Source organism: Podarcis vaucheri (genome assembly GCF_965113315.1).
Source record: "Podarcis vaucheri genome assembly, chromosome: 8".
In the NCBI taxonomy this organism is placed as follows: domain Eukaryota; kingdom Metazoa; phylum Chordata; class Lepidosauria; order Squamata; family Lacertidae; genus Podarcis; species Podarcis vaucheri.
In genome coordinates this window covers 87,337,473-87,408,644 of record NC_138766.1, presented here as the reverse complement: position 1 = coordinate 87,408,644, position 71,172 = coordinate 87,337,473, and the positions used below count along the sequence as shown (strand labels likewise).

The following is a 71,172-nucleotide window of genomic DNA, read 5'->3' as shown; positions in this document are numbered from 1 at the left end:
TACCATGTTCAATATCTGCTTCAATTGTTTTCCCGACTTCTGAGACAAGTACTGGTTCTAAGGTAAAAGAAGAGAGAGAATTATTAATTTCCTGGCATGGTGCTTAATAAGCAATGATGTGGCTAATATGTCCAGGCTGGTATAAGTGACCTCATGCACTGAGACCATCTGAAAAAATGCATTATTAATGCATTTTACTTAAGATGAAATGTTTGATTGTGTGTGTTTTTAACCCTATATGCTCACTGCATTTCCTTCCCCCTCCAACCATGCTGCAGAGAGCAGGAGTTGTTCAATGTTGCAAGCTAGAAAAGCATTTCCCTATACCCAGCAGTGCTGTGCTGCTTGAAAGAGGGCTTTCAAAAGGCCCTATACTGCACTTTGGCTGTGTGTGCCTGTTCGCAGCATTTCCCTATACCCAGCAGTGCTGTGCTGCTTGAAAGAGGGCTTTCAAAAGGCCCTATACTGCACTTTGGCTGTGTGTGCCTGTTCGCAGCAAGAGAACACATGTGCATAGTCAAACTGAGGAACACTGAACATTCTGTTCACCACTTGCAATCTCAGTATTTTTTGTTTGTTCCTTAGAATCGCTGAGCAGCACTGGGTGCCTTTGGGGGTCATCAATTCAGTGCTTACTTTAGAGGTGGAGTGTGCAGATTTTTCATTTCTCTTTTAGGGCTTGCCAATCGGAAGGTTGGAAGTTTGAATCCCCGCGGCGGGGGTGAGCTCCCGTTTTTCAGTCCCAGCTCCTGCCCACCTAGCAGTTCAAAAGCACGTCAAAGTGCAAGTAGACAAATAGGTACTGCTCTGGCAGGAAGGTAAGCAGAATTTCCGTGTGCTGCTCTGGTTCACCAGAAGTGGCTTAATCACAATGGCCACATGACCTGGAAGCTGTTGCGGACAAACACCGGCTCTCTCAGCCTATAGAGTGAAATGAGTGCGCATCCCCAGAGTCGTCGGCAACTGGACCTAACGGTCAGGAGTATCTTTACCTTTATCTTTACCTTTACTCCTGAAAAATGTTACTTCCCACTCCTGATGGCTGTTTGTCTGTGCCATCAGGAGTGGCACAGGCGTCGCAACCAGCTCTTTATTTCCCTTTCCAAACTGTCTATAATTTTAAACCCCAGAGTCTGTCTGTCTGTGCAGGTGACCATTGCTATATATCCCCTCCCAATGCCTCTGGATAGTGCTAGCATTGTGATGGGCATCACAGTACATCATGGGTGGGGAACTGGTGGCCCTACAGATGTTGTTGGTCAGCAGTCAGTGATGATGGGTGTTCTCCAACTGAAGTGCCACAGGTTATCTGCCTATGGAGCTTTATAGAGTAGCACAAGAAAAATAGACCATTTCCTGTTCCAAGGAACACACAGTGTAGCTGTTAAAAGTGGGTAGCAGAAGAAAAGGAATGGAAGAGGAGAGACTAGAGTAACAAACAACAAAACAGCAAGTAATAACATTGAACATATAACTTTGGAACTAGCTGGGGTTCATTACGGTTAAGATGATTTCAAGCTAAAGGCCTCTCAGGATTTATGCCAGGAGTAGTCAACAATATACCCTCAAGTTGCTGCTTGACTACAACTCCCATAATCCCTGACAACTGGTGATGCTGGCTGGAGCTGATGTTAATTGAGTTCCATAACATCTGGAGGGCAGCACATTGGTTAGCCTATACTGAAGGAGCAGTGGAAGAAGAAGAAGAAGAAGAAGAAGAAGAAGAAGAAGAAGGGGAGGAGGAGGAGGAGGAGGAGAGAGAGAGAGATATGGCACCACAGCAGAGAAGACATCCCAATAAAATATTTAATTTCCTACCTTCTACTTATACAAACTTTTCAAAACAGGGAGAAAACAGGTCTGAGACGCACTCCACAATTTCATAGTCCCAGTCTCCAAGATGTCCTCTGGCTTGAAAATGCTTTCCCCTCAATCAGCATTGAGCACCTTTCTGAAGAAAGTCAGCATGGCATCTGGTTCAGGCAGGGTGGAGCAGAGAACACACATCATAGTGCAATTACCAACCAAAGCATTAGTGGATGCTCCATTAGCAATGGGCAGAGTTCTTTCACTCTTCCTGGATGATTTGGCAACGTTCTAAGCGTGGGGCAAATTGTCTCCTGAAGTGTAGGTCTCAAGAGAAATTTGCACTTTGGACCTGAGAAAATTGCGCGTGCTTCCAAGGCATGATAAAACACTTATGCGAAGCTTTAAGTGGGAGCTCTGAGGACTTCTAGGTTGTTCCTCATACTCTGAGAAGAACATTTCCCTGAATATTTCTTTAGCAAATATGCTAACTAGCAATGTGTGGAAAGACAATGTGTTTTGGTATGTATGTATGTATGTATGTATGTATGTATGTATGTATGTATAAATAAATAAATAAATAAATAAATAAATGCAGCAGTTTAAAGCCCCTCTCCACTTTTCAGTGATTTTGGCAAATTTCAGTGATTTTGGCAAATTTCTACAAATACAACTCAAATTGTTGTTGCTGGTTTTTTTGAAAGTTTGTATCCAGCCTACTTCAGGTGTAATAGAAGGAAGGTGAAGGAAAAGGGAAATTCTAAGCAGATCGAGAGATTCCTCCTTGGTGAAGGAATCTGAGGCATTTTGAGAGAAAACAGAATATGATGAGGGTGGAATGTCAGGAAACGTTTTGCATATTTGCAAGTGCATCAAAGAGAAGAGTAATGAGTAAGAGATTGATGAATCTAGAGGTGCACTCTTATCACCTATCAGCTGATTGTCAGAAGGACCACAACTTGCTCTAGAAGAGAGAAGCTGTTTCAGTTGAATGGAACCTGCTTCCCATTCCAAGAACTGCTCCTTGTACTTCTGAAAATTTGAGGTTCAAAGTGCAGGACAGGGATGTTTGCAAAAGGCCCTGCCCACTCGCCAAATGTGATCTGCCATTGGTGGTAGAGAAGCATCTGGCCTGGGACATTCTTTCACCTCTGGTGGACTTGTCCAAGAGTGAAGGCCTTCTGGGAAATGATCTACAATGAGTTAAAAAAGGTATTTAAGTATACTTTTCCCAAGAAACCAGAGGCCTTCCTCTTGGGCATTGTTGGCCAGAAAGTGTTAAAGAAGGATAGAACTTTTTTTATGTATGCAACTACAGCAGCAAGAATACTCATCGCAAAATATTGGAAGACACAAGATCTACCCACACTGGAAGAGTGGCAGACGCAATTGATGGAGTACATGGAACTGGCTGAAATGACTGGCAGAATCCGAGATCTGGGAGAAGAAACAATGGAAGAAGATTGGAAAAAAATTAAGGACTATTTACAAAAGCACTATAAGTTGTATGAATGTTAAGAATTTGCACGATTTGGAAACTTTAGCTTCAGCAGCTAGATTTGGTGAACAGGAAACTAAGTTATAAGTAAGAAAAGGTTGAAATTTAAAGTAATATTATGTTTAATTTAAGGTATAAGCAATTGATAAAAAGTACTTTAAATTCAGAAATACAATATTTGAAAGGTACAATGTAAGGCATGAAACAAGGTAATAATTTGCTGATATCTTTATTGTAAAGAACGCAGGGTGAGGGAGATGTGGGGAAGTCCAGTTGGCTATGTAAAAATGTTTTGGAAAGTTGGATTCCTTCTTTCTTCTTTCTTTTTTTTCTTTTACTCCTTTTTTATATTTCTTATATTCTATGTATATCTCTGACTTTGTATCTGAAAAATGTAATAAAAATATTTAAAAAATAAAAATAAAAAACCAGGTGATTGTTAAAAAAAAAAAAAAGAGAAGCATCTGGCCTGCCAGCCAGAAAAGGTTTCCTTCCCTTGATGTTGAGACAATCTTGCTATAAGCAACAAGGCAGATGTGGATTCAGTTCCTGCAAGGACACAATGTTCAACCTCTAGTACAAGGGTATCTAACTTTTGACCCTTCAGATATCAGATTCCATCTCCCATCATCCCTGATTTTCTGTTACCTACAACCACTGGGGGAGGAAGGTGGGAGCAGGGGAGTGGTTTGCTCTGGGTACCATCCCAGGTGGGGTGCCATCATGGCCGCCACCCCAGACATGCACCGCACGCCACCTTGATGTGCACCGCTCAGCCCCTGCACTGGGCGCCATGTGGGCGGCGCACCACACCCCTGGGACGCACACCAGACATGCCCCCACCTGTTCTCTGTGGTGCTCCTGCACTGCCTATAACCTACCCTGAGGGTGTCAAGTGCCTTCATAATCCTGGTCTGTTTCTCCTCTATCAGAAAGAACGGATAAGCCTCTTATGGTATTGAGTTCATACTTTGGTAACATATCTAAATGCTCCATGTAATATCAGGGTTTCAGCCATACAGTTGCTTTCTAAGATCCAGGGGCCGCCTGTCCTAACATGTGCCTCTGTCTCTTTGACCCAACACTGAGATAATGGCCCTATATACCTCCCCTTTGCCCTTAACCTCCTAGGCAGAACTTGCCAGCAGTTATTTCTCCAAACTCCCTAGTAGACCGCACTTTCTGCTCTACAACCCCTCAACCAGTTCCCTGAGCAGGATGTGCAGAAACCACATTTTTGACCATTGGACCCACTGTTGGTTTTGCGCACTCAATCTGCTAGAGCCTGTTTTTTCAGGGCAAAGGAAGTTCCAATTCACTGAGGGTTTGAGACCCATTGGCTACCCTCACCTGGTTTAGCCAGCCAGTTGAAGCCATTTCCCAGGGTGTGACTGTTTTCACTTGCTGGCAGCTTCTAGGTGCCACAGGTGAGAGCTGACTGCAGGGAGGGGACCAAAGGTTGCCAAACTACCACAAAAGGAGCATGACTTGTCCCCCAACAGAGATACTACCCCACCCCCAACATCCCATACAACATCCCATACAATTTGCCACTGTAAAATCACACATTCTTCAAGCTGTAACATTTGGAGTTTCTTACACACCTGTATGCAAGTTCTACTCAGCAGTACAGACCAGCAATCTTCCAAAAAAAATAAAATAAAAGTGAATTTCCAATACAGTGGTACCTCTAGTTATGAACTTAATATTTTCCGGAGGTCCGTTCTTAACCTGAAATTGTTCTTAGCTAGAAGCATGCTTTCGCTAATGGGGCCTCTTGCTGCCGCTGCGCCGCCGGCACACAATTTCTGTTCTCATGCTGGGGCAAAGTTCTCAAATCGAGGTAACTCTTCCAGGTTAGCGGAGTTAATATTGGTAACCTGAGGCGTTTGTAACTTGAGGTACCACTGTATCCCTAGTTGGAATGGCAGATGATGGCAAGATTTATAGAGAAGCATTTGCACTTATTACTCCTGAAATCTTATGAAAGGAGCTGAAAGATGTATGTTATGCTTTATGTCTTGGCTTAATCAGTTGGCCAACAACATCTGACAAGAAGACATCCTTTTACTGGCTGTCAAGATAACCATCAATGAGTTTAAGAGGAGATTCTAGCCATGAAAGTCTTTGTGTTCTCTAACATTTAATTTCCACAACCTAGCACCCTTACTAGCTGGAATAGAATCTAATAATTCAGTACCATGCTTCTCTTGGAACAAACACTTCATATAGTAGAGTTCAGCTGCTGGAATTATGTTTAGTGTTACATAAAATGCAGTATTTAAAAGCACATTATGTTTGAGTTGTAAAAATAATAATATATTTTTCTTTGATGTATTTCCACACAAGGGTGAGGCAATCTAGGTGTTGTGACTTAGATCACAAGTGTTAGGGCTGTAACTTGAGTATTATACCAAAGTTTGCATGTTCTAATAGGGTTTTCCTCAGAGCAAAGATGAACAGAAACAGCACACAGCCAGTGTCTCTCCCTGGGCATCGGCTGAAGCACAGAGGTGAACAAGAGGGAGAGTATACTTTGGTTTCTAGCTGGGTAGCTATATTTTCTTCTGTAAATATGTTTAGAATAATCACACTAGGGCCAGTGTAGATAGAGTTTGTAAGACTGGAACAATTGCAAAAGACTTATTGTTTTTGTAACATTGGAACCAAGTTTCAGCAAGGAAAGCTTGAAAACTTATTTTTCTTGTGTTGAAGAATTTATTTCTGCACAGATGAGAGAGAAATATTCCGCTCACAATATATATCTGGCAACAAGCACCACAAGAATAAAAAAAGTTAAAAATTCATAATAGTCATGCAAATCTTTGGCAGAGCAACCAATGTGACTTTGCAGAGGAGTCTACATTTCATCCATGGAAAAGTCAATTATTTCTGCGTACACCTCTTTTCATCCCTTATTGAGATAAGCAAGCTATATCATCACAGCATAAAGAAATATTACAGCATTATTATGCAAGGATCATAAGCGGATTTGAAATTGGACGGTCCATTTCCTGTCCGTTGTCTTCCTCCACATTCAAAGCCCTCTGGAGAATGACCTGCAGACTCTCCTTGGATCGACCTCGCTTCTTCCTCCCAACCAGAAAATAGATCAAGGGGTTAGCACTGCTGTTTAGGGTGGCACACAGAAAGGCATAATGGTGTAGATCAGGAATGTCAAAAGCTAGAAAATGATTAAGGGCAATAAGGGCATCAAGTGGAAAAGCAAGTACGAGGAAGAAGAGAAGAGTAAGTAAAATAACCATTAAAAGCCTTCCCCGCTTTCGCTGGCGTGATTTAAAGCAGACTTTGATGAATAAGATCACCGTTGAAATTGTCATCAGTGCAAGGCAAATCAGGGCAGACAAGAGTAATTGGAAGCTTGCTGTGACGTAATAGCTAAATATGCTAAATAACTGGAGAATATAGAGAATTATGGTGAACAGAAAGCAGACGGCCCATATGAAGGAACACACAGTGGTGGACAGATGTGTCGGCCTGTGGCACCGATGCCAAATAGGGAAGAGCACAGACACACATCTGTCAATGCTGATGGCTGTTAGGAGAAGTAGATCAGTGTTGTACGTGAACATTAAGAGATGAAGAGTTATTAAAGAAGCAACTTCGCCTAGTCGTGTCAAAGCAATACAATGATATATCTCTACAGTCATGAGGAAGGCAAAGTCAGCAACAGCCAAGTTCAGTATGTAGGTGGTGAACTGGTTCTTCTTAGTGCAGAAGCTAAGAAGCCAGATGGTGGTTCCATTTCCCAAAAATCCAGCACAACAGATAACCAAACTGAACATATAGAAAATAGCTTCTTTCAATGGATTATACCAGTCATTATCTTGGCCAGTATATGAGCTATTATCATGCTCAAAATCTGTCCAAGCCTCCATATCAGAACTGGAAGTCCAGCTGCTATTTACCATCATGCTCACTTGCTCCTTGTGGGATCCTTATCTCTTCTTCTAGAGTATGAGTGCCCGCTAAGAGAAATAAAATGTTACAGAGAACATTTCAAGTGGAACAGTTCAAGTGGAATTCCATACATGACCCAGAATGATATGTTCTTCTCAGTTTGGCTTTGCTCAGAGACTTGAGAGCGGTGCTATTGCAAAGGAATCAGAAAAGGTCATTGTAGTCCATGCTGTTTTAGTTCGATCAAAATCCATTCCCACCAGTAGACACTCTAGCAGATCCCTTTCAATATCCTTCCAGAATAGATGCTGTATAGGGGCAATTCCCTCCAATAACCTATAAGAATAAGATTGGTGGAACATTTTGATTGCCAATAGACACAATGACCCATCACCAGTCCTCTGGGAGACAAATGTCAAAGTAGGTATGGCTGAACCTAACCAATTCATTTCCATTTGCCTCCTGAAATATATCATCATTGCTTTACAAGGTATTCATTATTTAGTCCCCCTTTATTCATGTCCACCCCTTTTGAGATACCATATTGATTTCCACCCCATCCACCCACATCTGCTTTCCCTCATTCTCTTCCACCCATATGAGAAGGTCTGAAGCTCATGGAGAACATGTCTGCTTTGTATTCAGAAGGTACAAAAACTGACCCCTAGCATTTCCAGGTAGATATGGGAATGTCCTCCCTGAACCATTGAGATCCACTACCAGTCAGGGAAGATAATAATAGTTATTCAGTATCATGCTCCCACCTAGAGCATGAGTGGCTGAGCAAGAGACTCTTAATCTCAGGGTTGTGAGTTGGAGCCCCACTTTGTTTGAAAGATTCCTGCATTGCAGGAGCTTGGACAAGACGATCCTCATGTCCCTTTCCAACTCTACAATTATGTGATTTTATGATGTATTATACAATACCTGCAAAAACACACAATGTACTTATTGACTCTGGATCCCATGTTCTCTCTCTCCCCTAAGAATCTGCCTTAAACTGAGTCTGATCATTGGTCCATCTAATTCAGTATTGGTCACATTGACTACCAGACACTCCTAGGGATTTCAAAGAAGGTTGTCTCTGATCCCAGCTGGAGACTAAAATGGAGACATTCCATATGCAAAGCACTGAGCTACTTGGCCATTTCTTCCTACGTCTTTTCCCATGCATGCCTCTAATTTGCTCTGTCACTAAGCTTCACCCAACCACCCAGAGGGTACTTATTTTACAACTTGCTGACAAAGTAAGGATTGGGAGTCTTCAGATATGGTGATCAGAAGACAACAGGGACAAAGTATCCTGCAACAGAATGGTAGGTACTAAGGTCTTAGCAAGGCAATGGGGCACCAATCATTCCTCAAAGAAAAATGGAAAAATCTTACCAATCTCATTCTGATCCCACCCATTCTTTGTCTTGGCTTAATCCGTTTCCCTGCCTCATGTAGCAAGATCATGTTCTTTTTGTGGTTGTAAGGATAAATGCCATCTGGCCTAGGAGGAGGAGACTCTGGTCATTTAAAGACCTATGTCCCCAAATGCCAGTTTGTAATGAGTACTGAAGGGGAAACTGAACACATGCCTCATGTGCTTCTTTATCTGTAACGGCCAAATAAAACATCTCAGGACCTTTCATGATAACAGATAAAACCATCCTTGCCCTTTAACGGCAAAAAACATTTGCCCAATATACACATTTTGTAGGGAGGGGGTGAGCACAGAAGGGAAAATAAGATTTTCTGAAATGTCTTGCTGTTTCTTCCCCTTTTAAAATCATAGGTGAGAAGGTGAGTGGGATGCAAGAGCTGTCAGTTCTTAAGGATGCTAAAATGAGTTTTTTTTAATTGTAAAACAGAAAATTTAATAAAAAATATAAAAAGACTCCTGTAGACTAGGGACTGGGAGCAGCCTCCGAGACCATATAGCAGCGGTCTTGAAAGACCTACACTGGCTCCCAGGACATTTCTGAGCACAATTCAAAGTGTTGGTGCTGACCTTTAAAGCCCTAAATGGCCTCGGTCCAGTATACCCGAAGGAGCGTCTCCACCTCCATCGTTCTGCCCGGACACTGAGGTCCAGCGCCGAGGGCCTTCTGGCAGTTCCCTTGCTGCGAGAAGCCAAGTTACAGGGAACCAGGCAGAGGGCCTTCTCAGTAGTGCCACCTGCCCTGTGGAACGCCCTCCCACCAGATGTCAAAGAGAAAAACAACTACCAAATTTTAGAAGACATCTGAAGGCAGCCCTGTTTAGGGAAGCTTTTAATGTTTAATAGGTTATTGTATTTTAGTGTTCTGTTGGAAGCCCACCACTGTGGCTGGGGAAAACCAGCCAGATGGGCAGGGTATAAATAAATTATTATTATTATTATGATTATTATTATTATTATTATTATTATTATTATTATTATTATTATTATTAATTTCTTTCCACAGATGAACGGGCAATGAGAGTGACAGTTCTTTTCTAGCTACATGTCACTGAAGCCCACCTTAACTTAAGCCAGTTGTCCTCCTTAACAGGAGATTGGGTAAGGCAGACACCCAAAATATATGCAAATACCATGTGTTCTTTTTAAAACTGAAATTTTATTAAGAAATTTTGTAATACAACAAAAAACAAACTGCATACAATAGGTGGGTGGGGCACAGAAGAAAAATTGAGATAACAAAAAACATGACTCCTCCCTTTGTAAAGTAGGATACATTTCAGCTATACAAACTTCAAAATTTTCAACAAAACCAGCCCTCCTTTTTCTGGTGAGCAATAGTCATCAATGCAGTCCAAGGACACATTACAGCCAGACCAAAGAACTCTTATGAACGGTTCCTCAGTGGGTTCGAACAAGGAGGGTCCATTTCCTGTCTGTCATTCTCCTCATTCAAAACCCGCTGGAGGATGACCAGTAGACTCTCCCTAGATTGACCTCCCTTCTTCCTCCCAACCAGAAAATAGAGGAAGGGGTTCACACAGCTGTTGAGGGAGGCACACAAAAAGGCATAATGGAATAGACCAGGAATATTCAAGCCCACGATGGATATAGCAAGAAGAAGGGCATTGAGTGGGAAAGCAAGCACGAGGAAGCAGAGGAGTGTAAGTAAAATAACCGTGAAGAGCCTCCCCCGCTTTCGTGGGTGTGATTTAAAACAGACTTTGATGAAAAGGATCACAGTTGAAATTGTCATAAGTGGGAGGCAAAGCAGTCCAGTCAAGACATATTGGCCTGTTTCTGATAACCAATATGGAAAGGTGTAATATTTTTCAAGAATGTAGAGCATTACGCCGAGCAGACAGGAGAGGACCCATATGAGAGCACACACAGTGGTGGACAAATGTGTCGGCCGGACACACCGATGCCAAATAGGGAAGAGGACAGACCAACATCTGTCAATGCTGATGGCTGTCAGAAGAAGTTGGCCAATGTTGTATGTGAAGGATAAGAGACAAAAAGCAATACTATGAAGAACATAATCAGGAAACCTAGTAAAAGCATAGATCTCTAAGCTCAGGAGGAATGCAAAGTCAGCAACAGCCAAATTAAGGATGTAGGTGGTGAATGGTTTCCTCCTAATGTGGAAAACAAGAAGCCAGATGACAGTTCCATTCCCCAAAAATCCCACACAGCAGGTAATGAAAATGAAGACATTTAGTATAAATACTACAAATGTGTTATAATGGGAATCTCCTTGGTCATTATATGAGCTATTGTAAGTGTCATTATACTCTTTATATGTCACAGCAACCGCAGCAGATTGCAAAGTTCCATTGGTATTTATTTCCATGTTGAATGACGGCGTGTGGAATCCTTGTCACCTCTTCTGGAGCACAAGTTTCCTCTAGGAAAAGATCACAAAGATGTTTGACTCAGCTGGAATTCTGTGCAAAACTCAGAATTGTGAGAGCGAGGAGCCCATTGAACAACATATAAACCCACCACATCTTTCTATCAAGTCAAAAGTCATATATGTGCATTTCTCTGCAATATAACTGAATCCCCCACATAGGCCACACCCCTCTGGATTTTTTCTCATTGAGGGTTTTTTGGACTTTAGTGAGTTAGTTTACCTGGAAACTTGGTTTGATTGGTGGCAAGAGAAGAAGTCAGTACAGCATTCCCTGGTCTTCTGGCATTATTGTCTGATACGTAATGTCTCTCCAAAACTGAGGTTCAGTCATATTTCTTTTGCTATGGCCAAGCTCATCATTCCTGCTTAGGAAGAGATGTCAGTAAGGATGAAGGAGATGGACTGAGACAGAATGAGAAAGATGCCACCTTGTTTAGAGAAAGATTGATATAAAGTTTTATAGCAGTGAATTTCCCTTACCTACTGCACATTCATCCAGGTGGGTGGGACTATCTTCCAATGCAATAAGAGCAGGCTAGGAATGAATGAGGGTGTGCCAGAGGTTCTGAAAGAGAGGTCAGGCAGTAATGTCACATTGTTTCTTATTACTTATAACTCAGTTTTCTTTTTGTTGTTCAGTTCCTAGGCTTCTCCCTAAAATAGAGCAAGCATAGAAGAAAAATTGAGAGAAGAAAAGATGTGTGTCCTGCACATTGTATCTCCTCTTTGTCCTCTTTTGTTTTTCACCCAACGTTACAACGTTTATTCTGCTACATCTGCTAACACTCAAAGGACTCAATGATTCTGGATCTCATGTTCTCCCCTTCCCTCTGTCCCTCTTAACAAAACAATTGCCCTATACTTGCGAGAGCAGAGCTTTTTTTGGCCCAAACGTTTATCCAATTATTATTATTATTATTAAAATTCCTGATTGGTTCTCCACTTGGCCAATCACGTGTGGGAAAGGGAATGGCCCTTCAGGACCTAGTGGTTCTCCTTTTCACAATGTGTGTCATCATCACACAACCTCAGGGCTTCTCTGCAAAGTTTGGGGCCTTGCATCCCAGAGCGAAGAGGAGCAGGGCCATTTGATGCTGCCGCTTCTTTTGGAAAAACACCTGCCGGGGAGGGTTGCCAACATCCCAGGCACTCCGGGGCCTTTCTCTGATGGTCACTCTCTGGCTGGAATCCACCCTCAGACCAGAGAGACCAGCAATAAGCGAAACCTCCCTCCTGAGAGGAGCACACTCACAATCTTCTGCCAATCCATCATAGAAGAAAGAGACAGTCTGTAGTCTACTGCTACTTTATTAAGACTGTACAAACATGTCTGCTCTCCTGAGCAGCAGAACACAAGAGTCTCCGACTCGACTCCAGCTTTGACTCAGAAGCGAAAGCAACACTCAGTAACTCTCTGGTTACACTGAGAACTGGCTGAGACTTCCTGTCTCACGCTCAGAGACATCACACGATGTCAACACCTCCTCCACCCATGTTGCTCCCAGGTGGTGGTTTCACTTGGAAGTGTATCACTGGTGAAACTGCTGCTCCTCCTGAGTCCCTTTGCCACCTGCCCCAGTTGAACTGCGTTACTTCCAGCACTGAGAGAGACACTTGCAGCCAGATCAGAACCTTCTTCTACCATACATTTTCCTTTTATTACATTACCTATTCCCTATCCATAAAATTGTGAATGCTTATTTAAATCCTACCATCAGATCAGTGTTCTTCGTTTGTTTCTGCAAATATAATATAAAAGGTTCCCACTCTTTTTCAAAATCCCTATTGTCCTTTTCCCAAAGTCTGTGTGTCAGCTTCACCATCTCCTCATAACTCATCAGTTTTTCTTGGTATTGTTCTGTTGTTGGAATTTCTCCAGTCTTCCAACTCTGTGCTAGCAGTATTCTCGCCACTGCCATTGCATACATAAATAGTGTCCTTTTCTCTTTTGGCAATTCTTGCCATAAAATACCCAACAGGATGGCTTCTGGTTGTTTAACAAATGCTATTTTAAACATTTTTTAAAATTCATTGTAAATCATTTCCCAGTATAACTTAACCTTTTTTTACAATCCTACCACATATAATAAAAAGTCCCTTCAACCTCCTTACACCTCCAACATTTTCTCTGTTCATTTTTATATATTTTGGCTAGTTTCACGGGTGAGATATACCATCTATACATCATCTTCATATAATTTTCCTTTAACAATATACAGTCTGGGAATTTCAAATTTACTTTCCAAAGTTTTGTCCAATCTCCAAATTGTATGTTGTGGCCTATGTCTTGTGCCCATTTAATCGTTACTGATTTCACTTCCTCATCTTTCATTTCCCATTCCTAAAGGATGTTATACATTTTCTTTAATAAGTTTGTGTTCTCTTCTATTACTTCCTTTTGGAATTTTTAAACCGTGTATGAAAAGCCTTTCTTATAATCCTCTTAAAAAATATATTTTAACTGCCTATGATGTAACCAACTTTGTTCCTTTATTTTCTTATATTCTTTCAATTCCAATTTCCTTTCCTGTTCTACTAACAATTCTCTATATGTTGGCTAATCTCCCACCCCCCCAATGTTTTAAATGATAATGCTTCAATAGGTGATAACCACCAAGGTGTTTTAGGTTCTAATAATTCTTTATATTGATCCCATACCTTGAACAACACTCTGCTTATTATATGATTATGAAATCCTTTATGAATTTTTGTCTTCCCGTACCATAGGTAGGCATGCCATCCAAACCTATTATCATGTCCTTCCAAGTCTGTCATCTCTAAGGAGAGAGGTTTTTTTTTAAATAATAATAATAATAATAATAATAATCCAATTTATTGTGGAAATAGCAAACTTCTATGCAGTCCCCAACCAAGCAGTTCGGGGACATTGTCCGTAACATTTTGGCCTCGAAGAGTCTAGCTTCTGAATGTGAAGGATTTAGCTTGTTACCTTTGCTCTGAGCATCTTCTTGGTTGGAGGAAGCAAAGGAGGAACCAGATCTCGGTTTGCATGGAGAAGGTCCCAGGCGTCATTCTTGGTATCTGCAGGTAGGGCTGAGAAAATCCCTGCCTGAAACGGTGGACAGGTGCTGCCAGCCAGTGCCAACCAGCATCTCCCACCTGGCATTCTCCAGATGATTTGGACTACAATTCTCATCATCCCTGACCATTAGTCATGCTGGCTGTGGATTGTGGGAGTTAGAGTTTGCAGGGTTTCAGGTAGGAAAAGGTGTGCTAGCCAGCAGGTCAAACGAGACCTAATTTTGCTGGTAAGGCTGTTTCTCCCAAACCTCAGCCACCTGTCACACACATGATATCAACTGTGGGGCATGTAAGGAATACACGACTAGAAAGGAACTATCAGGAAGTAGGTTTGGCATGTGGAGCTCACTGTCAGCTGTTTGGTACAGGCAGCAAGCCCCTTTAAAGTTGTCTCTTTGCTGGAAGGATTTGGCTCCTGTAATTGTATATGACATAAAGGAGATTCCTGTACAGTGGTACCTTGGGTTACAAACGCTTCTTTCTGGTTACAAACACTTCGGGTTACAAATTCCGCTAACCTGGAAGCAGTTGCTCCAGGTTGCAAACTTTGTCCCAGGATGAGAACAGAAATTGCGCCACCGTGGCGTGGCGGCAGTGGGAGGCCCCATACGCGAAAGTACGCCTCAGGTTAATCATAGAATCATAGAGTTGGAACAGACCACAAGGTCCATCGAGTCCAACCCCCTGCCAAGCAGGAAACAGGTTAAGAATGGTTTCGGATTAAGAACGGACCTTGGGAATGAATTACCGTATTTTTTGCTCTATAAGACTCACTTTTTCCCTCCTAAAAAGTAAGGGGAAATGTGTGTGCGTCTTTTGGAGTGAATGCAGGCTACGCAGCTATCACAGAAACCAGAACAGCAAGAGGGATCCCTCTTGCTGTTCTGGCTTCTGAGATTCAGAATATTTTTTTTTCTTGTTTTCCTCCTCCAAAAACTAGGTGCATCTTGTGTTCTGGTGCATCTTATAGAGTGAAAAATATGGTAAGTTCGTAACCCGAGATACTACTGTATCCTAATTTACTAGCTAGTTACAGGAAACAAAATCACTACTTCAGAAGGGTTGTGAGTTTGAGCCCCACTTTGGTTGAAAGTTTCCCGCATTGCAGGAGCTTGGACAAGATGGTCCTCATGGTCCCTTCCAACTCTACAATTCTATGATGTATTCTACAATACTTGCAACACATCATGCACTTATTGACTCTGGATCCCATGTTCTCTCCCCCCCCCCTAAGAATCTGCCTTAAACTGAGTCTGATCATTGGTCCATCTAATTCAGTATTGGTCACATTGACTACCAGACACTCCTAGGGATTTCAAAGAAGATTGTCTCTGATCCCATATGCAAAGCAGCTGCTCTGCACTGAGCTACTTGGCCATTTCTTCCTCCGTCTTTTCCCATGCATGCTTCCAATTTGCTCTGTCACTAAGCTTCACCCAACCACCCAGAGGGTACTTATTTTACAACTTGATGACAAAGTATGGATTAGGAATCTTCAGATATGGTGATCAGAAGACAACAGGGACAAAGTATCCTGCAACAGAATGGTAGGTACTAAGGTCTTAGCAAGGCAATGGGGCACCAATCATTCCTCAAAGAAAAATGGAAAAATCTTACCAATCTCATTCTGATCCCACCCATTCTTTGTCTTGGCTTAATCCGTTTCCCTGCCTCATGTAGCAAGATCATGTTCTTTTAGTGGTTGTGAGGATAAACGCCATCTGGCCTAGGAGGAGGAGACTCTTGTCATTTAAAGACCTATGTCCCCAAATGCCAGTTTGTAATGAGTACTGAAGGGGAAACTGAACACATGTCTCATGTGCTTCTTTATCTGTAACGGCCAAATAAAACATCTCAGGACCTGTCATGATAACGGATAAAACCATCCTTGCCCTTTAACGGCAAAAAACATTTATCCAGTATGCACATTTTGTAAGGAGGGGGTGAGCACAGAAGGGAAAATAAGATTTTCTGAAATGTCTTGCTGTTTCTTCCCTGTGTTAAATCATAAGTCAGAAGGTGAGTGGGATAAAAGAGCTGTCGGTTCTTAAGGATGTTTAAATGAGTTTTTTAAAATTGTAAAACAGAAAATTTAAAAGAAATTATAAAAAGACTCCTGTATTTTTTTCTACAGGTGGATGGGTGATGAGGGTGACAGTTCTTTGGTAGCTACATGTCATTGAAGCCCACCTTAACTTAAGCCAGTGTGGTGTAGTGGTTAAGAGCGGTAGACCTGTTATCTGGTGAACCGGCGCGTCTCCACTTCTCCACATGCAGCTGTTGGGTGACCTTGAGCTAATCAGAATTCTTTGAAGTCTCTCAGCCCCACTCACCTCACAGAGTGTTTGTTGTGGAGGAGGAAGGGAAAGGAGAATGTTAGTCACTTTGAGACTCCTTTGGATAGTGATAAAGTGGGATATCAAATCCAAACTCTTCTTCTTCCTCCTCCTCCTTAAAAGGAGATTGGGTAAGGTAGACACCCAAGATATATGCCAATATCATGTGTTCTTTTTTAAAATGAAATTTTATTAAGAAATTTCATAATACAATAGAAAACAAACACTATTAATCAAAAAGAAAAGAAACAAAGAAAGAGAAAGGGATAGTACCATGCAAAGCCCTGTCTCACAAATATATCTTAACTTTTATACCAGACAGAAAAAGGTGTCCCCCCCCCCCTCAGCTTTTACCCGGGAGTTTCTCTCACCCTGGGAGATCTCCCCTTCCCTGCTTTTCACTCAGGGTCCTTCACAAGCTGTCCATCATCCTCATCTGCATGCAATTATTTCCTTAAGCCAGGACTCAGCCATGAAGTTGCAAATAAAGCGTTTTAAGTGAGTTTTAAGTGCAATATACGAAGTGACAATAGATGCCGATGATGAGCCTTAGGGGAAATTCAATGTATTTTTTAAAACACTTTTTAAAAAGCATTTTCAGAATGGTTTTTATTTATATGTAGAGTTCAGTACAACAACAAGAGAAAGCAGATCTAAACAGACACAAATGCAGGGCAAAAAGAAAATACCATGCATCGTAATGTATATGCCAGCAGTTAGTACAAGTGCTTGCCTCAATATGGTATTATTCTTTGCTTGTTTGTTGAACACAAATATAGACTGATTTTCAGGAAGCCAACTCTTCAGATAGCATTGTGCAAGTACAAAATGACAACCATCAAAAATACAAAACAGGTGGGTATTTTATATTAAAAAATAGGCACCCAAAATTCCTACTATTCACTAAAAATATATATCTAAAGAGTGATAGATGAAGCTGAACACACTACGAAGTGTGTGTGTGTGTGTGTGTGTGTGTGTGTGTGTGTGTGTGTCTTCAGGAAATGCTTAAATCTCTAAAAGAATGGACCTTGCCTGTTCTTGCAGAGAATTGAAATCAGAAACTCCTGGAAACATATATTCATAGAATTGTGGAGTTGGAAGGGGCATTCAGGGGCATCTGGTCCAACCTCCTGCAACCCAGGAATCTCAACTAAAGCACCACGAGGTTGTTTAATCAAACATGGAATTAATAATAATAATAATAATAATAATAATAATAATAATAATAATAATAATTATTTAATAATTTATATGCCGCCATCTGGCTGGGCTTCCCCAGCCACTCTGGGTGGGTTCCAAAAAAATATTAAAATACTGTAATACATCAAACATTAAAAGCTTCCCTAAACAGGGCTGCCTTCAGATGTCTTCTAAAAGTCTGGTAGTTGTTGTTCTCTTTGACATCTGGTAGGAGGGCATTACACAGGGACGGTGCCACTACCTAGAAGGCCCTCTGCCTGGTTCTGCCTATGATTGCTGACAGGCACCTAAGTAGAGTCTGTGAATTAAATCATACGGTGCAGATGGTCTCACAGGAGTCCTTGAAATACCCAAGTTCTAAATAGGCAAGGTTTAAAGGTCACCATCAGAACTTCCAAGTAGACTTTGGTTTGCTGTAGAAAGTGGTGCAGCTGGTAGAGTACAGTTAATTGGTGTGGAGCATCTTTCAGCCAAAGGGCTTCATATCTTCCTAGCTAACATTTCAGGGGATGTATACAATAGGTGAGTGGGGCACAGAAGAAAGATTGAGATAACAAAAGACATGATTCCTCTCTTTGTCAGTTATACAAACCTCAAAATTTTCAACAAAACCCCAGCCTCTTTTTCTGGTGAGCAATAGTCATCAATGCAGTGCAAGAACACACTACAGCCAGACCAAAGAACTCTTAGGAAAGGTTCCTCAGTGGGTTCGAACAAGGAGGGTCCATTTCCTCTCTGTCATTCTCCTCATTCAAAACCCGCTGGAGGATGACCAGTAGACTCTCCCTAGATTGACCTCCCTTCTTCCTCCCAACCAGAAAATAGAGGAAGGGGTTCACGCAGCTGTTGAGGGAGGCACACAAAAAGGCATAATGGAATAGACCAGGAATATTCAAACCCACGATGGATTCAGCAAGAAGAAGGGCATTGAGTGGGAAAGCAAGCACGAGGAAGAAGAGCAGTGTAAGTAAAATAACTGTTAAAAGCCTTCCCCGCTTTCGTGGGTGGGATTTAAAACAGACTTTGATGAAAAGGATCACAGTTGAAATTGTCATAAGTGGGAGGCAAAGCAGTCCAGTGAAGACATACTGGCCTGTTTCAGATAACCAATATGGAAAGGTGTGATATTTTTCAAGAATGTAGAGCATTACGCCGAGCAGACAGGAGAGGACCCATATGAGGGCACACACAGTGGTGGACAAATGGGTCGGCCGGACACACCGATGCCAAATAGGGAAGAGGACAGACAAACATCTGTCAATGCTGATGGATGTCAGAAGAGGTTGGCCAGTGTTGTATGTGAAGCATAAGAGACATAAAACAATACTATGAAAAACATAATCAGGAAAGTGAGTAAAAACATAGATCTCTAAGCTCAGGAGGAATGCAAAGTCAGCAACAGCCAAATTAAGGATGTAGGTGGTGAATGGTTTACTCCTAATGTGGAAAACAAGAAGCCAGATGACAGTTCCATTCCCCAAAAATCCCACACAGCAGGTAACTAAAATGAAGACATTTAGTATAAATACTACAAATGTGTTATAATGGGAATCTCCTTGGTCATTAGATGAGCTATTGTAAGTGTCATTATACTCTTTATATGTCACAGCAACCGCAGCAGATTGCAAAGTTCCATTGGTATTTATTTCCATCTTGAATGACGGCGTGTGGAATCCTTGTCACCTCTTCTGGAGCACAAGTTTCCTCTAGGAAAAGATCACAAAGATGTTTGACTCAGCTGGAATTCTGTGCAAAACTCAGAATTGTGAGAGTGAGGAGCCCATTGATCAACATATAAACCCACAACATCTGTTTATCAAGTCAAAAGTCATATATGTGCAGTTTTCTGCAATATAACTGAGTCCCCCACATAGGCCACACCCCTCTGGATTTTTTCTCATTGAGGTTTTTTTTGGACTATAGTGAGTTAGTTTACCTGGAAACTTGGTTTGATTGGTGCCAAGAGGAGAAGTCAGAACAACATTCTCTGATCTTCTGGTATTAATGTCTGATACGTAATGTGTCTCTCCAAAATTGAGGTTCAGTCATATTTCTTTTGCTATGGCCAAGCTCATCATTCCTGCTTAGGAAGAGATATCAGTAAGGATGAAGGAGATGGACTGAGACAGAATGAGAAAGATGCCACCTTGTTTAGGGAAAGATTGATATAAAGTTTTATAGCAGTGAATTTCCCTTACCTACTGCACATTCATCCAGGTGGGTGGGACTATCTTCCAATGCAATAAGATCAGGCTAGGAATGAATGAGGGTGTGCAGGAGGTTCTGAAAGAGAGGTCAGGCAGTAATGTCACATTGTTTCTTATTACGTATAACTCAGTTTTCTTTTTGTTGTTCCGTTCCTAGGCTTCTCCCTAAAATAGAGCAAGCATAGATGAAAAATTAGGATTAGAAAAGATGTGTGTCCTGCACATTGTATCTGTTCTTTGTCCTCTTTTGTTTTTCACCCAACGTTACAACCCTTGACCTGACCCAGTTTATTCTGCTACATCTGCTAACACTCAAAGGACTCAATGATTCTGGATCTAATGTTCTCTCCCTCCCTCTGTTCCTCTGAACAAAACAATTGCCCTATATGGTGCCAGAGCAGAGCTTTTTTTGGCCCAAATGTTTCTCCAATTATTATTATTATTATTATTATTATTATTATTATTATTATTATTATTATTAAAAGTCCTGATTGGTTCTCCACTTGGCCAATCACGAGTGGGCAAGAGAATGGCCCTTCAGGACCTAGCACTCCTCTTTTTCGCAACGTGTGTCATCATCACACAACCTCAGGGCTGCTCTGCAAGGTCTGGGGCCTTGCATCCCACCGCCAAGAGGAGCGGGGCCACTTGATGTTGCCGCTTCCTCCTCCTTCGCCCATGCTGCTGCCAGGTGATGGTTTCACTTGGCAGTGTATCACAGATGAAACTGCTGCTGCTCTTGAGTCCCTTTGCCACCTGCCCCGGTTAACCTGTTTTACTTCCAGCACTGAGAGATATACTTGCAGCCAGATGAGAAACTTGTTGCGTGGACAGGCGGAGTCCCCAGATCCCGAGAGCCCCCCCCCCCCGTCACGTGGAATAACGACTCAAGACAACGTGCTATGGGATTAAATTGGCCACAACTTTATTAAATTTCAAATGTGGGTAGAGCTTGGCTCAGGCATTGGGCGTTCTCTCTCCCCAGTCCCCAGCCGGGGACCTAGGGAGCATCAGGGTTATCCAGTGGGGGGGGGGTAGGCCAGCTCTGGAGATCATATGTTCAAGCAGAGATAGCCGCCCCCGTTACGCTGCCACCGCAGGGGAGAGCAATGACGACCTTTCGGCATACGGTCAGTGCCTCCCTTCAGAAACCCCTTTAACGGGGAACCCTGGTATCGCCGCTGCAAAGAGGAAGATGGAATAAAGGATTCCGCCCAAGGCCTGATATGGCCAAAGTTGTGATGTTTTGCTACGGGAAAGGTGAAACCTGCCAATGCAGGGAAATTCCTTTCCGGCCCTTTAACAGCGACCTTAACGTAGCAGCGCCTGCATACCTGTGAAAAAAAGTTAACCGGCAAAACCTGTGAAGAAAAGTTAACCTGCAAAATAAGACATTAACTGAGGGTGGGTAGGGTGGGAGAAGCTCTGGAGCTAAGTGAGGATTCCCAGGTAAGATCCTCCCTCTATTGCGTGGGCAGGTAATCCCTCCCCTGCCTGGCCTGGTCTCCTCGGCAACGCTTCCCCCAGGTGGGATTGGACAACTGACTGAGGTAGGCGGGGACCTCCAGGTATCCCACCTGAGGGAAGGCAAAGCCAAGCCTATGCTGAAGGGGCCGCTCCAGATCCAGGGGCTGTGCGCGTCCACGCAAAGAGTGCCCCCTGTTTTATGCGGGGAGCGGTCATTATCCAAAAAGATCCTTGCAGAAGAAACAAAAGGAGAGCCAAACTCAGCAGGATATTTGAGGACAGGGAAAACCCTCCCTCCATCCTACTTTCCAGAGATATGACGACGCTCTCTTGAAAAAACGATACTGACCGAGTTAGGAAATGAATGACAGGGACAAATGATATACCGTATTTTTCGCCTCATAAGACGCACCGGCCCATAAGACGCACCTAGTTTTTTGGGGGGGAAATAAAGGAAAACAATTTTATTTTTCCCCCAGGTGTGCTGCGCTACACCAGGAGCTTGGGGCATGCGGAGCTCAGCGCGCCCCAAGCTTCTGCGTGCCGGCAAGGTCTCTGCTAGCGTGGGAGAGCCGGGCGCCTCTCCCAGGGCTAGTGGACCCCTGCGCTAATCCAGAAGCTTGGGGCGAGCTGAGGTCAGCGCGCCCCAAGCTTCTGCATGCCGGCAAGCAGTCTGCTAGCCCTGGTAGAGCCGCGGGGCTCTCCCAGGGCTAGCGGATCGCTGCGCTACACCAGGAGCTTGGGGCGTGCCAAGCTCAGCGCGCCCCAAGCTTCTGCATGCGCGCAAGCAGTCCGAAGCACAGGGAGCCCGAAGCACGGGGAGCCCGAAGCACAGGCTGCCGCCCCAAGCCTCGCGCACCCGGTGGGACCTCCTGCCGGGCGCGCGCGGCTTGCAGGCATTCGCCCCATAAGACGCACCCTGATTTCCCCTTCATTTTTGGAGGGGAAAAGGTGCGTCTTATGGGGCGAAAAATACGGTAATTCAAACTCCGGAAATTCCACAGTAAGGACAGCAGCCACTGGGACAGAGCGATGCGACCCCATTGCTCTCAGAGTGAGGCTAATTTTGGAAGGCAAATGGGAAGGGAAGTGAGGTGAGGAGGCGCTGCCTTTGGGAAGGGTCTGCAGCGGAAATGAAGGGTGTGCATGAAATGATCTAGAGTGGTAGCTGGAAGGGACCTTGTAGGTAAGGAAGAAAGCCTGAACAGAAGAGAGCGCTTGGAAGAGCCTCGGGGATTGTCGCAAATTCTAGACAACCCTAAACGCCCTTTCTAAGAAGTGAGTGAGTCTATTGAGCACAGACTTCCTTTGCAATGAACAAGTCATAGGGTTTCACAGAGATCCCAGGACAGGTAGAATATCCGAAAGGAGAGTGGTGAGGATTTGTCACAGGAAATGGAATGGGGAAGGAACAAGCAGGTGAGGAAGAAAGAGAAATGGAGAGAGGTTTTTTTTCTGTTGTTTTTTTTTAAATTAAAAGTTGAGGTAATTTATTTTATTAATCTTTCTTTTCTCCCATTACAAATATACTTATAACATACAAGTTACATACACCTCTCTCCCTCCCCCCTTTTGGACTTCCCTTGGCTTCCGTTTCTGATTTATTTACCTCTTTATATATTCTGCTATCTTCTATTACCTATTCCCTATCCATAAAATTCTACAATACTTGCAACACACAATGTACTTATTGACTCTGGATCCCATGTTCTCTCTCCTCGCCCCTCTCTCCCCTAAGAATCTGCCTTAAACTGATTCCGATCATTTGTCCATCTACATAGTTTAGTATTGGTCACATTGACTACCAGACACTCCTAGGGATTTCAAAGAAGGTTGTCTCTGATCCCAGCTGGAGTCTAAAATGGAGACATTCCATATGCAAAGCACTGAGCTACTTGGCCATTTCTTCCTTCATCTTTTTCCATGCATGCTTCTAATTTGCTCTGTCAATAAGCTTCACCCAACCACCCAGAGGGTACTTATTTTACAGCTTGCTGACAAAGTATGGATTGGGAGTCTTCAGATATGGTGATCAGAAGACAACAGAGACAAAGTATCCTGCAACAAAATGGTAGGTACTAAGGACTTAGCAAGGCAATGGGGCACCAATGATTCCTCAAAGAAAAATGGAAAAATCTTACCAATCTCATGCAGATCCCACCCATTCTTTGTCTTGGCTTAATCCGTTTCCCTGCCTCATGTAGCAAGATCATGTTCTTTTAGTGGTTGTGAGGATAAACGCCATCTGGCCTAGGAGGAGGAGACTCTGGTCATTTAAAGACCTATGTCCCATAATGCCAGTTTGTAATGAGTACTGAAGGGAAACTGAACACATGTCTCATGTGCTTCTTTATCTGTAACAGCCAAGTAAACCCTCTCTGGACCTTTCATGATAACAGATAAAACCATCCTTGCACTTTAACAGCAAAAAACATTTGCCCAATATGCACATTTTGTAAGGAGGGGGTGAGCACAGAAGGGAAAATAAGATTTTCCTAAATGTTTTGCTGTTTCTTCCCTGTGTAAAATCATAAGTGAGAAGGTGAGTGGGATGAAAGAGCTGTCGGTTCTTAAGGATGGTGACTGGGAGCAGCCTCCGAGACCATATAGCAGCGGTCTTGAAAGACCTACACTGGCTCCCAGGACATTTCTGAGCACAATTCAAAGTGTTGGTGCTGACCTTTAAAGCCCTAAATGGCCTCGGTCCAGTATACCCGAAGGAGCGTCTCCACCTCCATCGTTCTGCCCGGACACTGAGGTCCAGCGCCGAGGGCCTTCTGGCAGTTCCCTTGCTGCGAGAAGCCAAGTTACAGGGAACCAGGCAGAGGGCCTTCTCAGTAGTGCCACCTGCCCTGTGGAACGCCCTCCCACCAGATGTCAAAGAGAAAAACAACTACCAAATTTTAGAAGACATCTGAAGGCAGCCCTGTTTAGGGAAGCTTTTAATATCTGAAGGACTATTGTATTTTAATATTTTGTTGGAAGCCGCCCAGAGTGGCTGGGGAAACCCAGCCAGATGGGTGGGGTATAAATATATTATTATTATTATTATTATTATTATTATTATTATTATTATTATTTCTTTCTACAAATGAATGAGAGTGACAGTTCTTTTCTAGCTACATGTCACTGCAGCGCATCTTAACTTAAGCCGGCTGTCCTCCTTAACAGGAGATTGGGTAAGGCAGACACCCAAGATATATGCAAATGCCATGTGTTCTTTTTAAAACTGAAATTTTACTAAGAAATTTTGTAACACAATGAAAAACAAACTGCATACAATAGGTTGGTGGAGCACAGAAGAAAAATTGAGATAATAAAAGTTATGACTCCTCCCTTTGTAAAGTAGGATATATTTCAGCTGTACAAACCTCAAAATTCTGGACAAAACCCCAGCTTCTTTTTCTGGTGAGCAATAGTCATCAATTCAATTCAAGGACACATTAGAGCCAGACCAAAGAACTCTTATGAAAGGATCCTAAGTGGGTTTTTCTCACCCTGGGAGATCTCACCCTGGGAGCTTTATCTCACCCTGGGAGATCTCCCCTTCCCTGCTTTTCACTCAGGGTCCTTCACTAGCTGTTCATCACCCTCATCTGCCTGCAATTATTTCCTTAAGCCAGGACTCAGCCATGCAGTTACAAATAAAACGTTTTAAGTGAGTTTTAAGTGCAATATACAAAGTGACAATAGATGGCAATGGTGAGCCTTATGGGAAATTCAATGTATTTTTAAAAATGCTTCTACAAAAGCATTTTCAGAATGGTTTTTATTTATGTGTAGAGTACAGGACAACAACAAGAGAAAGCAGATCTAAACAGACACAAATGCAGGGCAAAAAAGAAATTACCATGCACCGTAATGTATATGACAGCAGTTAATACAAGTGCTTGCCTCAATATGGTATCATTCTTTGCTTGTCTATTGAACACAAATATAGACAGATTTTCAGGAAGCCAACTCTTCAGATAGCATTGTGCAAGTACAAAATGACAACCATTATAAATACAAAACAGGTGGGTTTTTATATTAAAAAATAGGCACCCAAAATTCCTACTAGTCAATAAAAATATATATCTAAAGAGTGATAGATGAAGCTGAACACACTATGAAGTGTGTGTATGGTCTTCAGGAAAGGCTTAAATCTCTAAAAGAATGGAACTTGCCTGTTCTTGCAGAGAATTGAATTTAGGAAATCCTGGAATCATACACTCAAAGAATTGTAGAGTTGGAAGGGGCATCCAGGGGCATCTCGTCCAACCACGAGGTTGTTTAATCATACATGGAATTAAATTCTGCAAATGTGGCCTATTTGTATAATAGTAGTAGTAGTAGTAGTAGTAGTAGTAGTAATAATAATAATAATAATAATAATAATAATAATAATAATAATAATAATTTATTATTCATACCCCACCCATCTGGCTGGGCTCCCCAGACACTCTGAGTGGTTTCCAAAAAATATTAAAATACTGTAATACATCAAACATTAAAAGCTTCTCTAAACAGGGCTGCATTCAGATGTCTTCTAAAGGTCTGGTAGTTGTTGTTCTCTTTGACATCTGGTGGGAGGGCATTCCACAGGGAGGGAGCCACTACCAAGAAAGCCCTCTGCCTGGTTCTGCCTATGGTCTCACAGGAGTGAAGGCAGTCCTTGAAATACCTAAGTTCCAAATTGGCAAGGTCACCATCAGAACTTCCAAGTAGACTTTGGTTTGCTGTAGAAAGTGGTGCAGCTGGTACAGTACAGGTAAATGGTGTGGAGCATCTTTCAGCCAAAGGGCTTCATATCTTTCTAGCCAACATTTCAGGGGATGTATACAATAGGTGGGTGGGGCACAGAAGAAATACTGAGATAACAAAAGACATGACTCCTCCCTTTGTAAAGTAGGATACATTTCAGCTACACAAACTTCAAAATTTTCAACAAAACACCAGCCCTCCTTTTTCTGGTGAGCAATAGTCATCAATGCAGTCCAAGGACACATTACAGCCAGACCAAAGAACTCTTATGAACGGTTCCTAAGTGGGTTTGAACAAGAAGGGTCCATTTCCTGTCTGTCATTCTCCTCCTCATTCAAAACCCGCTGGAGGATGACCAGTAGGCTCTCCCTAGATTGACCTCCCTTCTTCCTCCCAACCAGAAAATAGAGGAAGGGGTTCACGCAGCTGTTGAGGGAGGCACACAAAAAGGCATAATGGAATAGACCTGGAATATTCAAGCCCATGATGGATATGGCAAGAAGAAGGGCATTGAGTGGGAAAGCAAGCACGAGGAAGAAGAAGAGTGTAAGTAAAATAACCGTGAAAAGCCTTCCCCGCTTTCGTGGGTGTGATTTAAAACAGACTTTGATGAAAAGGATCACAGTTGAAATTGTCATAAGTGGGAGGCAAAGCAGTCCAGTCAAGACATACTGGCCTGTTTCTGATAACCAATATGGAAAGGTGTAATATTTTTCAAGAATGTAGAGCATTACGCCGAGCAGACAGGAGAGGACCCATATGAGGGCACACACAGTGGTGGACAAATGTGTCGGCCGGACACACCGATGCCAAATAGGGAAGAGGACAGACCAACATCTGTCAATGCTGATGGCTGTCAGAAGAAGTTGGCCAATGTTGTATGTGAAGGATAAGAGACAAAAAGCAATACTATGAAGAACATAATCAGGAAACCTAGTAAAAGCATAGATCTCTAAGCTCAGGAGGAATGCAAAGTCAGCAACAGCCAAATTAAGGATGTAGGTGGTGAATGGTTTCCTCCTAATGTGGAAAACAAGAAGCCAGATGACAGTTCCATTCCCCAAAAATCCCACACAGCAGGTAACTAAAATGAAGACATTTAGTATAAATACTACAAATGCGTTATAATGGGAATCTCCTTGGTCATTAGTAGAGTTATTGTAAGTGTCATTATACTCTTTATATGTCACAGCAACCACAGTAGATTGCAAAGTCCCATTGGTATTTATTTCCATGTTGAATGACGGCATGTGGAATCCTTGTCACCTCTTCTGGAGCACAAGTTTCCTCTAGGAAAATATCACAAAGATGTTTGACTCAGCTGGAATTCTGTGCAAAACTCAGAATTGTGAGAGCGAGGAGCCCATTGAACAACATATAAACCCACAACATCTGTCTATCAAGTCAAAAGTCATATATGTGCAGTTCTCTGCAATATAACTGAATCCCCCACATAGGCCACACCCCTCTGGATTTTTTCTCATTGAGGTTTTTTGGGGACTTTAGTGAGTTAGTTTACCTGGAAACTTGGTTTGAGAAGAAGTCAGTACAGCATTCCCTGGTCTTCTGGCATTATTGTCTGATACGTAATGTCTCTCCAAAATTGAGGTTCAGTCATATTTCTTTTGCTATGGCCAAGCTTATCATTCCTGCTTAGGAAGAGATATCAGTAGTAATAATAATAATAATAATAATAATAATAATAATAATAATAATAATTTATTATTTATACCCCGCCCATCTGGCTGGGTTTCTCCAGCCACTCTGGGCGGCTTCCATAAAAACCAAAAATACAATAAAATATCACACGTTAAAAGCTTCCCTGAACAGGGCTGCCTTAAGATGTCTCCTGAATGTCAGGTAGTTGTTTATCGCTTTGACATCTGCTGGAAGGGCGTTCCACAGGGCGGGTGCCACTACCGAGAAGGATGAAGGAGATGGACTGAGACAGAATGAGAAAGACGCCATCTTGTTTAGGGATAGATTGATATAAAGTTTTATAGCAGTGAATTCCCCTTACCTACTGCACATTCATCCATGTGGGTGGGACTATCTTCCAATGCAATAATAGCAGGCTAGGAATGAATGATGGTGTGCAGGAGGTTCTGAAAGAGAGGTCAGGCAGTAATGTAACAGTTTTTTTTTATTTCATACAACTCACTTTTCTTTTTGTTGTTCAGTTCCTAGGCTTCTCCCTAAAATAGAGCAAGCATAGAAGAAAAATTGGGATTAGAAAAGATGTGAGTCCTGCACATTGTATCTCCTCTTTGTCCTCTTTTGTTTTTCACCCAACGTTACAACCCTTGACCTGACCCAGTTTATTCTGCTACATCTGCTAACACTCAAAGGACTCAATGATTCTGGATCTAATGTTCTTCCCCTGCCTCTGTCTCTCTGAACAAAACAATTGCCTTATACTTGCAAGAGCAGAGCTTTTTTTGGCCCAAACTTTTCTCCAATTATTATTATTATTATGAAGAGTCCTGATTGGTTCTCCACTTGGCCAATCACGTGTGGGGAAGGAAATGGCCCTTCAGTTCTCCTTTACACAATGTGTGTCATCATCACACAACCTCAGGGCTTCTCTGCAAAGTTTGGGGCCTTGCATCCCAGCACGAAGAGGAGCAGGGCCACTTGATGCTGCCGCTTCTTTTGGAAAAACACCTGCCGGGGAGGGTTGCCAACATCCCAGGCACTCCGGGGCCTTTCTCTGATAGTCACTCTCTGGCTGGAATGCACCCTCAGACCAGAGAGACCAGCAATAAGCGACACCTCCCTCCTGAGAGGAGCACACTCGCAATCTTCTGCCAATCCATCATAGAAGAAAGAGACAGTCTGTAGTCTACTGCTACTTTATTAAGACTGTACAAACATGTCTGCTCTCCTGAGCAGCAGAACCTAAGAGTCTCCGACTCGACTCCAGCTTTGACTCAGAAGCGAAAGCAACACTCAGTAACTCTCCGGTTACACTGAGAACTGGCTGAGACTTCCTGTCTCACGCTCAGAGACATCGCACGATGTCAACACCTCCTCCACCCATGTTGCTCGCAGGTGGTGGTTTCACTTAGCAGTGTATCGCTGGTGAAACTGCTGCTGCTCCTGAGTCCCTTTGCCACCTGCCCCGGTTGAACTGCGTTACTTTCAGCACTGAGAGAGACACTTGCAGCCAGATCAGAACCTTGTTATACCATACATTTTCCTTTTATTACATTACCTATTCCCTATCCATAAAATTGTGAATACTTATTTAAATCCTACCATCAGATCAGTGTTCTTCCTTTGTTTCTGCAAATATAATATAAAAGGTTCCCACTCTTTTTCAAAATCCCTATTATCCTTTTCCCAAAGTCTGTGTGTCAGCTTCACCATCTCCTCATAACTCGTCAGTTTTTCTTGGTATTGTTCTGTTGTTGGAATTTCTCCAGTCTTCCAGTTCTGTGCTAGCAGTATTCTCGCCACCGCCACTGCATACATAAATAGTGTCCTTTTCTCTTTTGGCAGGTCTTGCCCTAAAATACCCAACAGGATGGCTTCTGGTTGTTTAACAAATGCTATTTTAAACATTTCTTTTTAATTCATTGTAAATCATTTCCCAGTATACCTTAACCTTTTTACAATCCCACCACATATGACAAAAAGTCCCTTCAGCCTCTTTACACCTCCAACATTTTCTCTGTTCATTTTTATATATTTTGACTAGTTTCACGGGTGAGATATACCATCTATACATCATCTTCATATAATTTTCCTTTAACAATATACAGTCTGGGAATTTCCAATTTACTTTCCAAAGTTTTGTCCAATCTCCAAATTGTATGTTGTGGCCTATGTCTTGTGCCCATTTAATCGTTACTGATTTCACTTCCTCATCTTTCATTTCCCATTCCTAAAGGATGTTATACATTTTCTTTAATAAGTTTGTGTTCTCTTCTATTACTTCCTTTCGGAATTTTTAAACCGTGTATGAAAAGCCTTTCTTATAATCCTCTTTAAAAATATCTTTTAACTGCCTATGATGTAACCAACTTTGTAGATGTTCCTTTATTTTCTTATATTCTTTCAATTCCAATTTCCTTTCCTGTTCTACTAACAATTCTCTATATTTTGGCTAATCTCCCCCCCCCCAAAGTTTTAAATGATAATGCTTCAATAGGTGATAACCACCAAGGTGTTTTAGGTTCTAATAGTTCCTTATATTATCCCATACCTTGAACAACACTCTGCTTATTATATGATTATGAAATCCTTTATGAATTTTTGTTTTCCCGTACCATAGGTAGGCATGCCATCCAAACCTATTTTCATGTCCTTCCAAATCTGTTATCTTTAAGGAGAGAGTTTTTTATTTTTTTAAAAAAAATCAATTTATTGTGGAAATAGCAAACTTCTATGCAGTCCCCAACCACGCAGTTCGGGGACATTGTCCGTAACATTTTAGCCTCGAAGGGTCTAGCTTCTGAATGTGAAGGATTTAGCTTGTTACCTTTGCTCTGAGCACCTTCTTGGTTGGAGGAAGCAAAGGAGGAACCAGATCTCGGTTTGCATAGAGAAGGTCCCAGGTGTCATTCTTGGTATCTGCAGGTAGGGCTGGGAAAATCCCTGCCTGAAACGGTGGACAGGTGCTGCCAGCCAGTGCCGACCAGCATCCCCCACCTGGCATTTTCCAGATGATTTGGACTACAATTCTCATCATCCCTGACCATTAGTCATGCTGGCTGTGGGTAGTGGGAGTTGGAGTTTGCAGGGTTTCAGGTAGGGAAAAGGTGTGCTAGCCAGCAGGTCAAACGAGACCTAATTTTGCTGGTAAGGCTGTTTCTCCCAAACCTCAGCCACCTGTCACACACATGATATCAACTGTGGGGCATGTAAGGAATACACGACTAGAAAGGAACTATCAGGAAGTAGGTTTGGCATGTGGAGCTCACGGTCAGCTGTTTGGTACAGGCAGCAAGCCCCTTTAAAGTTTTCTCTTTGCTGGAAGGATTTGGCTCCTGTAATTGTATATGACATAAAGGAGATTCCTGTACAGTGGTACCTTGGGTTATAAATGCTTCTTTCTGGTTACAAACACTTCGGGTTACAAATTCCGCTAACCCGGAAGTAGTTGCTCCAGGTTGCAAACTTTGCCCCAGGATGAGAATGGAAATTGCGCCGCCGCGGCATGGCGGCAGTGGGAGACCCCATACGCGAAAGTAAGCCTCCGGTTAAGAACGGTTTCGGATTAAGAACGGACCTTGGGAACGAATTACTGTATTTTTTGCTCTATAAGACTCACTTTTTCCCTTCTAAAAAGTAAGGGGAAATGTGTGTGCGTCTTATGGAGCGAATGCAGGCTACGCAGCTATCACAGAAACCAGAACAGCAAGAGGGATTGCTGCTTTCACTGCGCAGCAATCCCTCTTGCTGTTCTGGCTTCTGAGATTCAGAATATATATTTTTCTTGTTTTCCTCCTCCAAAAACTAGGCACATCTTGTGTTCTGGTGCGTCTTATAGAGGGAAAAATACGGTAAGTTCGTAACCCGAGATACAACTGTATCCTAATTTACAAGCTAGTTACAGGAAACAAAATCACTGCTTCAGAAGGGTTGTGAGTTTGAGCCCCACATTGACTATCAGACACTCCTAGGGATTTCAAAGAAGGTTGTCTCTGATCCCAGCAGGAAACTAAAATGGAGACATTCCATATGCAAAGCAGCTGTACTTGGCCATGTCTTCCTACGTCTTTTCCCATGCATGCTTCTAATTTGCTCTGTCAATAAGCTTCACCCAACCACACCCAGGGTACTTATTTTACAACTTGCTGACAAAGTATGGATTGGGAGTCTTCAGATATGGTGATCAGAAGACAACAGAGACAAAGTATCCTGCAACAGAATGGTAGGTACTAAGGTCTTAGCAAGGAAATGAGAAAGAAAAATGGAAAATCTTACCAATCTCATGACAATCCCACCCATTCTTTGACTTCGTTTAATCTGTTTCCCCGCTTCATGTAGCAAGATCATGTTCTTTAAGTGGTTGTGAGGATAAATGCCATCTGGCCTAGGAGGAGGAGACTCTTGTCATTTAAAGATCTGTGTCCCCAAATGCCAGTTTGTAATGAGTACTGAAGGGGAAACTGAACACATGTCTCATGTGCTTCTTTATCTGTAACTGCCAAATAAAACATCTCAGGACCTGTCATGATAACAGAGAAAACCATCCTTGCCCTTTAACGGCAAAAAACATTTGCCCAATATGCACATTTTCTAAGGAGGGGGTGAGCACAGAAGGGAAAATAAGATTTTCTGAAATGTCTTGCTGTTTCTTCCCTGTGTAAAATCATAGGTCAGAAGGTGAGTGGGATAAAAGAGCTGTCGGTTCTTAAGGATGCTAAAATGAGTTTTTTTAAAATTGTAAAACAGAAAGTTTAATAGAAATTATAAAAAGACTCCTGTATTTTTTTCTACAGGTGGATGGGCAATGAGAGTGACAGTTCTTTGCTAGCTACATGTCACTGAAGCCCACCTTAACTTCAACCAGTGTGGTGTAGTGGTTAAGAGCGGTAGACCTGTTATCTGGTGAACCGGGTTCGCGTCTCCGCTTCTCCACATGTAGCTGCTGGGTGACCTTGGGCTAATCACCATTCTTTGAAGTCTCTCAGCCCCACTCACCTCACAGAGTGTTTGTTGTGGGGGAGGAAGGGAAAGGAGAATGTTAGCCACTTTGAGACTCCTTCGGGTAGTGATTAAAGTGGGATATCAAATCCAAACTCTTCTTCTTCCTCCTCCTCCTTAAAAGGAGATTGGGTAAGGTAGACACCCAAGATATATGCCAATATCATGTGTTCTTTTTTAAAATGAAATTTTATTAAGAAATTTCATAATACAATAAAAAACAAACACTTCTAATCAAAAAGAAAAGAAACAAAGAAAGAGAAAGGGATAGTACCATGCAAAGTCCTGTCTCACAAATATATCTTAACTTTTATACCAGACAGAAAAAAGTGTGTGTGTCCCCCCCCCCCTCAGCTTTTACCCGGGAGTTTCTCTCACCCTGGGAGATATCCCCTTCCCTCCTTTTCACTCCGGGTCCTTCACAAGCTGTCCATCACCCTCATCTGCATGCAATTATTTCCTTAACCCAGGACTCAGCCATGAAGTTGCAAATAAAGCGTTTTAAGTGAGTTTTAAGTGCAATATACAAAGTGACAATAGATGCCGATGATGAGCCTTATGGGAAATTCAATGTATTTTTAAAAACACTTAAAAAAGCATTTTCAGAATGGTTTTTATTTATGTGTAGAATTCAGGACAACAACAAGAGAAAGCAGATCTAAACAGACACAAAAGCAGGGCAAAAAAGAGAATACCATGCATCGTAATGTATATGTCAGCAGTTAATACAAGTCCTCGCCTCAATATGGTATCATTCTTTGCTTGTTTGTTGAACACAAATATAGACTGATTTTCAGGAAGCCAACTCTTCAGATAGCATTGTACAAGTACAAAATGACAATCATCAAAAATACAAAACGGGTGGGTTTTTTATATTAAAAAATAGGCATCCAAAATTCCTACTATTCACTAAATATATATATATCTAAAGAGTGATAGATGAAGCTGAACACACTACGAAGTCTGTGTGTGTGTGTGTGTGTGTGTGTGTGTGGTCTTCAGGACATGCTTAAATCTCTAAAAGAATGGACCTTGCCTGTTCTCACAGAGAATTCAATTCAGAATCTCCTGGAATCAGACATTCATAGAATTGTGGAGTTGGAAGGGGCATTCAGGGGCATCTGCTCCAACCTCCTGCAACCCAGGAATCTCAACTAAAGCACCACGAGGTTGTTTAATCATACATGGAATTAATAATAATAATAATAATAATAATAATAATAATAATAATAATAATAAAAATTATATCCCGCCCATCTGGCTGGGCTTCCCCAGCCACTCTGGGTGGGTTCCAAAAAAATATTAAAATACTGTAATACATCAAACATTAAAAGCTTCCCAGGAGGACTCCCCTGAGTGAGTGCTTGAGGGCCCTGCTCTTGCCACTTACCATCTGGCTTGGGGCGGGGCCTGGGGCCTCATAAGGACTGTGTGCTGCTTGCGGCCTGCTGCCCAGGAAGGCTCCCTGAGTGAGTGCCTGAGGGCCCTGCTCCTCCCTGCCACTTACCACCTGGCCCAGGGCGGGGCCTGACAGGCCTCACTAGGACAGTTGTTACTGCCGGAGAGGCACAGAGTGTTTTTAAAATGTTTTATAAAAATTTTTTTCTGGATTTTTTGTATGTGGGGGGTGGGGGTGGGATTGATGTTTGGTTGGGCTTGGGGAATTATTATTTTTTTATTTTGATGTTTTTGTAATTTTTATATTTTTTGTTTGTATTGTTGTATTGGTTTTGTTTGTTTGTTTAAGGTGTTATTTTGTTTTTAGGGGGAGGGGTCAGGGCTGCCGGGGAGTGGGCCCCAGCCCACAAAATGGCTGGGGCATGTTCCACAGGGGGGGATGCACTGGGACAACCGATCTCAGTGATCACGGGTAGGAGGAGGAGTTACGCTAAGACCAGACCATGTCATTACAGAGGAGGCAGGTTTAGTCGTTGTCTGAGGACTATCCCTGCCTCCGGGTCTGGTCCTGTCCGGACGGATACTAGAATCAGCAAGGGATACCCACATAGCCTGAAGGTGCTGCTGTGCAATGCCAGGTCAATGATTCAGAAGACCACTGCCATCCATGACTTGATCATGGATGGAGGATTTGACCTGGCATGTGTAACAGAGACTTGGTTGGATGAAGCAGATGGGCCTGTTCTTGCCGCTGCTTGTCCACCAGGTTTCTCTTACGCACAGCAACCCAGGTCATGTGGGCGGGGAGGGGGGGTTGCAGTGATTTTTAGGAAGTCATTAGTTTGCACCAGGCGTCCTATTGGGAAGACCCAGTTTTCTGAGTGCATGTTCTGGAAGTTGGGCAATAGGGGCAGTACAGGATTCCTTTTGGTGTACCGACCTCCCCGCTGCGCCAAGGATTCCCTGCCCGAGCTGCTTCAGGTCGTGGCGGATGTTCTCCTGGAGACACCTAGCTTGGTCGTCCTAGGGGATTTTAACATCCATGCCGACACGACCTTACAAGGGGCCGCTCGGGACTTCGTGGAAAGCATGGCCTCCATGGGGCTGTCCCTGAATAAGTCTGGCCCAACCCATAGCCGTGGACATGCCTTGGACCTGGTGTTTACCTCTATGGATGTTGGTGATCTGACACTAAGTAAAAGCGAAACGAAAGAAGTGCCATGGTCAGATCACTTCCTGGTGCAACTGGACTTCTCTGCGACCCATCCCCTCTGCAGGGAGGTGGGACCAATTCGGATGGTCCGCCCCCGCCACTTAATGGATCCAAATGGTTTCCAGAGAGTGGTAGGGGATGCTTTATCCCATGTTGATGGCCTTTCAGCTGATTCCCTGGTGGCCCGCTGGAATGTGGAGTTAACCAGGGCTATTGACTGTTTGGCTCCGAAGCGCCCTCTCCGATTGCATGGAGCCCGGACAGCCCCGTGGTTTTCCACGGATCTGAGGGCAATGAAACAATCGTTGAGACGGCTAGAGCGCCGGTGGCGGAGAACTCATTCCGAATCTGACCGGACACAGGTTAGAGCTCAACGTCGAGCCTACCAAGTGGCGATAGCGATGGCGAAGAAGAATTTCTTCACCGCCTCTATTGCATCTGCAGAAAACAGCAGCAGGAGACTTTTTCAGGTGGTTCACAATTTAGCGGAACCACCTGCAACATCGGGGCCCAGTACGGGCCACATGTTCTCCTGCAATGATTTTGCAAAGTTTTTTGCAGATAAAACCGCTCAGATTCGGGAAGAAGTAGACTCCACCGTGGGAGCAGGGCCGGGGCGGGAGAGTGCAAGAGTTCTGTCTGGTCAAGTTGAGTGGGATCAATTCCAATCTGTTGCCTCCGAGGATGTGGACAGGCTGCTTGGACGAGTGAAACCAACCACCTGTCTCCTGGATCCTTGCCCATCCTGGCTAATAAAAGCAAGCCGGGAAGGGCTGGGCGATGGGCTTCGTGGGGTGGTGAATCTTAAAGTGAAGATAATTTGCCGTCCAGTCACTCTTCCCTGTGAGAACTCTGCTGGGAAAAAATGACCTGGCAAGATAGCAGAGTAGCGGCAACGGTCCTGCTTCCGTGTGAGAATAGGGATAAATCAGGTCCAGAGACGGTCCGTTCTAATCTCTAGTAGCTTTATTTACAGAGCAATAAATCAGTCAGACACCATCGGAACATTCCGGCATGTTTTTTGTGCTTTTCCAAAGCACTCGCCCAGCAGCCTCTAAGTTGGGCTGCTTCTCTGTCCGTTGCAGAGACAGATCTGAAGAGCGTCAGAACAACATCCTGTGACGCACTTCTCGGCATGTAGCTCCTCCCAGCTCCTCCCAGAACCAGATACAGGACACCAGTGAGTTTTAACCCTGTTAGTTCCAAACTCCACACCCCCTCTTGTCCTGCATCTGGAGACAACAGTCAACAATGCTTTCCCTATACACAGACCCTCACAGAACTCCTCGTGCTTCTGAAAGGTTAATGGTTTTGTGAAACCATCAGCGAGGTTCTTTGTTGAGGGACAGTATTTCAGAGCAACTAGCCCCTCATGAACGCTCTGACATACATTCCGGAAACGTATGTCCAAATGTTTGGTCCTCGCCTTGAATTGCTCCGTCTCAGCCAATTTGAGGCAAGGTTGATTGTCCTCATGCACCACAACAGGCAGACAATTCTCTCCACAGATTTCCTTGACCAAACACACATAGAACTCCAGCTCTCTGCAAGCATCTGATAGCGCACTGAACTCAGCTTCAGTAGATGAAAGCGCTATGAGACTTTGCTTCCGGGACCTCCACCCAACTACTGAGTCCCCAAACTTCACCACTAGGCCTGACACTGATTTGCGATCTTCAGAGTTAGCCCAATCCGAATCCACAAAGCAAGTCAGTTTTACTTCTCCTTGAGCTGGCAACCTAAGACAAAAGTCTTTGGTTTCCTGCAAATACCTCAGAACTCTCTTGATGCCATTCCAGGCTTGCACACTGGGGTTTGATGCCTCTCTGCTGAGCAGATTGACAGCAAACGCAATGTCTGGTCTGCTCCATTGAGACAAGTACAACAAACTCCCTAGGGCTGACTGAAATACTTCAGTATTTTCAAACGCAGCGCGTTCTACTTGCTGAAATTCCTTTACGTATCCAGCCTCCATGGGTGACCTGGCACCTGCACAATCAGACATCCTGAACTTCTCAAGCAACTGTTCAATCTTACCTTTCTGGCTAAGCAAAAAGCTACCATCCTCAGTCTTCGCTATCTGAACACCTAAGTAGGATTTGACATCCCCAAGCTGCTTCAGCTTGAACCGCTTTCCAAGTTCCCTAGCAAACTTCTTCACCTGCTCACTAGTCTGTGCCATCATTAAGATATCATCAACAAAGACAAGAATCACTTCCTGTGTCTCTTCTGACCTCTTCAGGTACAGGCAACTGTCTGCAACAGACCTCTTAAAACCTAGCTCCTCTAAGGCTTCATGTAGGCACATATTCCAATTCCTGGCAGATTGGCGTAATCCATAGATGGATTTGTGCAACCGCCACACGACTCCTTGCTCACTGACTTCAAACCCTGGAGGAGGAAGCATGTACAACTCCTCCTGGAGATCTGAATTCAGGTAGGCGACATCTACATCAAAATGGTTCACCTTCCAACCTCTCTGTGCTGCTATCGCTAAAAGCATTCTCAAAGTCTCCGCTCTTGAGGTCGGCGAATACACCTCTGTGAAGTGGACACCCTTTTTCTGTGTGAATCCACGTGCCACTAATCTCGCTTTGTACTGTGGTTCTCCCGTTTCTGTGGGTTTCAAGCGGTAAATCCACCTATAACTAACAGCTCGCTGGTTAGCCGGCAGCTGAGTTAGTGAGAACACACCAAGAGACTTCATTGAGTTCATCTCCTTCTGCATCGCCTCACGCCATTTGCTAGCTTCTTCCTGAGGCAACTTCTGAACATCCTCAAAGGATTCAGGCTCACACCTAGCCACACCAACCCAAACACTAGTGGCTTCATACCTTTCAGGAGGCTTACCCTTGGTTGACCTAGCTGACCTCCTCAGAGTGAATTCCGGACCTGCGCCTGATTCACCTGGATCAGCCCTACCATCTCCTGTGTCAGAAACCTCCCCCTCTGACCTGCTGCGCCGTTTCGGGCGTACAGCTGGTTCTGCTGGCGAGGATGGTTCACTCCTCGGCTCAGACTTTACAGAGATCTGTGGAGGGGTCTCGGGACTCCCTTTTGGAGAGGTTTGAGGCCTCTGCCTTGGAGATCCCTGCTCTGGACTCTGTGGCTGTTGACCGTGCGCCTCAGCAACAGGTTCAGCCTCGTCCTCCTCCTCCTCATCACCTGAGTCTAACAGAATATCTGGGTTCCCGTGAAGACGTTTCCACCCACTCTGCTCGCAAAACTCAGCACTGCCGCTAATAAGCAGCTTAGACTGGTCGCCAGCAGGGTATGCGAAACGCCACGCCTTTGAACCCGGCTCATAGCCTACAAAGATCATCTTCCTAGACCTTGGCCCACCCTTTCTGCGCATGGCCTTTGGAACCAGAACCCAAGCCTGCGAACCAAAAACGTGCAGAAAGTCCACCTTCGGTTTCTTTCCATGAAGCAGAAAGTACGGTGTGTCTCCTACACTTGAATTGAACACCCTGTTCTGCACAAAGCATGCTGTCTTATAACTTTCAGCCCAAAAACGCTGTGGCAATCCCGAGTCTGCCAACATAGCATGCGCTGATTCCTGTAAAGTGCGAAACTTCCTCTCCGCCAACCCATTCTGTTGCGGAGAGTAGGGGGCAGTCAAACGATGACTGATACCTTTCTGCCTGAAAAACGATTGCAGCGCAGAACCTGTGAATTCCCCCCCGCGATCAGATTGAAAGGAAATCACCCTGGTAGAGAAACGCAGCTCTACCGCTGTGATCCAATCCCTGATCAGTGCAGCTGCTTCTGATTTGCATCTAAGCGTAAACAGCCAGGTGTGTCTCGAAAAATCATCAATCAGAATCAGAATCCATTTAGACCCAGCTAAAGAAGGTGTTGGCATGGGCCCTGACAAATCTGCATGGACCAGTTCAAAAGGTTTGCTGGTCCTTCTCTCTGACCTGGGGTATGTGCATGTTGTGACCTTTGATTGCTTACAGGCTTGACAATCCAGGAATTTGTCACATGCCTTGAACCTACACCCAATTGTGTTCTCTGCAGCTTTACGCACATACGACCACGCTGCGTGCCCAAATTTTCTGTGCCACAGATGGATACAATCATTGTGTGGTGGGACATTAGCACACTGCACTTGGGCATTATCAATGGACCCACTAGCCACATTTTCCACCAGTCCCATTTTCCCACCAGCCCCATTTTCAATGGGCAGCTCCACCAGAAAGAGCCTGTCTTTCCTCTCAACACTGTAGATCTTCTTCCCATCCCTGTAAAAAGAGCACAAATTGTTAGAGAATAAGACATCAATTCCAATAGCCAATAATGCTGACACACTCAAAAGAGAATGGGCGAGTTCCGGGACATAATAAGCTGGCACTTCACAACCTAGAAAAGAGCAAAACAAAGACCCAGATTCAGTCAGTGGTCTTTTTGACCCATCTGCTAAAATGACAGAGCGTGCAGTTTTAACTGTCTTGCAGTTCCTCAGGAGCTCTCTGGAGTTAACGAGGCAATGCGAAGCTCCTGAATCGATGATCAGAGAAAAAGTGTCTCTCTGGCTGTTTTCCAAAGATGCCATGGCGTTGGTTGCACCCCCACTGTCAGTGTCCTTCTTGGTTGCCATGGCCACAGCCTTCCCGCGACTAGGGCTTTCGCTGCTTCCCAGAGAGACCAACGCAGCTGTGAGGTGATAAGACGCCTTGTCTTTATTGTGGCCTGCTGCTTTCCCACGTCTCTGCTGAGCACCGGCCCTGGGAACCTGCTTTGTTGACATTCCACGCCAGCTGGTGTCCTTGGCAGCCTGGGCCTCTAGCGGATGCTTCCCAGCGCTGTTGGACGACGCCACAAAGCACAAACAACTCTTGGAGACTTTGGCTTTCGCAGAGCTCTTGGATCGGCTTGCACCCCCACTCTTGGGTGCTCTGCTGCCTAAGGAACAGCCTGCAACTGCGTTCCTCTTCCCAGCTCTCAGCCGCTCTCCAGCACACAGTCCATCACACAGATGTGGTGAAGCATGGAAACAGCTTCCCAAGACAGCTCCAGCCCCCTCTGAACTTTGGGCTTTCTCTGGGCAACTCTCAGCCCCCTCTGGTGTGGCTCCCACTAAGGCTTGACATGCCATTTTCAGTGCCTGCCACGCGACCCAGGGCTTCCTCCCTTGGAGCTTTGGCAACAGCCAAGTATCAACGCTGACCCTTAAAACGGCTAGCACCCTTTGCTCTCTCTCCAGAGCAGCCACGTCTGCTTCACAAGCTTCTGCAGACCTCTCACTGGACTGGGCATGGACTGGATCAGCCTGGGTGCAGTCCCACAGCTTCCTCTCTGCCAGCCAGCGGTGCATGCTCTTACCCCAGGCCTCCCAGTTGGCCCCATGCAGCCTTTCGAAGGGGACGTTGAAGCTTTCATGGCCCTGCTGTGCCTGAGCAGCAGCCATCTCCTCCCCCCAGGGGCTTTCCACAAGCGTACTCACACGTTTGCCATCAAGCTGGACCTCCTCCGAAGCAGCCGTCTCTCTTGGCTCTTGGCTCCGATCACCAGCATTCCTCACTGCCCTCCCTGGCAGGAGATCACAGCAACACAAAGCTGGCAGCCTTCCTCCCTTCTCACACTTATCAGGAGACGCGGATCATCCATAACCTCTTAAAGTGAAGATAATTTGCCGTCCAGTCACTCTTCCCTGTGAGAACTCTGCTGGGAAAAAATGACCTGGCAAGATAGCAGAGTAGCGGCAACGGTCCTGCTTCCGTGTGAGAATAGGGATAAATCAGGTCCAGAGACGGTCCGTTCTAATCTCTAGTAGCTTTATTTACAGAGCAATAAATCAGTCAGACACCATCGGAACATTCCGGCATGTTTTTTGTGCTTTTCCAAAGCACTCGCCCAGCAGCCTCTAAGTTGGGCTGCTTCTCTGTCCGTTGCAGAGACAGATCTGAAGAGCGTCAGAACAACATCCTGTGACGCACTTCTCGGCATGTAGCTCCTCCCAGCTCCTCCCAGAACCAGATACAGGACACCAGTGAGTTTTAACCCTGTTAGTTCCAAACTCCATGAGGGGGCCTTCCCAGACCCGCTGAAAGAGGCGGTTATTAAACCGCTTCTTAAAAAACCATCTCTAGATGCGGCCACGATGGCCAACTATCGCCCAGTCTCAAATCTTCCATTCCTGGGCAAGGTGATTGAGCGAGCGGTTGCCGAACAACTCCAGGCACGCCTGGAAGAAGCGGACCATTTGGATCCCTTCCAGTCGGGATTCAGGCCTCATCATGGGACTGAAACTGCCTTGGTCGCACTGGTTGATGATCTCCGGCGGGCTAGGGACAAAGGTGAGAGCTGTTTCCTAGTTCTGCTGGATCTCTCAGCGGCGTTCGATACCATCGACCATAGCATCCTTCTGGACCGTCTTGAGGGGCTGGGAGCTGGGGGCACTGTTATACAGTGGTTCCGCTCCTTCCTCCTGGGCCGTGTTCAGAAAGTGGTGGGGGGGGATGAGTGTTCAGACCCCTGGGCTCTCACTTGTGGGGTGCCTCAGGGTTCTGTCCTCTCCCCCATGCTTTTCAACATCTACATGCGGCCGCTGGGAGAGATCATCAGGAGGTTTGGGCTGGGTGTTCATCAGTATGCGGATGATACCCAGCTCTACCTCTCTTTTAAATCAGAACCAGTAAAGGCGGTGAAGGTCCTGTGTGAGTGTCTGGAGGCGGTTGGAGGATGGATGGCGGCTAACAGATTGAGGTTGAATCCTGACAAGACAGAAGTACTGTTCTTGGGGGACAGAAGGCGGGCAGGTGTGGAGGATTCCCTGGTCCTGAATGGGGTAACTGTGCCCCTGAAGGACCAGGTGCGCAGCCTGGGAGTCATTTTGGACTCACAGCTGTCCATGGAGGCACAGGTCAAATCTGTGTCCAGGGCAGCTGTTTACCAGCTCCATCTGGTACATAGGCTGAGACCCTATCTGCCTGCGGACTGTCTCGCCAGAGTGGTGCATGCTCTGGTTATCTCCCGCTTGGACTACTGCAATGCACTCTACGTGGGGCTACCTTTGAAGGTGACTCGGAAACTACAACTAATCCAGAATGCGGCAGCTAGACTGGTGACTGGGAGCGGCCGCCGAGACCATATAACACCGGTCTTGAAAGACCTGCATTGGCTCCCAGTACGTTTCCGAGCACAATTCAAAGTGTTGGTGCTGACCTTTAAAGCCCTAAACGGCCTCGGTCCAGTATACCTGAAGGAGCGTCTCCACCCCCATCATTCTGCCCGGACGCTGAGGTCCAGCGCCGAGGGCCTTCTGGCGGTTCCCTCATTGCGAGAAGCAAAGCTACAGGGAACCAGGCAGAGGGCCTTCTCGGTAGTGGCGCCCGCCCTGTGGAACACCCTTCCAGCAGATGTCAAGGCGATAAACAACTACCTGACATTCAGGAGACATCTTAAGGCAGCCCTGTTCAGGGAAGTTTTTAACGTGTGATATTTTATTGTATTTTTGGTTTTTATGGAAGCCGCCCAGAGTGGCTGGGGAGGCCCAGCCAGATGGGCGGGGTATAAATAATAAATTATTATTATTATTATTATTAAACAGGGCTGCCTTCAGATGTCTTCTAAAAGTCTGGTAGTTGTTGTTCTCTTTGACATCTGGTAGGAGGGCATTACACAGAGACGGTGCCACTACCTAGAAGGCCCTCTGCCTGGTTCTGCCTATGATTGCTGACAGGCACCTAAGTAGAGTCTGTGAATTAAATCATACGGTGCAGGTGGTCTCACAGGAGTGAAGGCAGTCCTTGAAATACCCAAGGTCCAAATAGGCAAGGTTTAACGGTCACCATCAGAACTTCCAAGTAGACTTTGGTTTGCTGTAGAAAGTGGTGCAGCTGGTAGAGTACAGGTAAATGGTGTGGAGCATCTTTCAGCCAAAGGGCTTCATATCTTCGTAGCTAACATTTCCGGGGCTGTAAACAATAGGTGAGTGGGGCACAGAAGAAAGATTGAGATAACAAAAGACATGATTCCTCTCTTTGTCAGTTATACAAACCTCAAAATTTTCAACAAAACCCCAGCCTCTTTTTCTGGTGAGCAATAGTCATCAATGCAGTCCAAGGACATATTACAGCCAGACCAAAGAACTCTTAGGAAAGGTTCCTCAGTGGGTTCGAACAAGGAGGGTCCATTTCCTGTCTGTCATTCTCCTCCTCATTTAAAACCCGCTGGAGGATGGCCAGTAGACTCTCCCTAGATTGACCTCCCTTCTTCCTCCCAACCAGAAAATAGAGGAAGGGGTTCACGCAGCTGTTGAGGGAGGCACACAAAAAGGCATAATGGAATAGACTAGGAATATTCAAGCCCATGATGGATATGGCAAGAAGAAGGGCATTGAGTGGGAAAGCAAGCACGAGGAAGAAGAGGAGTGTAAGTAAAATAACCGTTAAAAGCCTTCCCCGCTTTCGTGGGTGGGATTTAAAACAGACTTTGATGAAAAGGATCACAGTTGAAATTGTCATAAGCACGTTGTCTTGAGTCATTATTCCACGTGACGGGGGGGGGGGGGCTCTCGGGATCTGGGGACTCCGCCTGTCCACGCAACAAGTTTCTCATCTGGCTGCAAGTATATCTCTCAGTGCTGGAAGTAAAACAGGTTAACCGGGGCAGGTGGCAAAGGGACTCAAGAGCAGCAGCAGTTTCATCTGTGATACACTGCCAAGTGAAACCATCACCTGTTGAGGGAGGCACACAAAAAGGCATAACGGACTAGATCACGAATATTCAAATCCAGGAAGGATAAAGCAAGAAGTAGGGCATTGAGTGGGAAAGCAAGCACGAGGAAAAAGAGGAGTGTAAGTAAAATAACCATGAAAAGCCTTCCCCGCTTTCGTGGGTGTGATTTAAAACAGACTTTGATGAAAAGGATCACACTTGAAATTGTCATAAGCGGGAGGCAAAGCAGTCCAGTCAAGGCATATTGGCCTGTTTCTGATAACCAATATGGAAAGGTGTAATATATTTCAAGAATGTAGAGCATTACGCCGAGCAGACAGGAGAGGACCCATATGAGAGCACACACAGTGGTGGACAAATGGGTTGGCCGGACACACCGATGCCAAATAGGGAAGAGGACAGACACACATCTGTCAATGCTGATGGCTGTCAGAAGAAGTTGGCCAGTGTTGTATGTGAAGGATAAGAGACATTCATCAATACTATCAAGAACATCATCAGGAAACCTAATAAAAATATAGAACTGTAGGCTCAGGAGGAATGCAAAGTCAGCAACAGCCAAGTTAAGGATGTAGGTGGTGAACGGTTTCCTCCTAATGCGGAAACCAAGAAGCCAGATGACAGTTCCATTCCCCAAAAATCCCACGCAGCAGATAACTAAAACGAAGCAATATATTATAGATAATACATATTTCTTATATTGGAAATCTTCTTGGTCATTAGATGACCTATTATAAGTGTCATTATACTCTTTATATGTCACAGAAACGGCAGCAGATTGCAAAGTCCCATTGATATGTCTTTCCATGCTGAATGACTGCATGTGGAAATCTTGCCTCCTCTTCTGGAGCAGAAGTTTCCTCTAGGAAATGGAAAATATCACAAAGATGTCTGACTCAGGTGGAATTATGTGCAAAACCCAGAATTGTGGGATCCAGGAACCCACTGAACAACACATAAACCTACAACATCTGTCTATCAAGCCAAATGTCATATATGTGCAGTTCTTTGCAATATAACTGAATCCCCCACATGGGTCACACCCCTCTGGATTTTTTCTCATTGAGGTTTTTTTGGACTTTAGTGAGTTAGTTTACCTGGTAACTGGTTTGATTGGTGCCAATAGAAGAAGTCAGTACAGCATTCTCTGGTCTTCTAGCATTATTGTCTGATACGTAATGTCTCTCCAAAATTGGGGTTCAGTCATATTTCTTTTGCTATGGCCAAGCTCATCATTTCTGCTTAGGAAGAGATATCAGTAAGGATGAAGGAGATTAACTGAGACAGAGTGAGAAAGACACTACCATGTTTAGCAAAAGATTGATACAAAGTTTCATAGCAGTGAATTTCCCTTACCTACAGCACATTCATCCAGGTGGGTGGGGCTATCTTCCAAAGCAATAAGAGCAGGCTAGGAATGAATGAGGGTGTGCAGGAGGTTCTGAAAGAGAAGTTGGCAGTAATATCACGTTTTTTCTTATTACGTATAACTCAGTTTTCTTTTTGTTGTTCAGTTCCTAGGATTCTCCCCCAAATAGAACAAGCTTTCTGATATGTCTATATTGGCTCCCCCTAACCAAGGAGGCTGTTTTTGATGGATGGGAAGCAAACACGTGGGGGAGGGGGCAGCTGTTTACCCAAGTAGTAGTAGCACCTTTAAGAAGCAAACATACTTGATAGATAAACAAATGAACAGATACCCCTGGTGGTGGTGATTCAGAAGATTTATATTATTCTCCCCTCCAAATGCCCCAGTCATTTTCCTAATGCAAGGAAACTGAGTATTAGCAATCGGGCTGTTGCTTTAGCTGCAGTTGAGAGCTGGTGGCATCACACCTTCCTGGCTTTCAGCTTGGCCCTAATCCAGACAGCTGTTTACATCTACATACGCAATGTATGTAGACTCATACACAACATGCTGGGAAGACTTCGCAGTCCTCCTTGCCTACCAGATTCTCCTCTCCTGTAGTCCTGGGGTGATGGAGAAATTTCCAAGAACTGGCAAGATACCCAAGTAACTAGTGTGGAGAATTCTTATGATGGGGTAGGGATGTAACTAACCTTCACTTGTAAGGACCAAGAGTAAGGAAAGTGTTCTACTGGCAATCTGAGTGTTGACTCAAAGAGTGACTTTTAGTATGGGGAGATGAACTCTTCAGTGGGATAACTATTGTTCTTTTGCTTCACGCTAAGGGTTTAGTCACTCACAGAACAGAAAAAGGAATTCAAGAATTCAAGAGGGTGTATATGTTTATACATTAAGTGGAATCCCATCATTGTGTTTGCTTCTAGGAACATGGATATCTGCTCCCTTTGTATTGCCTTAAGAAGACCAACTTTCCCAAGACTTCACTGATCAATCATAGGTGAATTTCCTGCACTAGACTTGGATCACTTGAATGACCCAGTCTATTCTGCATAACTGTTAAAATACATTAATCTTATTGTGTCTGGATACAATGTTTGTTCTCTCCATTGGCAACACCTCAGGAAGTCACCTTATATTGAGTCAGACTATTGGTCTATCAAGATCTGGACTTCTCAAACCGACGCTCAGTGCCACTCTGTAGCATTTTTAAAAGTGGGCTTTTCAACCCTACCTGGAGGTAATAGGAATCAACCTTCTGCAAGCACTGTAGCTACGACCTTTCCTGTAAATGTTTTACCCAACCTTGTGACTAACTGCAGATCAGCAGTCTTCAGAGATGGTGATTACAAGAGAATAAGGACACAGTGTCTTGCACTGGAATGGCAAGTCCTAAGGACTTAAGAGAGAAAAAATTTCCCCCACTCATACCCAATGGAGAAAATGATAAATCTTACCAGTGTCACTCAAAGGTGCAAAACGGTCCCTCCTGTTCTTTGTCTGGGTTTAATTTAGTTCTCTGCCTCATAGGACAAGAGGTTGCTCTTTAATTGGATATGAGGATAATTATCAGTTCATCAAGGAGGAGGAGACTATTGTCATATATGTCCCAGAAGGCTACAGTCATGAAGACTAGGTTTGTAATTGGTTCTGGAGGAAGCAGCTCATGTCGCACGTACTTCTTTATCTGTACCAGACAAATGGGATAAATCAAGACCTCATCCCCAGATTTCTAATCAAGGCTGTCTAAGCAAGATAACACTTCCTGGCCTTTTAACGGCTAAAAGCATTTGTCCCTATGTGCCTTTTATTGGGTGGTGGAGATGACTATTAGTGGGGAGACATGACTACCTAGGGTGGGAGGGAAGGTTGCTCTTGAGTAGGCCAACTAGGTGGAGGGGGGAAGGAGTCAGAGCCATTTGCTGTGAACCATGGAAGGGACCTGATCCACCAGGTCATCCGTCTTGCCCCCCTTCATTAGCAGGCAATTCCATGGTTACCAATGTAATGTTTATTTCTTTTCACTTATTTCATAAAATTTATACACTGCTTGATTGGGGGGGGGAGAAAAAACACACACCCCATAGCAGCTTACAAAAGAATGAACAGAAAAATCAAGAAAAATCACAACCATACTTTAAAACATACAAAAGTTAAAATACTGAAACAGATTGAATAGATGCTAAGCTTTGCTATGATATATTGTGCTTACGGTAATATTATTTGAACTCCAATTAACATTAATATCTACAGTAGAACCTCGGGTTAAGAACTTAATTCGTTCCGGACGGCCATTCTTAACCTGAAACTGTTCTTAACCTGATGTACCACTTTAGCTAATTGGGCCTCCCGCTGCTGCCACCATGCAATTTCTGTTCACATCCTGAAGCAAAGTTCTTAACTGAGGTACTATTTCTGGGTTACCGGAGTCTGTAACCTGAAGTGTCTGTAACCTGAAGCATCTTTAACCCGAGGTACCACTGCATTTAATATATATAAGAAGCAATTGGATGTGGTCATTATGAGTTTTGGAGCAAGGTGTCAGCACTGTGATGATGTTGACACACAGCTCTCCTTTCCCAGAACATATGAATTGGGAAAGACTGTGAAAACTTTGAACCAGTGTCTTGATGCAGTAGTGGCCTGGATGAGGGCTGATCAACTGTGTTTGAATTCAAGGACAATGGGGGCTCTTTAGGTGGGGAGGGGTTCCCCATGTTTTGGAAATTGGCAAGTTCCCTGTTTTGAGTGGGATTGCGATCTCCTTTGAAGGAGCCAGTGTGAAGTTTGGGGGTAGTTCTGGATTCATCAGTGTCACTAGATGCTCATATGTCCCCTGTCTCCTCCATTCAGAATGCTGGGTTGTATTTTGGTTGACACTTGCACCAGGACATTTGCAAGTGATGAGATGTTAAAGCAATGTTTGGATTTAAAATGTGTCAGGTTTATTTGACACAGTTAAAGGTCTGCAAATGGGTAACAGTTACTATATAAAGGAATTCCCAACAGCATGAGCTCCTATACATCTGAGGCATAATGTTACTGTATCTATCACTTCAAAGTGTTGGGCAAGCTCCAGAGCAGTTTATTCCCTGCTCATAGCCATTCCTTGGAGGTACGTTTACAGTACAATCCAAACCCAAGATCTGCCAGGATTAATGAGTTTAAAATTTCTTTCCATTCATTTTGTTTCCCCCCATTTTCACACACAAAATCCATGCCCAAAATGTCTTACAAAAAAAGAAAGAAACAGGGATACAGTAAAACACACACACACACACACTACAAAAAAGCATTTGTCCCGTATGTGTTTTTTATTGGGTGGGGGAGGTGACTATTGGTGGGGAGACATGATTGCCTACGGCAGAGTGGGGTGTTGCTTCTTGAGTACCCAAGTATGTGGAGGGAGGCAATGAGTCAAAGCCATTTCCTGTGACTGGTGGAAGGGCGCTGATCCACCAGGTCACCCATCTCTTCTCTTTAATGATGTTGTTGTTGTTGATGGTGATGATAAAAATATTAATTAATTAATTAATAATACACCAGCCACTCTGGGTGGCACACAACACTATACTACTACTATTACTACTACTGCTGCTACTAATAAAAATAAAATGACAAGATATCAAAAAATAAAATCTTCCCTGATGTCTTCTAAAAGTCGGATACTCATATATTTCCTTGACACATGTCTGGAGGGTGTTCCACAGGGCAGGCGCCACTACAGAGAAGGCCCTCTGCCTGGTTCCCTGTAACCTCACTTCTTGCAGTGAGGGAATTCCTAGAAGGCCCTCGGAGTAGGGCTTCAGTGTTCGGGCAGAATATGGGGATGGAGATGCTCTTTCAGGTAATTAGCAGGCAATTCAAGGGTTAAAATACTGAAGCAAATCAAATATATGCTAAGCTTCTTTACATGATATATTGTGCTTACGATCATATTATTTGAACTCCAGTCAACATTAATATTTATTTAAGATCTATATGAAGCCATTGCATGAGGTCATTAGGAGTTTTGGAGCAAGGTATTCACAGTGCCATATGATGTTAACACACAACTCTCATTTTGCATAACATATGAATCGGGAAAGGCTATGAAAGCTTTGAACCAGTGTATAGATGCAGTAGTGGTCTAGATAAGGGTTGATCAACTGTGTTTGAATTCTAGGAAGATGGAGCTCTTTGGGTGGGTGGTCCTCATGTTTCGGAAATTGGCAAGTTCCCTTTTCTGAGTGCAGTTGCACTCCCTTTGAAGGAGCGAGTGTAAAGTTTGGGGGTGCTTTGGGGACATCTCTGTCACTAGATGCTCAGATGTCCTCCGTTCACAACTCTGGATCATATTTTGGTTGATGCTTGCGCCAAGACATTTGCAAGTGATGAGACATAAAAACAATGCTTGAACTTAAAATGAGAAGTGTTTATTTAACACAACTACTGTAAACAGACACATGGGTAACAGTTACTATATAAAAGAAATTTCCAATGGCATGGAGCTCCTATACATCTGAGGCATAATGTTCTTGTACCTATCACTTCAAAGTGTTGGGCAAGCTCCATTAACTCAGGGACCCAGATTAGTTAATTCCCTGCCCGTAGTCATTTCTTGCAGGTACATTAACAATGCAATCCAAACCCAAGATTTGCCGAGATTACGGAGTCTAAAATTTAATTTCATTCATTTTCACACACACCCCATTCCCATACGAAACCCCATGCCCAAAGTGGCTTACAACAACAAAAAAACAGGGATGCATTTCAAACAAATCCTACAAAAGCAATTTCATAATAACAGAACAACAACAAAACAACAACAGCATAGTGAAAATATCATGATAACATGGGAAAACAAATATATAGTAACATAAAATAAACTACGTGTCAATACTATAACAAGGTCACCTAAACAGCATGTAGCCTCCAACATCAAAAATAACAAGGGAGCTTCCCAATAACTCTCTCATTCAAGGGTATTTGTTTTACTACGTTGAGACTAAGAGTGGATAAGCAATCTTCAGATTTCTTGAGCACAAGACAAGAGGAGCCTGCTTGGATGTCAGGTGATAAGGACTTGTGGGGGGGAATGTGATACCAATTGTGTCCCAAAGAAGAAAGTACAGTTTTTCTATTCTCAGTCTAAGTTATACAGATGATTCCATCCGATCTTTGTCTCGTCTATTTCAGCTTGTGCAATATAGGTGCACAGTGTGGAGCGTTTTGAGCTGTAGGGCTTTATATCTCCATGGCCAACATTTCAGGGGCTGTATACCATGGGGGAGGACACAGAAGAAAAATTGGGAGAAGAAAAATACATGACTCCTGCCTTTATAGAGTAGAATACATTTCAACTGCACAAACCTCAAAATTTTCAACAAAACCCAATCCTCGTTTTCTGGTGAGCAAGAGTCATCAATACAGCCCAAGGACATAATTCAGCCAAAGAACTCTTATGAAAGGTTCCTAAGTGGGATCGAACAAGGAGGGTCCATTTCCTGTCTGTCATTCTCCTCCTCATTTAAAACCCGCTGGAGGATGACCAGTAGACTCTCCCTAGATTGACCTCCCTTCTTCCTCCCAACCAGAAAATAAAGCAAGGGGTTCACGCAGCTGTTGAGGGAGGCACACAAAAAGGCATAATGGAATAGACTAGGAATATTCAAGCCCATGATGGATATGGCAAGAAGAAGGGCATTGAGTGGGAAAGCAAGCACGAGGAAGAAGAGGAGTGTAAGTAAAATAACTGTTAAAAGCCTTCCCCGCTTTCGTGGGTGTGATTTAAAACAGACTTTGATGAAAAGGATCACAGTTGAAATTGTCATGAGTGGGAGGCAAAGCAGTCCAGTCAAGAGAAAATGAAAATATCCTGTGATGATATAATGAAAGATGTTATCTGAAATAAGGAAATATGTCAATTTGAGAATGTAGAGGACTATGGAGAGCAGACAGGAGAGGACCCATATGAGGGCACACACAGTGGTGGACAAATGTGTCGGCCGGACACACCGATGCCAAATAGGGAAGAGGACAGACACACATCTGTCAGTGCTGATGGCTGTCAGAAGAAGTTGGCCAGTGTTGTATGTGAAGGATAAGAGACAAAAAGCAATACTATGAAGAACATAATCAGGAAACCAAGTAAAAGCATAGATCTCTAAGCTGAGAAGGAATGCAAAGTCAGCAACAGCCAAGTTAAGGATGTAGGTAGTGAACGGTTTCCTCCTAATGCGGAACCCAAGAAGCCAGATGACAGTTCCATTCCCCCAAAATCCCACACAGCAGAGAACTAAAACGAAGCAATATATTATAGATAATTCATATTCCTCATATTGGAAATATCCTTGGTCATTAGATGAGCTATTATAAGTGCCATTGTACTCCTTATATGTCATAGCATCCACAGTAGATTGCAAAGTCCCATTGATATTTATTTCCATGCTGAATGACTGCATGTGGAAATCTTGCCTCCTCTTCTGGAGCAGAAGTTTCCTCTAGGAAATGGAAAATATCACAAAGATGTCTGACTCAGTTGGAATTCTGTGCAAAACCCAGAATTGTGGGATCCAGGAACCCACTGAACAAAACATAAACCTACAACATCTGTCTATCAAGCCAAAAGTCATATATGTGCAGTTCTTTGCAATATAACTGAATCCCCCACATGGGTCACACCCCTCTGGATTTTTTCTCATTGAGGTTTTTTTGGACTTTAGTGAGTTAGTTTACCTGGTAACTGGTTTGATTGGTGCCAATAGAAGAAGTCAGTACAGCATTCTCTGGTCTTCTAGCATTATTGTCTGATACGTAATGTCTCTCCAAAATTGGGGTTCAGTCATATTTCTTTTGCTATGGCCAAGCTCATCATTTCTGCTTAGGAAGAGATATCAGTAAGGATGAAGGAGATTAACTGAGACAGAGTGAGAAAGACACTACCATGTTTAGCAAAAGATTGATACAAAGTTTCATAGCAGTGAATTTCACTTACCTACAGCACATTCATCCAGGTGGGTGGGGCTATCTTCCAAAGCAATAAGAGCAGGCTAGGAATGAATGAGGGTGTGCAGGAGGTTCTGAAAGAGAGGTCAGGCATGTCACATTTTTTCTTATTACGTATAACTCAGTTTTCTTTTTGTACTTCAGTTCCTAGCATTCTCCCCAAAATACAGCAAGCTTTCTGATATGTCTATATTGGCTTCCCCCTAACCAAGGAGGCTGTTTTTGATGGATGGGAAGCAAACACGTGGGGGAGGGGGCAGGCGATTTGCCCAAGTAGTAGTAGCACCTTTAAGAAGCAAACATACTTGATAGATAAACAAATGAACAGATACCCCTGGTGGTGGTGATTCAGGAGATTTATATTACTCTCCCTTCCAAATGTCCCAGCCATTTTCCTAGTGCAAGGAAACTGAGCACTGGCACTTGGGCTGTTGCTTTAGTTGCAATTGAGAGCTGGTGGCATCACACCTTCCTGACTTTCAGCCTGGCCCTAATCCAGACAGCTGTTTACATCTACATACACAATGTATGTAGCCTCATACACAACATGTTGGGAAGACTTAGCAGTCCTCCTTGCCTACCAGGTTCTCTCCTTCTGTAATCCTGAGGTTGATGAGGAAATTTACAAGAGCTGGTAAGAAACCCAAGTAGCTAATGTGAAGACCTCTGGTGATGGGGTGGGGATGTAATTAGCCTTCACTTGTAAGGACCAAGAGTAGCGAAAGTGCTCCACTGACATTCTGAGTGCTGACTCAATGAGTGACTTTTAGAAAGGGGAGAAACAAACTCTTCAGGGGGGTAACTATTGTTCTGTAACTTCATGCTAAGGATTTAGTCACTCACAGAACAGAGAAAGGAATTCAAGAATTCAAGAGAGTGTATATGTTTATATATTAAGCAGAATCCCATCATTTTGTTTGCTTCTAGGAACATGGATATCTGCTCCCTTTGTATTGGCTTAATAAGACCAACTTTCCCAAGACTTCACTGATCAATCATAGGTGAATTTCCTGCACTGGACTTGGATCACTTGAAATGACCCAGTCTATTCTGCGTACCTGTTAAAATACATTAATCTCATTGTGTCTGGATACAATGTTTGTTCTCTCTCTTGGCAAAACCTCAGGAAGTCACCTTATACTGAGTCAGACTATTGGTCTATCAAGATCAGGACTTGTCAAACAGACTCTGAGTGCCACTCTGTAGCATTTTTAAAAGTGGTCTTTTCAATCCTACCTGGAGGTACTTGGGAATTAACCTTCTGCAAGCACTGCAGCTACAGCCTCTCCTGTAAATGTTTCACCCAACCTTGTGACTAACTGCAGATCAGCAGTCTTCAGAGATGGTGAGTGCAAGAGAACAAGGACACAACATCTTGCACTGGAATGGCAGGTCCTAAGGACTTAAGAGACAGAAAATATGGCCCCACTCATGCCCCATGGAGAAAATGATAAATCTTACCAGTCTCACTCAAAGGTGCAAAACAGTCCCTCCTGTTCTTCCTCTGGGTTTAATTTAATTCTCTGCCTCACAGGACAAGAGATTGCTCTTTAATAGGATATGAAGATAATTATCAGTTCACCAAGGAGGAGGAGACTATTGTCATATATGTCCCAGAAGGCTACAGTCATGAAGACTGTAATTGGTTCTGGAGGAAGCAGCTCATGTCTCACGTACTTCTTTATCTGTACCAGACAAATGGAATAAATCAAGACCTCATCCCCACATTTCTAATCAAGGCTGTCTAAGCAAGATAGCAACTTCCTAGCCTTTTAACGGCCAAAAGCATTTGTCCCGTATGGGTCTTTTTTTGGGTGGCCGAAGTGTCTATTGGTGGGGAGACATGATTACCAAAGGTGGTAGGTTATGCAAACTAGGTGGAGGGGGCAAGCATTCAGAGTCATTTGCTGTGACTCGTGGCAAGGAGCAGATCCACCATGTCATCCTTCTCCTCCCCACCTTCATTAGCAGGTAATTCCATGGTAACCCCCTTCCTCTCACTCTAACTGTCCCAACCACCATGTTCAACTTTTTCTGCCTCTCTCTGACCCTCACTCCTCTATCTCTCTATGGTAAACCCCTGGGCTGAGCCTCAAAACCAGGTAGGCTCTGCCTCTGAGCTTTCTCATTGGTCAATCTACATTAACCATTTCCATCCCCCTATACAAACATAACCACAAGGAATGGGCAAATGCCACATCAATGCCACATTTATTTCTTTTCATTGATTTCATAAAATTTTCATTGATTTCATAAAATTTATACACTGCTTGATTGTAAAAAAAGAAAGAAAAAACACCCCAAAGCAGCTTACAAATGAATAAACAGAAAAATCAAGAACAATCACAACCATACTTTAAAACATGCAAAAGTTAAAATACGGAAGCAGATCCAATATATGTTAAGCTTCTTTACATGATATATTGTGCTTACAGTATTATCATTTGAACTCCAATTAACATTAATATCTATTTAATATCTCTATGAAGCCATTGGAAGTTTTGGAGCAAGGTATCAGCAGTGTGATGATGTTGACATGCAGCTTTCCCTTTCCATAACATAGGAATTGGGAAAGGCTGTGAAAGCTTTGAACTGGTGTCTGGATGCAGTAGTGGTCTGGATGTGGGCTGAATTCTATGAAGATGGGGGCTCTTTGGGTGGGTGTTCCCGTGTTTTGGAAATTGCCAAGTTCCCTGTTCTGAGTGGGGTTGCACTCTCTTTGAAGTAGCAAGTGTGATGTTTGGCGGTACTTCTGGATACATCTTTGTCACTAGATGCTCAGGTGTCCTCTGTGACTAGGAGTGCCTTTTCCAGCTATGGAAATTCCTGTACAGGGATAGCCTAACCACTGCAAGAGCATGTATTGTAACCTTGTGGCTAGATTACTGTGATGTGCTTGATGTGGGGCTGTTCTTGGGTCTGGTTTGGAAGTTCCAGCAGATGCAGTATGCTGCTGCCAGATTGCTGATGGGAGCTTCTCATTGAGAACACATGATGCCATTATTAAAACAGCTGTTCTGGCTGTTCCTGAGCCGGGTTCAAGATTCTTGTATTGATTTACACTGCCCTGAACAACTTGGCTCTAGGATACCTCAGGGATCACCTGAACCCTCATATTCCAGCTTGAGGAATCAGACCATTTGCATGAGCATCTTTGGTCATTCTCTCTGTTGTTGAGGTTCATTTGACAAGAAATAGAAATTAAGCCTGGTCCTGTGGAACACCCTACTGATAGAGATTTGGTAGCCACTTTCTCTGTCAACTTTTAAGGTTCTCCCAAATAATTACCGCCCCGTCAGTCTGACATCAATAGCAGGGAAGATTCTGGAGCAGATCATTAAGCAAACAGTCTGTGAGCACCTAGAAAGGAATGCTGTGATCACCAATAGTCAGCATGGATTTCTGAAAAATAAGTCATGTCAGACTAACCTGATCTCGTTTTTTGACAGAATTACAAGCCTGGTAGATGAAGGGAATGCAGTGGATGTAGCCTACCTTGATTTCAGCAAGGCATTTGACAAGGTGCCCCATGATATTCTTGTAAAGAAGCTGGTAAAATGCGGTCTTGACTATGCTACCACTCAGTGGATTTGTAACTGGCTGACTGACCGAACCCAAAGGGTGCTCATCAATGGTTCCTCTTCATCCTGGAGAAGAGTGACTAGTGGGGTGCCACAGGGTTCTGTCTTGGGCCCGGTCTTATTCAACATCTTTATCAACGACTTGGATGATGGACTCAAGGGCATCCTGATCAAATTTGCAGATGACACCAAACTGGGAGGGGTGGCTAACACCCCAGAGGACAGGATCACACTTCAAAATGACCTTGACAGATTAGAGAACTGGGCAAAAACAAACAAGATGAATTTTAACAGGGAGAAATGTAAAGTATTGCACTTGGGCAAAAAAAATGAGAGGCACAAATACAAGATGGGTGACACCTGGCTTGAGAGCAGTACATGTGAAAAGGATCTAGGAGTCTTGGTTGACCACAAACTTGACATGAGCCAACAGTGTGACGCGGCAGCTAAAAAAGCCAATGCAATTCTGGGCTGCATCAATAGGAGTATAGCATCTAGATCAAGGGAAGTAATAGTGCCACTGTATTCTGCTCTGGTCAGACCACACCTGGAGTACTGTGTCCAGTTCTGGGCACCACAATTCAAGAAGGACACTGACAAACTGGAACGTGTCCAGAGGAGGGCAACCAAAATGGTCAAAGGCCTGGAAACGATGCCTTATGAGGAACGGCTAAGGGAGCTGGGCATGTTTAGCCTGGAGAAGAGGAGGTTAAGAGGTGATATGATAGCCATGTTCAAATATATAAAAGGATGTCACATAGAGGAGGGAGAAAGGTTGTTTTCTGCTGCTCCAGAGAAGCAGACACGGAGCAATGGATCCAAACTACAAGAAAGAAGATTCCACCTCAACATTAGGAAGAACTTCCTGACAGTAAGAGCTGTTCGACAGTGGAATTTGCTGCCAAGGAGTGTGGTGGAGTCTCCTACTTTGGAGGTCTTTAAGCAGAGGCTTGACAACCATATGTCAGGAGTGCTCTGATGGTGTTTCCTGCTTGGCAGGGGGTTGGACTCGATGGTCCTTGTGGTCTCTTCCAACTCTATGATTCTATGATTCTATACGAGCAATTAGAGTACATCCTCCACAATGGTCTATTGATATTTGTTGTTGTTGTTAAAAAATATCTTTTAATATCCATACTGTCAGGAGGTCCTACACATGAGTAGGAGTCTGGCAGAGACACATGCCCAACTGGCATGTTCTTCCCTCCTGGTTGTTCATTTGGGAGATTCAAAAGCTTTCTCCAGTCCGAACATCACAGCGACTGATACCAAGATGCATCAGCACACTGCAGGATCAGTTGCATAAAGGCCATCAGTGTTCAGACTCAGTAGCGCAGCAATTTGGCCAAACTACTTTTAATTACATATATACACTCGGAGCATTGTGACTCAGCTCCTTCCTCCTCAGAATCAGACTGCAAAGAGAGAGAACAAGGGATAAAAATCCTACAACATGGAAACACAGTAATAAAAACATCCTGTCTAAGTCACTTCCCACAATGTGGAATGAAAATATACACCGCCATGTGATAAAAACAACCTCATGACTGCAACACAGGGAGTGAATCCTAACACATACTGCTATTGCCATGTTCTATTATCTCTTTATTATTATTTTTAATATTGTTACAGTGGTGCCTCAGGTTAAGAACTTAATTCATTCTGGAGGCCCGTTCTTAACCTGAAACTGTTCTTAACTTGAGGTACCACTTTACTTAATGGGGCTTCATGCTGCCGCCGCCGCACCACCGCACAATTTCTGTTCTCATCCTGAAGTAAAGTTCTTAACCTGAGGTACTATTTCTGGGTTAGCTGAGTCTGTAACCTGAAGCGTCTGTAACCTGAAGCATCTGTAACCTGAAGTACCACTGTATTTTTAGATATTTTATTTTTAGTAGTTTTATTTTTATTATTTTTATTATTAGTTGGAGTATTTTCAAAGGAGTTATCTGATGTATTTTCAAAGGTTTGGGAGCTGTGTGTGTGTATAGTGTGTGTGTGTGTATTCATCCACTATGCAAAGAACCTATTTTCTACATAATTTAGAATCTCCTTGCAGACGAGTGAAGTGGCATGATTCCCCCCCCCCATTACATCTCTTAAGGAAATATTTCAAGTTGATTTTTTTTTATAATGTCCTTCAGTCCAGGAGACTTTTACTATACCCCTGAAATGACACCAAAAAATAGCCACAGTAAATCACTTTAAATTAAGCAAAGAGCAATCAGAAAGTGAAGCAAACACCAAGTACTAAAAACATCACATATCAGCAGTTGAAGAAATGAGATGAGGGTTCATCTCTGTTCCTCCCCAGGCATATAGAAACAACAGTGAAAAGCAGCAGGTTAAAAAAAAAAAAAGAGGGCTAAAGGGAACATAGATTGACATAGCAAGAGGTGTAATTGTGGAGCTCTCTGATTATTTTGAACGTATCACACCTGAGTCTGGATTGGGACATTATTGGCCTCCTCTCCGCAGCCTTCCTCCTCCTTGAAAAGCCTCTGGAGTATGACTTTCATGCTCTCCCTAGATTGACCGCTCTTTCTCCTCCCAACCAGGAAATAAATCAGTGGCTTAATGCTGCTGTTTAGGCAGCAGCATAAGGCCCCAACGTGTAGGGCATTACGAAATGTAAGATGGGGGAAAGAAAATATTAAATAAAGGAAAGTAAATGGGAAAGCAAACAAGAGGGAAAAGAGAAGCACCATCAGGATGGCTATTAAAAGATTTCCTTGCTGCCTCTGCTGTGATCTCAAGCAAAGTTTGATGAAGAGGATCAGAGTGGAGACAGTCATGAGCGGGAGGCAAAACACAGCACTCAGCAGCAACTGGTACCAACCAAAAGCTACTCCAAAGTCTACAATGACATCAAGGATGTGTACGAGAGTGAGCAGGAAAGCAAGGCTCCATATGATGGCACACACAATGATGGACAGGTTGGGTGGCCGGCGACATCGATGCCAAATGGGGAAGACGACAGAAACACAGCTGTCGATGCTGATGGCTGTCAGCAGAAATTGACCGATGAGGTTTGTGGAGAAAAAGCAATAGGCACTTATGATCACTAAATAGTAAACATCGAAATTGGCAAGATGCGAATGAGAATTATCGAGGAAGACAATTATCCTCCAAGGAACTGAGCCCAGGAGGACCCCAAGGTCAGCAACAGCCAAATTCAGGATATAGGTTGCGAAAGCAGTCCTTTTCGTGCAAAATCCGAGAATCCAGATGACAGTTCCATTCCCTAAAAGTCCAAGGACACTAATGAGGAAAATGCAGACAAGGATAATAATAATCGTTACGTCATATGATGGTATTTCGTCAACATAATCAGTATAGTCTGGGAGCTCGGTTGCATTGTGTACTCTATTATATTCCTCTTCAGCACCCAAAGGGATTGGAGAGTGCAGGCCATTATTGGCCATGGTGTTCAGCTACTTCTTGCAGAGTCACCTACTGGGAATAAAAGAGAAAAAAGTGAAGTTTGTTTATGGACTGCCTCGCCAAAGTGGTGCATGCACGCCATGTGGTTATCTCCAACTTGGACTACTGCAATGCACTCTACATGAGGCTTTGAAGGTGACCTGGAAACTACAACTAATCCAGAATGCGGCAGCTAGACTGGTGACTGGGAGTGGCCACCGAGACCACATAACACCAGTCTTGAAAGACCTACAGTTCATTTCTGAGCACAATTCAAAGTGTTGGTGTTGACCTTTAAAGCCCTAAATGGCCACGGTCCAGTATATTTGAAGGAGCGTCTCCACCCCCATTGTTCTGCCCGGACACTGAGGTCCAGCGCCGAGGGCCTTCTGGCAGCTCCCTCACTGCGAGAAGGCAAGTTACAGGGAACCAGCAGTGGCCTTCTTGGTAGTGGCACCCTCCCTGTGGAACGTCCTCCCACCAGATGTCAAAGAGAACAACAACAACCAGACTTTTAGAAGACATCTGAAGGCAGCCCTGTTTAGGGAAGCTTTTAATGTTTGATGCATTATGGTATTTTTATATATTTTTTGAAGCCACCCAGAGTGGCTGGGGAAGCCCAGACAGATGGGTGGGGTATAAATAATAAATTATTATTATTATTATTATTATTATTATTATTATTAAGCTGAAAAATATTTCACTGCTTCCTGCAGTTGGTTATAAATTTTTCACTTTTGTTCTCATTGTCAATTGAAACGGGAGAGATCACTGTGGAGCACTGAGATCTCGCTTCAGTGACGTTACTTTCTTAGGGAGCAACTCTTTGGACTAGAAGTGGTCGTAAATCAAGCAGATTCAAATTCAGCTGGTATAAAGTTATGTCAGATTCAAACCCTGCCCATCAGCTGTGCTGCTTCTGCTTTTTCTAAGCCTGTCAGAAGGAAAACATATTCTATGCTGAGTTACCCAGTTACGTGACTGAGCTGAATGGGCTTGGGACCCAGCCTAAATCCCCACTCTCTTGCCCCATCCTCAGAACAAGCCCAGAACATGCCTTTTCTAGGATTCAGTCCAAGCAGCCTCAGCTCAGCTGTCTGAGTGCCACATGAGCGAGAGAGATCATACAGTGAGATTGTCCTCTTTTGGTTCTCACCCAGTGTTACAACCCTTGACCTGACTCAGTTTATTCTGCAACATCTGCTAACACTCAAAGGACTCAATGATTCTGGATCTAATGTTCTCTCCCTCCGTTTGTCCCTCTGAACAAAACAATGGCCCTATACTGTGCCAGAGCAGAGCTTTCTTTGGCCTGAACTTTTCTCCAATTATTATTCTTATTGGTTCTCCGCTTGGCCAATCACGAGTGGGCAAGGGAACAGCCCATCAGGATCTAGTACTCCTCCTTTTTGCCACGTGCGCCATCATCACCCAAGCTCAGGGCTCCTCTGCAAAGTCTGGGGCCTTGCATCGCAGTGCCAAGCGGAGCCGGGCCACTTGATGCTGCCTCTTCCTCCTCCTTCGCCCATGTTGCTCCCAGGTGGCCGTTTCACTTGGAGGTGTATCGCAGGTGAAACTGCTGCCACTCCTGAGTCCCTCTGCCACCTGGAAGCTGCCCTGTCACTCCAGCGCCAGCTGGAGAGGCAGGGCAGCTCCGTGGACTGGCAGAACTGACGGGCGGGGTCAGGGAGGCTTTTGGGGGGCTCTTTGGGCTCTGGGGTGGGTCTTTTCAGGGTGCTCCCCATTATACGTGATTTTGCGCACGTGCAGGGGCTAGTAATGGTACCCCCGTGTAAATGGGGAGCCATCTGTACTACAATGGGGCTCACTCCAGATTAAATTGTGTTAGGATTACATCCTTAGACAAGGAGGCAGGCTTTATGTTTGGAGGTGCCAGAACAAAGTTATCTGCAATACAATTAGTCATTTAGATTTTTTTTTTATTTACTTGATTGGGCGGGGGGGGGCAGCTGCTCCCTACACCCCCCTGGCTACACCCATGCTTAGACATGAATAAAAACTTCCTTCTAGCATCTCAAAATTTGTGGTTCCTATTTTTTATTTTTCAAAATACTGTACCATCAAGTCCCACGTTAGGTACTTCCTTCACATCCACGAAGGCAGCGGCGTAGCGTGGGTTATCAGCACCCGGGGCAAGGCAAGTAATTTGCGCCCCCTAACCCGGGGCAAGGCAAGTAATTTGCGCCCCCTAACACCTAACCATGGTCATTAATACGCCAAGACGCGCGTCTTTGGGCGTCGCGGCGCAGCCTTCTTGGTCTCCCTCCCCGGCCCGGCTAGTCCCGACGCAGCTTCTTTCTGGCGCGGGGAGGGGGCGGCTCTGGGACCAGTGCGTCGGCCGGCCTCCGGCGCGGGTGGGGGGGCCCCGTCGGGGCGGGTGGGCGGTCTTGGCGCACAGGCACTAGAGTGCCGCCGATGGCGCGTTTGGCGGGCTGCACGCGTCCAGACAGCGACCCGAGCCTGGGCAGCGTGGTGCTTGGTGCCGGAGCCTCTGCCCGCAGCGCCCCGTTGGGAGACCCAGCCGGAAGGAGCCTCGAGCCGGCTGTCGGACGCGGTTGAAGCAGCCAGGGCGGCATGGCAGGCGGCGGCGGCTCCTCGGCGACTCCACGCGGCCAGCCCAGCGCGCTGGCCGAGCCCCGCAGGCGAACGCTGTCCGTCAGTGAGGAGGGGCTGCCTGGCGCGCCCTCCGTGGCCCTGACGCGCGGGGACCGCGGCGAGCGCTGAGAGCCGCTGCCAGCTACAGCCTGCGCCCGAGGCTCTTCCGCGACTCCGGAGGCAGCGAGCGCGCCCCCCCAGAAGTTGCGCCCGGTGCGGCTGGCACCCCTGGCACCCCCCACGCTACGCCACTGCACGAAGGATAGTGATTTTGTCTTATTTCTCCCCCCTGAGGAGTCAAAAGATAGAAGGAGACTCCATCAAGCATTTATCAGTTGTCTTCTGGTGGTTCCAGAAAGTTTCACTTCCGTAACGACAATCATTCGTCTTACCTGTAGGAGAAAAAGCAGCGAAGATCCTCCAGCCCCGGTTGAACTGCGTTACTTCCAGCAATGAGAGATACACTTGCAGCCAGATCAGTAACTTGTTATCCAAAAGGAGCTTTGGGGAGCAAGCGAAAGGAAAGCCAAACCCAGCAGGGTATTTGAGGACAGGTAAAAAAACCTCCCTCCATCCTACTTTCCAGAGATATGAAGACGCTCTCTTGAAAAACCGATACCGACCGAGTTAGGAAATGAATGACAGGGACAAATGAAATAGTTCAAACTCAGGAAATTTCATGGTAGTAACAGCAGCAACCGGGACAGAGCTATGCGACCCCATTGCTCTCAGAGTGAGGCTAATTTTGGAAGGAAGATACTAAGTTTGGCAGGCAAATGGGAAGGGAAGTGAGGAGGCGGTGCCTCTGGGAAGGGTCTGCAGCAGGAATGAAGGCTGTGTGTGAAAGGATTTAGAGTGGAAGCTGGAAGGGACCTTGTGGGTAAGGAAGAAAGCCTGAAGGGGCGCTTGGAGGGGCCTTGGGGATTGTCGCAAATTTTGGACAACCCTAAACGCCCTTTCTAAGAAGTGAGTCTATTGAGCGCAGACTTCCTTTGCAGTGAACAAGTCATAGGGTTGCACAGAGAGAGATCCCAGGACAGGTAGAATATCAGAAAGGAGAGTAGTGAGGATTTGTTATTGGAAATGGAACAGGGAAGGAACTAGCAGGTGAGGAAGAAAGAGAAAAGGAGGGATGTTTTTTTTTAATAAAAAAAAATCTAATTTATTGTGGGAATAGTCAACTTCTATGCAGTCCGCAGCAAAGCAGTTCTGGGACATTGTCCGTAACATTTTGACTGCGAAGAGACTAGCTTCTGAACGTGAAGGATTTAGCTTTGTTACCTTTGCTCTGAGCACCTTCTTGGTTGGAGGAAGCAAAGGAGGAACCAGATCTCGGTTTGCATGGAGAAGGTTCCAGGTGTCATTATTGGCATCTGCAGATAGGACTGAGAAAATCCCTGCCTGAAACGATGGACAGGTGCTGCCAGCCAGTGCCAACCAGCATCTCCCACCTGGCATTCTCCAGATGATTTGGACTACAATTCTCATCATCCCTGACCATTAGTCATGCTGGCTGTGGATAGTGGGAGTTGGAGTTTGCAGGGTTTCAGGTAGAGAAAAGGTGTGCTAGGAAAGGGGATCCTCCAGCCAGCAGGCCAAACGACGAGACCCAATTTTGCTGGTAAGGCTGTTTCTCCCAAACCTCATCTGCCTGTCACACACATGATATCATATGTGATATCAGCTGTGGGGCATGTAAAGAATACATGACTAGAAAGGAACTATCAGGAGGTAGGTTTGGCATGTGGAGCTCACAGTCAGCTGTTTGGTACAGACAGCAAGCCCCTTTAAAGTTGTCTCTTTGCTGGAAGGATTTGGCTGCAAACTCTGCCTTCAAATGGATGCCCCCCCCTTTTGCACACTTGCCAACCTGTCTGCAAAGAAGAAGAAGAGTTTGGATTTGATATCCCACTTTATCACTGCCCGAAGGAGTCTCAAAGTGGCTAACATTCTCCTTTCCTTTTCTCCCCCACAACAAACACTCTGTGAGGTGAGTGGGGCTGAGAGACTTCAGAGAACTGTGACTAGCCCAAGGTCACCCAGCAGCTGCATGTGGAGGAGCAGAGACGCAAACCCAGTTCACCAGATTACGAGTCTACTGCTCTTAACCACTACACCACACTGGCTCTCATAGAATCATAGAATTGTAGAGTTGGAATGCTCCATCTAGTCCAACCCTCTGCACTGCAACAATCTTTTGCCTAGTGTGGGGCTCAAACCCACGACTCTGAGATCAAGTTCCATGCTCTGCTTGGTCTAAAAGGGGAAAGAAAGCCTGTTTGCAGCGCAGTTTGGATCCATATCACTATAATTGTATATGATATAAAGGAGATTCCTCTATCCTAATTTATTAGCTACTTGCAGGAAACAAAATTACTGCTTCAGAAGCTGCAAGTGGCTGCCCCAGAGAAAGTGGAGGCTGTTCAGTTAGGGCAAATGAGTCAATACCCCACCAACCTATTTCTGTCTGCCTTTCAACTTCTTTCGCCTTAGTTGACCCTTGTAGAACTCAACAGGGAGGAGGATGGAACAGAAAACCAAAATTTGTTGACTCGGCCTGTCATTGGTTCTGGCTCCACCAATTATTGGGCTCAATGCATCCACCTCAATGGTTTTAATGGGTATCAGCCACCCTTGCCCAGAGGTATCCTCTTTTCACTGAACGGATACCCACCTAGTAACAAAGATGATCTTGTGAATTTTCTTGCCCTATCTGAATATTGGTAGGCTGATTGTATTTATATCCCATCCTTTTGTTCTTTCTTTTTATACCACTCTCTCAATGTAAAAGTTATTCCAGGGAACCAGGCAGAGGGCCTTCTCGGTGGTGGTGCCCTCCCCGTGGAACGCCCTCTCACCAGATGTCAAAGGGAACAACAACTACCAGACTTTCAGGATACATCTGAAGGCAGCCCTGTTTAGGGAAGCTTTTAATGTTTGATGCATTACTGTATTTCAATATTTTGTTGGAAGCCACCCAGAGTGGCTGGGGAAGCCCAGCCAGATGGGTGGGGTATAAATAAATGAATTATTATTATTATTATTATTATTATTATTATTATTATTATTATTCACACACAAACATCCAAAAAACCCAACTACAGTCCCTAGCAAAAACCAAGTGTAAACACTGTAAATTCAGATATAGAAAACATAAATACAAATAAAGTGAAAAGGGATCACTTTTAGGTAAGTTCCATTTTTTCACCAAGTGCGTGTAATATTTTTTTTGGGGGGTGATAACCTTGTATAGTAAGTGTTCAATGGATTGAAGCTAGCTGTAAAAACATTTCCCATTTATTCCTAAGTATTATTTGAAAGAAATTAGAAAATGGGGGAGGAAGAGACCAGCAGGGGGATGAAAAGAGAAGGGAAGACTAAGGAATAAAAGGCACAAGTTTTACTAATAGAGGAGGTGAAGGGGGGGGGAGCACAAGACTGAGAGCTCCCAGGTCAATTTTAGCCCCACTTGGCCAAGTACATTGGTCTTTTTATAGCTGCTTCTGAAATAACATACTGTTCAGGGGAGAAGGAGGGGTGTTGGATCCGAGAGAAAGAAGACTCTGGGATCCTGTGTGCTGCCCACTAGGTCCAAGTGGAATGGAAAGTTATATTATGGAGGGTCCAGTAGATGGCAGCATTTGCCTGTTGAAATGGCCCTTGTCACCCACTCCCCCCCCCCCGCATTTTGGCCAGCTCCTAAGCAGATGCAGGTCACTGAACTTCCCAAGATTTTAGTTTATACGGAACATGATTTTTGAACTTTGAGACCATGCCTTTCTCATAGGACTATTGGTTCTCTACCCATCCTTTGTAATTGTGTTGCATTTTCCTATGACCTACTTTTTGCACTTAATTGTAAGCTGCAATCCACTACCCATTTAGGGTGGAGTAAGCCGCATTGAATGGGATGCGGGTGGCGCTGTCAGTTAAACCACAGAGCCTAGGACTTGCCGATCAGTAGGTCAGCAGTTCAAATCCCCGCAACGGGGTGAGCTCCCGTTGTTCGGTCCCTGCTCCTGCCAACCTAGCAGTTTGAAAGGACATTGATGTGCAAGTAGATAAATAGGTACCGCTCCAGCGGTAAACAACTGCCTTGCATGCAGAAGGCTCCATGTTCAATCCTTGGCCTCTGCCTCCATTAGCCATTGACAGATTGCAAGGCCAGCCCTACCACAGGGTGAGGTGACAGCTGCAGGTGGTGGGTGCTGGGGAGCGGGGTAGGATGTTTGAAGACAAAGTTGTGTGCATGTCATATGACATGTCTGTGCCCCTTCTGAGATCAACTGCAGTGGGAGACATCATCCCACCACCAAATTTCTAACACACGGAATGAAAAGTGGATGTCATCTTGTCCTTCGCCTCTGGCAGCAACATGTCTTTGCCCTACTCTGCCAGACTCTGCTATTTTTCCTGGCTGCTTCAGCAACATCATTAAGTTTTAAGGGAATTTATTTCCAAATAGTTTTCCAAGGGATGGTTTATACTTGGAAAGTTAATGGGTGTCCTGAATGCATGATTCTGCAGAAGGCTATATCTTGGAAATTAATATCTCCTCCTTTCTCCCACACATATGTTTACTTTGAACTAACACACCTGTTGCAAGAACTTTGGAGCTCCTCATCATTCCACCAACCCCATTCTTTGCTTCCAAGCTGCTATAACATATTTCAGAAAGGGAACTCTTTAAATTGGGGAGAAAAGGGATAATCAAAGGACTAAGACAAGCATCATGTTGCTGTAGTCTTGCTGCTACCACCCATCTGTCCCAGGAAACAATGGAAGATTTCACCTTTGTGGGTGAAGTCAAACTGTTGGAGAGTTACAGTGCCTGCTGCGGCTGTAGAGACCAATACAGGAGAGACATGTTCTGTTGCAGTTGGGGCAGATGAAGGCATCCAGTGATGATGCTGCAGATGCGTTTCTTCTCTCTGTGCTCCTCCAACTGGTCATTCTTCCTCTGGTCACTGCTGTGGATGCACCACCTGGCTATTTGTCTCCAGGCACTGAGGTCATCTGCAGAGATTCCCACATGGCGGGTTTGACATTGCCAGCCTTTGTGTCATGTTTGCAGACATCTTTGTAATGAAGAGTTGGCCTGTCAATGGGCCAGGTGTCTGAAGCCAGTTCCCAATAGAACACATCATTGGGGATCATGCAATACATTTGGGGGGGGGTGTTGTCAAGTGAATGCCTAATAGCTAAAGTTGGGATTCCCCTAATGCTTTTGAGTAAGGAAGGTGCTATGGAAAAGTCCTTTTTATCTTCCCAAGGAAACCAGCAGCCCAGAGCAAAGGAAGAGAGCGAAAGGAAAAGTAACTGAATTAAAACTTGGCGATGGGGAGGGGGAAAGTGAGGCAAATCGCTGGATTCTCCAGCAGACCCCACAAGGCCAATCACATGGTCACTCACCTTGTCATAGACTTGGGAGGGAGCATGTGGGTGGCACTGTGGTCTAAACCACTGAGCTTCTTGCCAATCAGAAGGTCAGCGGTTTGAATCCCCATGACGGGGTGAGCTCCTGTTGCTCTGTCCCAACTCCTGCCAACCTAGCAGCTCAAAAGCACGCCAGTGCAAGTAGATAAATAGGTAGCGCTGCAGCAGGAAGGTAAACAGCATTTCCATGCACTCTGGCTTCCATCACAGTGTTCCATTGCACCAGAAGCGGTTTACTCAAGCTGGCCACATGACCTGCAGACAAATGCCGGCTTCCTTGGCCTGAAAGAGAGATGAGCACCACAACCCCATAGTTGCCTTTGACTGGACTTAACTGCCCAAAGGTCCTTTACCTATTTTTTTAAACCTTTAGACATTGGGAATCACCAGTAGGTCTGCCATCCTCCCTCTGTATCCCACCAAATCTTACACCTAGGGTTCTTCTTAGGTTGTGGCCTTAGGTTGTGGTTGATGGTACCCCATATGGTCGCCACCTCTGGCCTCTTGTTGAGGGGCATTGGGGGGATGGGTTTACCAGCAGCATGGAGCTGCCTCCTCCATTGTTAGGGATGGGGGTGCCCAGTCTCCACACCACACCCAACAGAGGGCCAGATCCACATTCAGGGTAAGGGGGCTACTTAAAGCTTGTCACCATTTAATCATGTATATGTCAATTGGTCAGCATTATATTTGATCAGTGCCTCATCCAGTCTTGGCTGGATGATCCAGGTGATCATTTTTATGCATCAGTGTTTTCTCTGATTATGTCTCTTACTTGTTGATTAATTCTCAGATAATTATATACTGGAGTTATCACTGGGGGACATTTTTTTTTTCATTTTCTGTTGCATGAGATTTTTCAACTGTTCTTATATGTTCTTTCAATGCTGAATTCAAATCTGGAATTGATTTTCGTGTACATGCTATAGTTATCTTTCAATTTCTGACTTTTGCCGATATGTCATATTTACACTGGGGATAAGTGGACACTGACACGTTGATCTATCCTAACCACATGGTAATTATTGTTTTGCAAACTTAGTTTTTCTTTATTTTTATAGTTTTGTAACCTAAATATTTGTATTTTTCAGATCGGACCATGGCTTCTTCAGGTAGACAAAAATGTGTAATGTGTACACTATGTATTCCAAGGGAACACATTTTTTTGCATACCTCCAACTGTACATAGATATGCACATCATTTTCAATGCTATACATGTCATGTTCAATGCTATATAAGTCACTTACATTTATACTCATATTGTACTACTTTGGCTATGTGTTTAATAAAATATTGGATTCTTGCATTGTGAATAAAAAAGATTAGGTTGAAAAGTGAAAAACATGAACTACAAAAAAAACAACCTAGAGCTTACAGAACAAAACCAACTTCAGATATGAAATCAGCACATCGAAATTAGGTTAGAACAACTGCAGGTGTCAATGCAACAAAGATTTTTGTTCCCCAGTGTTATTTGAGAGCATTCACACCATGGGGATTTTCCTGATTGAAGCTTCCTCTGATTTCTGAGTTCTCCACCCCATGCTTTGTTAAATCCATATATTTAAGGAGATTATGCTCCCTTCAGATCTTGAACCTATCACCTTTTCTTCTCTCTGTATCATTTAATACTGATCATAGGCTGCATGCACACCACACATTTAAAGAACATAATTTCTCTCAAAGAATCTTCCAAACTGTAGTCGTTGGAGGGTGCTGGGAACTGTGGCTCTGGGAGGGATAACTTACAGTTTCCTGAATTGTTTGGGAGAAGGCATGTGCTTGAATTGTGCCTTAAATGTATGGTGGGTAGGCATCCCTAGTGGTGAGCCCTTTGGACTTAAAAGCCTTTTGCACAGATGCACATAATTCATAAATATCACATATATACAGTGAGGAGAGAGAGAGAGAGAGAGAGAGAGAGAGCAAGCGAGCGCATGGCCAATGGCCAGGGATGATGGGAATTGTACCATATCTTAAGGACTGTCACATGGAAGTTAGAGCAAGCTTGCTTGCCCCTGCTACAGACCATAGGACTCAAACCAATGGCTTTAAGTTACAAGAAAGAAAATTCCAACTAAGCATCAGGAATAATTTTCTGACATTAAGAACTGTTTGACAGAGGGGCGGACTCCCTTGGGAAGTTCTGGATTCTCCATCACTAGGAGTTTTAAAGGAGAGTTGTGTGTGGGTCGTATCTCTCATGGATGCTTTAAGCTGAGATGCCTTCATTGCAGGGGGTTGGACAAGATTAAGGTTACCAGATTTTTTTCAGTGAATCCAGGGATTCACTTCCTATTAAATAGATGGATTTTGTCAGGGGGCTGATTTGTAAATCCGGGGACTGTCCCAGGGAAACGGGGACATCTGGTAACCTTAGACTAGATGACTTAAAAAATGTAAAGGTAAAGGACCCCTAATCGTTAAGTCCAGTCGCGAATGACTCTGGGGTTGCAGCGTTCATCTTGCTTTACTGGCCGAGGGAGCAGACGTTTGTCCACAGACAGTTTTTCCAGGTTATGTGGCCAGCATGACTAAGCCGCTTCTGGCGAACCAGAGCAGTGCACAAAAACGCCGTTTACCTTCCCACCAGAGTGGTACCTATTTATCTACTTGCACTTTGACATGCTTTCAAACTGCTTGGTTGGCAGGAGCAGGGACTGAACAACGGGAGCTCACCCCGTCGCAGGGGTTCAAACTGCAGACCTTCCGATCGGCAAGCCCTAGGCTCAGTGGTTTAGACCACAGCACCACCCATGTCCCTTAGATGACTCGGGGTGTGTGTGTTATTGGTCTATGATTCTATGGAGGGTCAAAGGTTCCTCACTCACGTATGGAGGGGTGTATTCAACTAAATTTCAATCAGAGTAGATCTACCGAAATTAATAGACCCAAGTCAGTTGTGACCATTAATTTCAATAGGTCTGCTCTGGGTAAAGGTTAATTGACTACAGCTCCAAGTAACCACACACACCAATCTGGATAGCAGAATCTTGATTGAAAGAAGCATGTTGAGAATGAGCGTGAATGATTTTGTATCAATTAAAAAATGCATTTTTGTGTGTGCTATAAGCAGGTAAGCCAAACTTGCATCAGGGGGAAAAAAAACTATTCAGAATCTTCCTTCTGGAAGGCAAAGGATATTATATAGGGCCATAAAGTATCGTTAATCCTTGCTTTCTGCTTGTAGAAACATACGAGACAAAACTAGGGGGCACCAGCTGACATCTCTCTGCACCTCACAACAGATGCCTCTGATCAAAGCTGCCCCAAAAATAAGAACCTGGGAATTTTCTACAAGGGTGGAGTGGCGGCTCCAGCCATCAAGCCACAGCTGAGCTACCTCCCAAAATATTCCTGCCATGGGCCTTTTAATTTAGACCACAAGCTAGAAAGCAATTTGGTAAGAATCTTCTCATCTCAAAATAACACACACACCCCTCTCCAAATCTGATAAGATGCATAGCCTGCCTCCCCATTGTTTTTCCTCTCTTCAGCTTAAACCTCAGCTCAAAATACCTGAATCCGTATTTTCAAAGGGGGAGGAGGGTTTTTTTTTACAGACCTAGAGTCATATTTCTATCCATCCAACACCCCTCCTTCTCCCCTGCACAGTAAGTTATTTCAGAAGCAGCTATAAAAAGACCAAAATACTTAGCCAAGTGGGGCTAAAATTGGCTTGGGAGCTCTCAGTCTCGGTTTTTCTCCTTCACCTCCTCTGATAGAGAAAATTGTGCCTTTTATTCC

General features: G+C 44.2%; 6 protein-coding genes across 11 annotated transcripts; all 6 read right to left on the bottom strand.

Moving 5' to 3' along the window:
- Positions 1–6,077: 6,077 nt before the first annotated feature.
- On the bottom strand, positions 6,078–23,603 carry LOC309539311 (mas-related G-protein coupled receptor member H-like). Of its 6 annotated transcripts, none has more exons than XM_082235294.1 (2): positions 23,464–23,603; positions 6,078–7,561 (listed from the first exon to the last, which is right to left on the bottom strand). In XM_082235294.1, exon 2 carries the CDS (start codon positions 7,237–7,239, stop codon positions 6,274–6,276), a length of 966 nt encoding a protein of 321 aa, XP_082091420.1. In that variant the 5' UTR covers positions 7,240–7,561; positions 23,464–23,603; the 3' UTR covers positions 6,078–6,273. The 6 variants fall into 6 exon arrangements, 3 of the variants coding, with proteins under 3 accessions (XP_082091420.1, XP_082091421.1, XP_082091422.1); XM_082235295.1 differs by lacking the exon at positions 23,464–23,603 and adding an exon at positions 8,612–8,960; XM_082235296.1 differs by lacking the exon at positions 23,464–23,603 and adding an exon at positions 7,888–7,943.
- Positions 9,791–12,532, bottom strand: LOC309539761 (mas-related G-protein coupled receptor member H-like; the record flags this gene model as incomplete). The annotated part of the gene is made up of 3 exons (XM_082236109.1): positions 9,791–11,027; positions 11,548–11,602; positions 12,521–12,532. The coding sequence occupies 3 exons, from the start codon at positions 12,530–12,532 to the stop codon at positions 10,039–10,041; spliced, it is 1,056 nt and encodes a 351-aa protein (XP_082092235.1). The 3' UTR covers positions 9,791–10,038.
- A 2,428-nt stretch (positions 23,604–26,031) lies between the features above and the next one.
- On the bottom strand, positions 26,032–27,567 carry LOC309539522 (mas-related G-protein coupled receptor member H-like). Its single transcript, XM_082235873.1, has one exon. The coding sequence runs from the start codon at positions 27,313–27,315 to the stop codon at positions 26,332–26,334; it is 984 nt and encodes a 327-aa protein (XP_082091999.1). The 5' UTR covers positions 27,316–27,567; the 3' UTR covers positions 26,032–26,331.
- Positions 27,568–42,897: 15,330 nt separating this feature from the next.
- On the bottom strand, positions 42,898–44,838 carry LOC309539520 (mas-related G-protein coupled receptor member H-like; the record flags this gene model as incomplete). Its single annotated transcript, XM_082235871.1, has 2 exons — positions 42,898–43,589; positions 44,015–44,838. 2 exons carry the CDS (start codon positions 44,836–44,838, stop codon positions 43,430–43,432), a joined length of 984 nt encoding a protein of 327 aa, XP_082091997.1. The 3' UTR covers positions 42,898–43,429.
- A 5,900-nt stretch (positions 44,839–50,738) lies between these two features.
- On the bottom strand, positions 50,739–51,824 carry LOC309539510 (proto-oncogene Mas-like; the record flags this gene model as incomplete). Its single annotated transcript, XM_082235852.1, has 1 exon — positions 50,739–51,824. The coding sequence occupies one exon, from the start codon at positions 51,822–51,824 to the stop codon at positions 50,823–50,825; it is 1,002 nt and encodes a 333-aa protein (XP_082091978.1). The 3' UTR covers positions 50,739–50,822.
- A 5,979-nt stretch (positions 51,825–57,803) lies between these two features.
- Positions 57,804–62,642, bottom strand: LOC309539516 (proto-oncogene Mas-like). Its single transcript, XM_082235864.1, has 2 exons — positions 62,381–62,642; positions 57,804–59,405 (listed from the first exon to the last, which is right to left on the bottom strand). Exon 2 carries the CDS (start codon positions 59,372–59,374, stop codon positions 58,382–58,384), a length of 993 nt encoding a protein of 330 aa, XP_082091990.1. The 5' UTR covers positions 59,375–59,405; positions 62,381–62,642; the 3' UTR covers positions 57,804–58,381.
- Positions 62,643–71,172: the final 8,530 nt, after the last annotated feature.

Coding starts and splice junctions, on each gene's coding strand:
- LOC309539522 (XM_082235873.1), bottom strand. CDS start 27,315: ATGCCGTCATTCAACATGGAAATAAATACCAATGGGACTTTGCAATCT.
- LOC309539516 (XM_082235864.1), bottom strand. CDS start 59,374: ATGGCCAATAATGGCCTGCACTCTCCAATCCCTTTGGGTGCTGAAGAG.
- LOC309539311 (XM_082235294.1), bottom strand. CDS start 7,239: ATGATGGTAAATAGCAGCTGGACTTCCAGTTCTGATATGGAGGCTTGG.